This window comes from Nicotiana tabacum, chromosome 18, assembly GCF_000715075.1.
Source record: "Nicotiana tabacum cultivar K326 chromosome 18, ASM71507v2, whole genome shotgun sequence".
NCBI classification, from domain to species: domain Eukaryota; kingdom Viridiplantae; phylum Streptophyta; class Magnoliopsida; order Solanales; family Solanaceae; genus Nicotiana; species Nicotiana tabacum.
Window position 1 is genome coordinate 42,768,680 of NC_134097.1, and position 72,089 is coordinate 42,840,768.

At 36.3% G+C, this 72,089-nt stretch overlaps 4 protein-coding genes across 17 annotated transcripts in view; all 4 read right to left on the reverse strand.

Moving 5' to 3' along the window:
* Nucleotides 1–1,316, reverse strand: part of LOC107762312 (tRNAse Z TRZ4, mitochondrial-like) — a 3,423-nt gene extending 2,107 nt beyond the window's left edge. Inside the window, exons 1-4 of the mRNA XM_075236813.1 lie at nucleotides 1,087–1,316; nucleotides 576–977; nucleotides 207–475; nucleotides 1–134 (exon numbers count right to left, since the gene is read on the reverse strand). The exon at nucleotides 1–134 is cut by the window's left edge and continues 2 nt beyond it. Coding sequence (XP_075092914.1) covers nucleotides 1–134; nucleotides 207–475; nucleotides 576–932 — 760 coding nt within the window. The 5' untranslated portion in view covers nucleotides 933–977; nucleotides 1,087–1,316. The remainder of the gene's footprint in view (nucleotides 135–206; nucleotides 476–575; nucleotides 978–1,086) is intronic.
* Nucleotides 1,317–17,082: 15,766 nt separating this feature from the next.
* On the reverse strand, nucleotides 17,083–25,686 carry LOC107789833 (zinc phosphodiesterase ELAC protein 2-like). 8 transcript variants are annotated; one of them, NM_001325483.1, is given in 13 exon segments: nucleotides 17,083–17,413; nucleotides 17,640–18,285; nucleotides 18,414–18,817; nucleotides 18,983–19,030; nucleotides 19,132–19,267; nucleotides 19,340–19,608; nucleotides 19,709–20,110; nucleotides 20,220–20,275; nucleotides 20,724–20,778; nucleotides 20,873–20,917; nucleotides 22,062–22,151; nucleotides 23,586–23,797; nucleotides 25,465–25,659. In NM_001325483.1, coding segments are annotated over 12 exon segments (2,499 nt in total). In that variant the 5' UTR covers nucleotides 23,664–23,797; nucleotides 25,465–25,659; the 3' UTR covers nucleotides 17,083–17,143.
* A 6,708-nt stretch (nucleotides 25,687–32,394) lies between these two features.
* LOC107815083 (tRNAse Z TRZ4, mitochondrial) lies at nucleotides 32,395–41,271 on the reverse strand. 7 transcript variants are annotated; one of them, XM_075236820.1, is made up of 12 exons: nucleotides 40,993–41,205; nucleotides 40,356–40,535; nucleotides 37,336–37,489; nucleotides 35,914–36,003; nucleotides 35,084–35,128; nucleotides 34,937–34,991; nucleotides 34,527–34,582; nucleotides 34,012–34,413; nucleotides 33,643–33,911; nucleotides 33,435–33,570; nucleotides 33,286–33,333; nucleotides 32,395–33,121 (listed from the first exon to the last, which is right to left on the reverse strand). In XM_075236820.1, exons 4-12 carry the CDS (start codon nucleotides 35,986–35,988, stop codon nucleotides 32,801–32,803), a joined length of 1,407 nt encoding a protein of 468 aa, XP_075092921.1. In that variant the 5' UTR covers nucleotides 35,989–36,003; nucleotides 37,336–37,489; nucleotides 40,356–40,535; nucleotides 40,993–41,205; the 3' UTR covers nucleotides 32,395–32,800. The 7 variants fall into 7 exon arrangements, with proteins under 7 accessions (XP_075092921.1, XP_075092919.1, XP_075092917.1 ...); XM_075236818.1 differs by having other exon boundaries at nucleotides 33,423–33,570; XM_075236816.1 differs by lacking the exon at nucleotides 37,336–37,489 and having other exon boundaries at nucleotides 40,993–41,271.
* Nucleotides 41,272–62,435: 21,164 nt separating this feature from the next.
* Nucleotides 62,436–72,089, reverse strand: part of LOC107781983 (importin subunit alpha-8-like) — a 12,676-nt gene continuing 3,022 nt past the window's right edge. Inside the window, exons 7-12 of the mRNA XM_075236001.1 lie at nucleotides 65,137–65,433; nucleotides 64,854–65,035; nucleotides 64,675–64,756; nucleotides 63,969–64,100; nucleotides 63,653–63,783; nucleotides 62,436–63,039 (exon numbers count right to left, since the gene is read on the reverse strand). Coding sequence (XP_075092102.1) covers nucleotides 62,778–63,039; nucleotides 63,653–63,783; nucleotides 63,969–64,100; nucleotides 64,675–64,756; nucleotides 64,854–65,035; nucleotides 65,137–65,433 — 1,086 coding nt within the window. The 3' untranslated portion in view covers nucleotides 62,436–62,777. The remainder of the gene's footprint in view (nucleotides 63,040–63,652; nucleotides 63,784–63,968; nucleotides 64,101–64,674; nucleotides 64,757–64,853; nucleotides 65,036–65,136; nucleotides 65,434–72,089) is intronic.

The window sequence follows — 72,089 nt, forward strand, 5'->3', positions numbered from 1 at the left end:
TGAAATTTGGTGCTGCAACATCATCATTCTGAACAGAAAAAAGACTAGGAGCAGGAAAAAGTTGCGGACACAAATAATGCAGTCTTGTGGCTATTCTCGCACTAGATTCTAGAATTGGAGTTGTTTCATGCTTCCTGTGACAGAATGACTAAGAACCAGTGTTGATATGTAGAAATCTGAAATAATCATGAAGAGAAGTTACTGACCTTGTAGTTCTTGCCATAATATGTTGGGCAGAACCAAATTTTCTCATCAATTTCTCATAAATTGGACTGCTGACAACAGTAGCAGGGCTCAAATGAATGATGCAGTTCACAACCTTGGTGGTCTCTTGGGAGTTACTTTGGGAATCTGAATAATAGGCATTAAGAGCTTGTGCAGACAGTAACTCTTGTGCATGAGGTTCTATTGGACAGTCAACAATCAGTACAATGGGACCAGGAATAGGTGGGCCTATTACATCATCTGGATGGACCTGAATGAGGCAAAATGAAAGTCAGCTGCAATTTAATAACGAGGCACAAGAACTGCAGAAACGAAGTGTATAATGTAGTTCTAATGAGTGTAGAACTGACCTCGATATCCAGAAGATCTGACTTCACACTGATCCCATTTTGCAGTTGTCCAAGCTTTCTCCCCTTTTTGAGTCCGCAAGCTTTAGCCTTTCTGGGGTCAAACTCCCCTCTGATGTCATGTAGGTTACAAATATATACAATGGAGGTATCATTTGAACTAAAATGAGATCCATCCAAATGAGTCGGTGTTAGGAGAATAGCTGATATACTAACTGCCTTGAACTTGCCTTCAGCTTGCAGCTCCTCCGCATGTAGTGAGGAAGCTAGTGCAGCTCCATTTCCATGAACCATAACATTGTCACTTCGTGGGATGATATGTGCTTTGACCATGGTAGCATGAGGGACAAAATTCTTCATTGCGTTAACCAATAAATCAAGATTTGGAGGACCCCATATGTCAACCTTAAAAGACCAATAGAGATGCTTTTTTAGTAAATAATAGCACCACCGTCGCTTTCATTTTAGTGATAAGTATCATATGAAAATAGGAGAGGTAAGCACTGGTACTCACATGCTCAGTACTCTCAGGACTTCCATTTTTTATGCCAGCCAAAGACAATAGCAAACCTGAGACGCAGTGGATTAGGGATCATGAGGAAAATGATTTCACGAGAGATTTGATTCTTGAGAACTGTGATAAATTGTACTCCTTCCGTTTAAATTTAGATGACGTAGTTTGACTTGGCACAAAGTTTAAGAATAAAAATAAGACTTTTAAAACATGTTGTGCTAAAAGCTTGAGGGGCAAAATCTTAGTGGGGCCATAATATTTGTGCGGCTATAAAAGCTTCTTGTTAAGGGTAAAGTGGGTAGAATAAAAAGTTTAAAGTTAAATTGTTTCTAAATATAGAAATGTGTCATTCTTTTGAGAACGAATTAATAAGGAAAGTGTGTCATCTAAAGTGAAACAGAGGGAGTACCATATAGAAAATCAATTTAATTCTCTAAGAAAACTAAAGGGACAAAACAAGTTTGTGGGAGTAAGCAAGCTGAAGAGATAATGAAAACAGTGCACAGGATAATAACCTGAACATAGGCTTCGGTATTTTGGCGACTAGTGCTGCCACAAACATCCTGGCGAACATTATTTTCAGGCCTAGACATTCTGGACCTGTGCAGAAGCTATCGCTGCAAAAATTGACGGACAGGACCGTAGCGGCAGCCGGCAGAGGGCGGCAAACTGGCAATAATTTAAGCTATTCGGAACTCAGTGAGGAAAAAGAAAACCTATTCTGAATCAGTGAGAAGAAAGAATGAAAAAAAAAAGTTACTTTTACCCGTCTATCCTACATTATAAATTTATTTACTCACCTATGTACCCCTCACAAATAGGTATCATTAATTATATTTTCATATATTTTTTCAATTTTTACAATTTGTTTTGTAAAATCTTTTCAGTATCTACTTAGTTTAGAAAAACATATTTTGCAATTTTTTTATGTTTTACAATAAGAAAATTCTTTAAAAAACTGAAAAATGAAAACATGGTTCGGGTTATGGGTTTTTTATAAAACGGGTTGGGTAAAAAAAAGAAATGGGTCATTTTAATCTGGTGCTGCCACATGGCACTCCATCCAAAATAGGGGTATTTTTGTTTCAAAGTATGTCGGTAGATGTATAGATAGCCCAATAGTATAACAAGGGGTACATGTAAACAATATTTGAAAGTAGAGGGATATATTTGGCCCTTTGCCGAATATAATTAGCTCATTGAGTTGTACTTGAGAAAAAAACTTATTTCTTCTTCTATTAAATATTTCTTTTTTATTTCTTCTTCATTAGCACCTTTTTTCACTAAAAATCATACCTTCATTGTTTTTTGTGCTTAAATCTCCGACAGATCTTGATGTTCTTCTGCGTTTTTGTATTTAATCAGACGAGACTAAATGGCGGAGAAAGAGTTAGAAATTTCATGAGTAGCACAATAATGAATGACCAATAGAAACTATACAAAATCCATTTGAGGGCATTTAGCCCCAGGCTTGATACACAAAAAGAGTCCTATACCTATTAAACGAGGACCACACGTTAGGATATTCAGGTCAATATTTTTTTTTAATTAAAGATATATAGGTTAGTGAAATTTGGGATTTCATGTTTTGAAATTTTTTCCAAAGATAACATGCTGATGAGCAATCCAAAGTGAAAGTACAATTCAAGTTTACCAGTTCTTGGTTATGGGTCCTATGCATCAACATTTCTCACTAGGATGACAAAAGGTTAAAACTTGAAAGGGGAAAAAGGTTGCTGGAGATTATGACTGACAAGTTCTACGTAGAAACTGAAACTTTTAGTTTACTGTCCACACCCCCCCGGAAGTCCCAGCAAACAAGTTTATGGGAGTAAGCAAGCTGAAGAGATAATGAAAACAATGCACAAGATAATAACTTGAACATAGGCTTCGGTAATTTGGCGACTAGTGCTGCCACAAACATCCTGGCGAACATTATTTTCAGGCCTAGACATTCTGGACCTGTGCAAAAGCTATCGCTGCAGAAATTGACGAACAGGATCGTAGCGGCAGCCGGCAGAGGGCGGCAAACTGGCAATAATTTAAGCTATTCGGAACTGAGTGAGGAAAAAGAAAACCTATTCTGAATCAGTGAGAAGAAAGAATGAAAAAAAAAGTTACTTTTACCCGTCTATCCTACATTATAAATTTATTTACCCACCTATTTACCCCTCACAAATAGGTATGATTAATTATATTTTCATATATTTTTTCAGTTTTTACAATTTGTTTTGCAAAATCTTTTCAGTATCTACTTATTTTAAAAAAATATATTTTGCAATTTTTGTTTTTATGTTTTACAAAAAGAAAATTCTTTAAAAAACTGAAAAATAAAAATATGGCTCGGGTTATGGTTTTTTTGTAAAACGGGTTGGGTAAAAAAAAAGAAATGGGTCATTTTAATCTGGTGCTGCCACGTGGCACTCCATCCAAAACAGGGGTATGTTTTTCCAAAGTATGACGGTAGGTGTATAAATAGCCCAATAGTATAACAAGGGGTACATGTAAACAATATTTGAAAGTAGAGGGGTATATTTGGCCCTTTGCCGAATATAAATAGTGTCACGCCTCCTTTTTACCTACACCCGGAAGGGTATAGGAAGTTTTTCCAATTTAAGTGACAATCCAAACGTGATTATATTATTAAAGATTCAGAGTCGTCACTTGGGAGATTTATGGTGTTCCAAGTCACCTGTTTAAAATCCCGAATCGAGGAAAGATTGACTCTTTATTACAGTCCACGTACCAAAAATCTGAGTAAGGAATTCTGTTAATCCGGGAGAAGGTGTTAGGTGTCACACCTCCTTTTTGCGCGCCCGCCCCGAAGGATAAAAGCGCGAGGGGAGTTTTTCCAATTTAAGTGACAATATTCGAAATGGGATTATTTATTTTAATTCAGAGTCGCCACTTGGGAAAGGTTTGGCTTTTGGTGTCCCAAGTCACCGGTTTATCTTGAATCCCAAATCGAGGAAATTTTCGACTTTTCCAAATGAAGTCTGCGAACCAGAAATTCTAAGTAAGGAATTCTGTTGACCCGAGGGAAGGTGTTAGGCACCCTCGAATCCCGTGGTTCTAGCACGGTCGCTTAAATTGTTATAATGGCTAAATATCTGATTTAAATACATGTTATGACTTACATGCTTTTATTAAGTTTAAACCGCTTTTATTATTATCATTTATTTTTGTAGAATTGCAACGTCGTGAAAATGCATCTCAAACCACGTCACAATCGATGCACCCGTAGTCGTCGACACATTTTGACTCCGTTGAGACTTGAATTTGGGTCACATCAATGTGCACCCATGTTTAAGAAGGCTAAATTATTAAAGGTGCTCCTAAAGCAACTAGTGTATTGTTACTTTTGGGAAAGACCATGAAGTTTACTAAAGGGGTCTGCCCTGAATTCTAAATATTTATTATGTTTAGTTACTGAGGGCCCCGCAATTTGCATTTTTATTTGGCGAGGCTCGTCTCATTATTTTAGAAAAAAAAGGATATCCTGAAGCGTCTACATTTCTATTACATTTGTCTCTAATAAAAAAAAGAGGATTACGTGTTAATTACATACTTGACTCGCTTCGGATCCTTACTTGATTATTTGATCTTATGAGGCGTGAATTATTTTGTGCCTTATTTCATGGAGGAGCATGTTGTTAAATTGTCAAGGGAAATTAATATACAAGATTAATAGAACTGTTAAAAGCTTATAATAAATGTTCCTCAGATCTAAGTTTGAAACTCGTTTATTTAAACCAAATCAGTGGAATTAACTTATCGGAAACTATTACTAATAGAGTTTGAATAAGATCGTGTGAACTATCTACAAAGATTCAATAAAACTAAACATCATATCTGGCAAGCTTGAGGCAATCTTTTCTATACATGCAGAATATTAGTTGAAAAGTTACCTAATTATTTGTGTGTTAAAACACTCATGCATTCCTTATTAGACAACCCATTAAGCAAACGAAATCACAATTTAGGACGGACTAAGCTGCGATTAAGTACAAGGCTACCTAACGTGTTTCTTTATTGAATTACAAACTAAACAAATTACACAGATCTTAATAACATTTGTAAAGCTGTACTGCAGCAGACGAATGATTAAACTCCTGCATATCTTTGATTTCATGCTTTCATTGTTACATCAAATGCAAAGTCTTAGTATGTACCTGGATGTTGGATACAACAGAAGAAGCAAGGGGTCAGTAGGACAATAGAAGTAGCACCAAACAGCAGCAGTAACAGCATGTACAAATAGGACAGCTCCCAGTGCAAGATACAGTTAGAACCGATAAGAAATGGCAGAAAGGTGGCAGCAGACAATGCAGTAGGAACAATACTCCAAGACAGACCAAATCCAGGAGAAACAAACAATGTGAATCAACCAATGAACTCAGCTGATACTTGAAAGAAAACAGAGTTGATTGAAAAGTTTGAACAAACTGAGATTCACACAAACAAGGCAGAAATAGATGTTGATTTTCTGTTTATCCCTCTCCCTCTCTCCTTTCTTTTCAAAATACAGTATCAGTCTTCAGTTTTGAACTTATGCTTGAGTTATCAAAAGAAACCTTTTCCAGTTTTCTGTTTTTTCAGAACTCAAAACTCTCAACATTCAATCTCAGTGTTTCATGTGTATCTCCTTTCTGTATGTGTGTATCTTTTTGTATTTCCACCCTCCTCTTCTCTCCAGGTCCTTTTTTATCTCTGTATGTCCTCCCCTTTATAAGCCTTAACATTACCCCTTTTACAACTTGATAGATTAAAAGAAACCCCTCTCATGTGCCATCTTCTTTTCAGTTCCACTTTAGCTATTTAAGTATTAACCCCCATCAACATTCCCTGGCAGACTTATTCTTTTAAAAAGGTTTAATACTTCTTTAAACTAAAGCAAAGTATGGGCAGCAGAATATATCTGACAGCATATGTTGTCAAACCATTTTTAAATCCAAAGCCCTTTATGCAGGAACCAGGCTGTGCACAAGTGCACCTGTGGTGCATAAATGCACATGCTGTGCCAAGTACACATGCCCTCCAATTCAGAACTTTAAACAAAACATTCCTTTTACATTACTGATTCAAATTAACAACTATAAGTAAACAACTCAGTTCTTAATTGATTCAAACAAATGCTTAGCAGAAGTAAGTCGATTTGTTATTGCTCGGATAACTGAAACTCATTGACGACATATGTCGACTCGACTATACTAGTTATAACACATACAATCATAACCAAAAATCAGACATTTAACAGTATCGACACATGATTTGAATTATACTGACTAAGCAAAGTGGTACTCGAGGAATCAATTAGTCAGTCCAATTTTGAAAATCAGCTAATTGCACAACACTTACATACACATTATCAGAACAAATAGAAAGACTCAATCAAACAACAGAGGTTCAGGCAAAGTGGTCAAGGCACAGTTGATAAAAGTCAAGGACACAAACAAAACATGAACAGACCCTTATAACAATCAGATGAACCAAAACAAATAAGAAAAGAAAGAACTCACCTTAAACCTCTAAAGATCAAAACCTTAACTCGGACTCGGACAGACCTTTCTTAAGGCTGAACGGACTTTAATCGAAGTGTTTCTCAGATGAGAAACACTTCGATTAAGGTCCATTAGACCTTAATTTCTTTGGCTCGAACAAGACACGGACCAGTGACGAGGAACCCTAAGGTTCGAAAACTAGATCCAGGATTCATGCTTCCCTGGTCAGATTCGGACCAAACCAAGTATGGTTTGGTCACGAGGGGGGTCTGGGGAGTGTCTGGTATGAATTTAGGGCAGATCGGTGTAGATCGAGTTTGACTCGAATCTTCAAATGAAGATTCGAGAAGATGGGAAGGGATTCGAAGTAAGTAGTTAACAGATCCATGTTTAGGATGGCAAGGGGATTCTATGGTGTTAAGGGCGGGGTCACCGGCGTCCATGCCGCCGGTTTTCATGGTGAAGGGTACAGGGGCGGCTCTAGGGTTTGGGGTTCTGGTGAAGACGACGAAGGCTGGGGTTTGGATAGGGGGCAGGGTAAGGTAAGAAGGGTTTATATACGGGGTGGATGGCTTGATCTCAACCGTTAGATCAATCCAGACTACGGTCTGGATCTGAGGACTTAAGTGGAACGGCGTCGTTTGGCTTAGTAGGGGTCAAGGTTGGTTCGGGTCGGGTTCATTAGTGGGTTATGGGGGAGGTGATCTTGGCCGTTGATCATTCGGAGATCAACGGCTCAGATCAGACACAACCATTACGACGTCGTTTGGACGTCCTTGGTGTCAGCTTGGACTGGACCGGGCAAGCCTGGTTTTGGGTATTGTTTGTTTGGGCCAATTTGTTAAATTGGCCCAAGTCCGGAAAGGGAAAGGCTTCTCTTTTTTTTTTACTATTTCCTTTTCTTCTTTAATTTTTTTTTTTTTTTGAGTAAAATCAATTAAGATAAACACTTAATACAATTATTTGCACACGCATAAAAATAATTCAAAACAGGTAAAAATCAAACAAAACAAAATCACGGACAAAGATGCCTGTTTATGCTTTTCTATTTAACAACCGTGTTACGGTTCAGATTATGCCTGACACGTACATTTTTTGTATTTTGTTTTAATAAAGTAAAAATGGGCCAAAGTCATAAATAATTAACAAAGTGCCATGTAAAAATCCAAAAGTTGTACAACAGGATCAATTGTTATTATTTTTTATTTCTTTTGGAGCGATTGTCTCGTGAAGCAAAAATCACGTGCTCACATTAGGCATTCCCGAGTTCCATGGTTCTAGCACGGTCGCTCAACTGTTATTATTGGCATAATTATCTGATTTTAAAACATTTTGAACCTATGTGCAATTTTAACTTTTTAACCGCTTTTATTTAATTAATTAAAGAAAGATTGTAACGTCATTTAAAATATGTTTCAAACCACGTCACATAAATGCACCCGCTGTCCGCAACACATTTTATCTAACGTTGAGATTTGGATTTGGGTCACATAAATGTGCACCCGAGTTTAAGGAAGTTAATTATTCAAATAACGCGCCTAAAGCAACTACGCGTTTTTTAACTTTGCGAGGGCCATAGAAGATTTGCTAAATGCGGTGCCTCGATTTCTAAAGAGAAAACACATTAATTAAATGAGGGCCGTGCATTTAAGATTTTTGTTTGGCACGGCACACCTCACTTATTTTAACAAAAGGGAGTTGCGTTTTTATTTTAACAATTAATCATGCTTTACTAAAAGGATAGACTAAGAAAAGAAAGCATTCAATGCTGCTAGTTCTGATGAACTCAAGAAAGGAACACGGCAAACAATTTTTCGACATATTAGAAGTAGTACCTCATGTGTAATTAAAAATCAGATTAGAAAATGGATAGACTAGTTAGCAAATAGATATGGACAAATCATTTTTCTCGAAATCTTCATCATTAATTGAACCAAAATGACTTCACCTTGTCTTCTGGTGCTTCAAAAATCAAACTAGCTAAGTTCAAACACTTACAATAAAATACATTCTTATGCTTAAATTAACATTACAACCCAAACATAAGAGGTTTAACCCTTAATTTAGACATGAAGATCTATAGTGAAATCCAAACACTTCTGAAAACTTGTTGGTCTGGTTTGAAGTCTTTTGCAAATCTGACCAGTTAATGGTCAAGTCCATGAACTACAACCAAACATTTAGTCACTCCAGTTCTTCTCCATCATTAACTACTATAGAAAATCACTTAAACAGGTACAAGATATTATGAATGTATCTGAATAAATCACGATAAAGCCAGTAACAAAAGCAAAAAAAAAAAAAAAAAAACTTAACCAAGAAAACTTACATGATTTCACAATCATGTCAAATAATGAAAGCAGTTAGTTCACATAGCTAAACTAACATGAGAATTCAAGCCAAATTACGTGAAAATCAGAAACTCGTTCACTCAAGACAAACGGAAATACAAGAGTGTTTGAACTTACCTATTCAAAGCAAGAAAAACACTAAGAGAAGGCCAAATTCAGAAGGTGCTCAGCAACAACTTGAATAAATCAGCAGCAAACCAACAGCAACAACTTGAGTTTTAACGTTTTTGTGTGAGTGAGGGTGAGAGATGAGATTTCATGGAGGGAGGTTGTCCGTTCTGAGGAGATGAGCGCTGTTGGTGTCTTCAAAGAGAAAGCGAGATCTGATCTTTTTTCTTTTGTGTCTAGGTTTTAGGGATTTAAGGGAAGGGAAATGGGTATGGGAAGTTTTGGATCAGATCTGGGCTGGGCAAAAATTGGCCCAATTTCACAAGACAAACCTTTTTTTTAATTCTTTCTTTTATTTTCTAATTTTCCTTTTCTTTTAATTAAAATTCTACAACTTAAATCCTAGATTATCTAAAAATGTGAAATTAAACTAATTAACTGATTATAAAAATTACTTAATCCTAAATCAAAAGGGAAAAATCAATAAAAGGAAAAAGTGTAAAAATGAAGCATTTTTTTTTGTGATTTTCAATTTTTATAAAACAAGTAACTACCAATTAATCCTAAAAATATAAAAATAAAGCCTAAATACCATGCGTGATATTTATTTTTGGTATTTTCAAGATTTAAATAAAATAAACATGCACAGACAAATGCAAGCACTTAACAAAAGATGCTACAAAAATCCTATAACGACCCAACCCGTCGTCTCATGAGAACCGCTTCGTTTTTTCCATTTCCTGTTTCGTTATTCTTCATGATCAGTGTCTTGTGTGAAAGAGTTGAATTGGGTTGATTTTTGGAAGGAAATGAGACACTTAGCCTCTTTAAGGAAGGCTTGTTTTGGAAAAGTCAACCGGATGTTGACCTATGAGTTAGAGGGCTCGGATGTGGATTCCGACAATTCGGTTAGTTTCGGGGGATGATTTGTGACTTAGGAGTGTGATCGGAAGTGATTTTGGAGGTCCGGTGTAGAATTAGGCTTGAATTGGCGAAGTTAGTATTTTGGCGATTTCCGGTTGATAGGTGAGATTTTGATCTGAGGGTCGGAATGGAATTCCGAGAGTTGTTGTAGCTCCGTTAAGTGATTTGGGATATGTGTGCAAAATTTCAAGTCATTTGGACGTGATTTGGTTGGGTTTTTTATCGAATGCGTGTTTTGGAAGTTTTAAAAGAACTTAGGCTTGAATCCGATGAGAATTGATGATTTTAGTGTTGTTTGACGTGTTTTGATGATTGGAACAAGTTTGTATGATATTTTGGGATATGTTGGTACTTTTGGTTGAGGTCCCAGGGGCCTCGGGGTGATTTCGGATGGTTAACGGGAATTTTTTAAGTTGAAAAATGCTGCAGAAATGCAGCAGTCAGTGCAGAGCAATTTTGCTCTATGCGATCGCATAGCACAAAAGGCTGCGATCACATAGAAGGATTTTAGGGGTTGTTTGGTTGTTCAATGCGATCGCACAGTGTTGTTTGGTAAGACACTGCGATCGCATAGGGCCTGTTGCGATCGCATAGGTTAATTTGAGACCATGGAATTTTTGGTCTATGCGATCGCAGGGCTCAATTGCGATCACATAGAGTTAGCTACAGTGATCCGGGCAGAATGTTAAAAATATTTCATCCGCGAACCCAAACTCATTTCCTCCATTTTTGAGCAACTTTGAGAGCTTTTGGACGGGGATTGAAGGGGGTTTCGACGGGAAGTGATTGGAGGTAAGTCCTATGAACTAAAAATACGTTTTTATTGTGAAATTGATCTTGGAATCCATGGAAATTTAGCAAAAGAGGAAGAACTAGGGCTTGAGTTTTTAATATTTCAAATTTGGAATTGAGGGGTAATTTAGACTCCGATTTTGGTAAATTTGATATGTATAGACTTGTGGCGAGATAGGGAATCCGATGATGTCAATTTTCTGATTTTTTGAGAAGTGGGCCCGGGGCTCGGGTTTTGCCAACTTCGTAATTTTCGATATTTTTTGAGTCTTTTCGATTGGGTTATGTTCCCTTAGCCTATTGTGACGTACTCATTGTGGTTTTGCTTAGATTCGATGCGCGTGGAGGCCGATTTGAGGGGCAGAGGCGTCGCGAGCTAGAGATTTTGCCGGTTCGAGGTGAGTAATGGTTATAAATGATGTTCTGACGGTTTGAAACCCCGAATTTGCACAACGTGGTGCAATGTTGAGATGAGACACACGCGGTATGATGAGCGTGGGGTCTGTTACTACTAAGGACTTAGACTCGGTCCATCCCGTTTGATGACTCTACTGTACTTTTGACTGAGACTTAATTAATATCATCATATTATGAGTTAGTTGCCATGTTTGGGGCCTTGTGCCGATCTGTATAACCCTTAGGGGCAGTTGTATTGGTTGACCTCACCTTTCTTGCCAAAAATCATACCATCAGTCATGTTCTTAACTGATAAACATAATATGAACCAGCTTTAGAAATTGTTAAATTCTAATGAGAGTAACGTGTGGGTTCAGAACCCCGTCATATCTTAGTTTGCCCGAGAGGCCAAGTCTATATTGACTGAGAGGGGTCGAGAACCCCATTGTTACGGTATTTGATATACTATGAGTCGGGCTGCATACCGCAGTAGTATATATATATTATATGGATCGGACTACACGCCGCAGTAGTATATTATATGGATCGGACTGCACGCCGCAGTAGTATATTATATGGATCGGACTGCACGCCGCAGTAGTATATTATATGGATCGGACTGCACGCCGCAGTAGTATATTATATGGATCGGACTGCACGCCGCAGTAGTATAGCGCTTGGGCTGAAGGAGCCCCTCCGGAGTCTGCACACCCCCAGTGAGCGCAGTCGACTATTCTTGGATCGGGCTGCACGCCGCAGCAGTATATATATATATGGATCGGGTTGCGCGCCGCAACAGTATACTATATGGATCGGGCTGCACGCCGCAGTAGTACAAATATGAATTCGGTTATCGTGAGGAGTAAATGAAATGAATACTGGCTTAAAGGACTTTTAACTGACTTCTTTATTCAGTTGTTGTTTTTTATATTCTCACTGTTTTAATATAGAACTGCATAGTGTTTTACGAGTTTTCTTTCCATCAATTATTATTTATTACTATTACTCACTGAGTTGGAGTACTCACTGTACTCCCTGCACCATGTGTGCAAATACAGGTATCCCGGAGGCATAGCTTGAGCTATTTGCTGCTGTTCAGCTTATTCCGGAGGCATCGAGGTAGCTGCATGGCGTCCGCAGGACCCGATTTCTCCCCTTATCCTCTTTATTTTCCGCATTCTAGACAACTCTATGTATAGGTTGCTACATAGACTTGCATTAGAGGCTCTTGGCTCGTGACACCAGATCGGTGGGATTTATATTGATATTTTATGGATTTTTCCGTACTGTTTACCTATTATTACAGAGTTATAATCATGTTAATTTGGCATTAAATCCTATTAATTGGTAATGAATTCTACATTAGGGATTGTGAGTCACGAATTGGTCGGGCTTTCCTAGCATCGTGTTGGGCGCCATCACGACAGGGGATTGGGGTCGTGACAAATCCACGAAATTGCAAACAATGGGAAAATTTTATTTTTGTTTGAATTTATGGGAATAATTGATATATGGCAAAAATCACGTGCTCGCACCTACCCCTCTTTGCTTGGAAACACGAAGAGTTTTCGTGCAAAGATAAAGTGAGCGGATACGAGCGATTTTTGCCCGTTTGAATACTCCGTGGGAAGCATTTTCTGAAAGATTTGACTGCACCCTACTTCCGAGGTTGCCTACATATCCTTGGCTAAAAAGGAATCAGGTCAGTGTAGTTCGGGAAGTTTTGGTAGCTGGGACTACCATGAAGATGTGATTTCACTGTTGCTGCTGCTGCTGCTTACTGAACCCCTTATTACACCATGACAAAATAAAAAAAACTAGACTAGACTATAATCTATGAATTACAAGAATTCTATCTATATATTCAAACTTGATCTTGTGATTCCTGTTGCCTTTTGACTTGTATTCTCCAGGTGAAATTCCTTTGTTGCCGACTTAAATTGTAATCTGAGATGCTTTCCCTTTTCTCCAGGTGGACGCCTGATTGCTGAACTCGAAATGTACTCTGAGATGCTTTCCCTTTCTCCAGGTGGATGCCTGACTGCTGAACTTGAATTATATTCCTGTGCTCTCCAGGTGGGCGCCTGACTGCTGAATTTGAATTGTATTCTCGTGCTCTCCAGATGGGCTCCTGACTGCTGAACTTGAATTGTATTCCCGTGCTCTCCAGGTGGGCGCCTGATTGTTGAACTTGAACTGTATTCCCGTGCTCTCCAGGTGGGCTCCTGAATGCTGAACTTGAATTGTATTCCCGTGCTCTCTAGGTGGGCTCCTAACTGCTGAACTTGAATTGTATTCCCGTGCTCTCCAGGTGGGCTCCTAACTGTTGAACTTGAATTGTATTCCCGTGCTCTTCAGGTGGGCGCTTGGCTGCTGAACTTGAATTATATTCTCGTGCTCTCCAGGTGGGTGCCTGATTGCTGAACTTGAATTGTATTCCCGTGCTCTCCAGGTAGGCTCCTGATTGCTGAACTGGAATTGTATTCTCGTGCTCTCCAGGTGGGCGCCTGACTGCTGAACTTGAACTGCTTCTCCCTGCTCTTCCAAGTGGGTACCTGATTTCAACAAAAATAGACAAAACAAAGAAAATTTTCTGCCCCAATTTGGTAACTGGGCACATATGTGAGTGTTAAACTGAATCATATTACCAAATATTACTAAGAATTTGAAAGCTAGGTTCCATTATCTAGGGGGGTCCTGACAACTCTTAACTAAACGACAATTTTAAATCTAAGTTATATCTTTTAAAGGTGTGACTTCCGCTAAATCTTGTTATCTAAGAGGGTCTTAAACTACTCCCCATTATCCATGAGGGTCCTGAAAATCACAAGTCAAGTTTTATCTTAAGAGTGATAATTTTACGACTAAATTATATTACCCTACACCAGAACTTACGCTAAATCTTGTTATCTAATGGAAATCTTAAAGCTAAGTCCCATTATCCAGGAGGGTCCTGAAAACTCCTAATTGAATCATATCTTAAACATGCACACTTTGAAACCAACTAATATTCCTTGGGGTACATTTATGCTAGATTTTGCTACTTATGATTGTTTTGATTTTTAAACTAGGTCCCATTTTTCAGGAGGGGCCTGAAAATTTACGGTCAAACCTGTTTGGTGCTTGCCTTTCCTTATGGAGGGTTTCTCCGAAACAAATGAAATTTTCTACCCCTGTTTCAATCAAAGAAAAATCTTGTCAATTTAAAAATATGGTGGTTGGTTTGTGGCCTTGACTTTGAGGGCGATTGCTCCTTCACTTCCCATGATCACTTTGATTTCCACTCGAAGACCTTGCTTGTTCATTGACTAACCACTTTCTTTGTCACCCTTATCACAGAAAATACCTCTTCTCCATTAAGACCCAATACCCTCTATCTGTTGCATTGCTCATAAACCACCATTTACCAAACCTTTGTGTTTCACGTGAATCCCAAAGCACGTCAATTGCCACCCCACTAAGTGCGTATGATGTTCTTTCTTGACTTAAACTACGGGTTTTGGCCTTGAGGTCTGTTGCTCATTCACTTTCCAAACCACCATTTTTTATGCTTGAATCTCCAACTAACTTCGGTAGTTGTCCAAGGCCTATGATGGAACCCTTTTCTTATTTAGTTAGGGTATATTTGGCCCTTTGCCGAATATAAATAGCTCATTGAGTTGTACTTGAGAAAAAAACTTATTTCTTCTTCTATTAAATATTTCTTTTTTATTTCTTCTTCATTAGCACCTTTTTTCACTAAAAATCATACCTTCATTATTTTTTGTGCTTAAATCTCCAACAGATCTTGATGTTCTTCTGCGTTTTTGTAAGAAAGACTCAGCCAATTCCCTGTTTTTCCCAAGACTTCACTTAAATGTTTATGGGCTGCATCTCATGGATGCTTAAGAAACAAAATAGAAGGTAGTAATACATACGATGTAAAAGGGCATACTAAGAAATAAACAAAAACAGTCAGAACCACTAGTAACAGCTATATTTGAGTACTTTAGTTTAATCAGTTCTATTTAGGTAAAGATACTTTACCAAGACACTAAAATAGAGGACATGTAAAATTTAGGTTCCGACCCCTCAAATAACTAAAATCAGGCAAGCATATAGATGAAACTTAGGCCGCAGTTTGAATTTAATCAGACGAGACTAAATGGCGGAGAAAGAGTTAGAAATTTCATGAGTAGCATAATAATGAATGACCAATAGAAGAAGATGAATGACCAATAGAAGAAGAAGAAGAAGAAGAAGAAGAAGAAGAAGAAGAAGAAGAAGAGAAGAAGAAGAAGAAGAAGAAGAAGAAGAAGACATATTGTATAAATTGTAGATAAATTGTATTATGATTGTAGATGCTTTATTTTCTGTTTTCACAAATAAAAAACGTCTAAAACTTCTACAAATCTTCTGAAAAAGCGCAATTATGTCAAAAATCACAATTATGCTACAATTGGATGGGAATTGGGATATAAAAATTCAATGTATCTAGTTTGTAGATATTTTGTAGCAAAATTGTAGATTATTTGTATTCTAATTGTATGTGTTTTATTTTCTGTTTTTCACAAATCAAAAACGACTAAAACTTCTACAAATCTTCTGCAAAAAATGCAATTATGTCGAAAATGCCAATTATGCTACAATTGAAGTGGGAATTGGGTTATTAAAATTCAATGTATCCAGTTTGTAGATATTTTGTAGATAAATTGTAGATTATTTGTATTCTGATTGTAGATATATTGTTTTCTGTTTTCACAAATCCAAAACGACTAAAACTTCTACAAAATCTTCTGCAAAAAACAGTCTACAATTTTTCTACAATTACTGCAATATAATGTATGTCATGTCGTCGTCTTCTTCTTCTTCTTCTTCTTCTTCTTCTTCTTCTTCTTCTTCTTCTTCTTCTTCGACTTCGAGTTTCAATCTGAAATTCAGCCAAAACCAAGTCTAAATCTTCACCAAAACTCCTCAAAATTGAGATATAAACTCCAAAACATATTCTCAATTATTTACAACAACACCCAATCAAAACAAATAATGATTTTTGAAAACCAAATTTGAATTCAAAGCTTCAAAGCTTTTTAATAACTGTCAATGGTGGAATTGGTGTTGTCTTGTCTTTTTGAAGGTTTGTTCTTCTTCATTGAGAAAATTTGAAATTAAAGGTAAATGTGTGTATAAACTTTGAAGATTTGACTTCAATTTTGATGAACTTTGTTGTTCTTCATTGATGAACTTCAACTGGAGTAAAATGGGGAACTAGCTTTGTTGAAAGGTTTCTTCAATTTTCTGTGAATTTAGAGGGAGAATTTGGTTTCAAAAGATAGAAAATGGTAAAAAGAACGTGGGTATGGGTAAAACGTGGGTGGGACTGAGAGGTTAGGAGAGAGAAACGTGCAGATTCCTTTAATTAAGGAGTAAAAAATGTACAATTAATTATACCCTTAATTAATTATGGTATAGAATTGATAATTTGGTATACTAAGTGTAATTAAGTCAAACCTTAAACAGTGAGGTTAATAAGGTTTCCTATGTGGCATAGAAATGTAAAAATCACTTCAATAAGTCATGGATAATATGGATACTGGTTAACACATTTTTTTATCCATATCAAACATGGATCAGATTGAATAATTTATCCGTTTTTACACTACAACTTTTCGACCCGACACATATCCGAACCAACCAACACATTTGCCCCCGCTATGTGACGGTAAACTCTGATCCGAAACTCTCCGAGAACCTTCCGATTGAAAATCACGTATTTATAGTTGTACAAAAGACAAACCCATTTCTGAAAATATCGATTTTTTAGAGCTGGTTATACGAACTGATCCACACTTGACAGAGTTTAAATAAATCAGTAATCCACGGCGGTTTGGAAAGGATACTTTTAAGATTTTATCCATTTTACCAATATCTAATCAAGTATACTAACATGTGAAAGATAACTTTTATGTCGGTAACTCAGAAGCTGTGTCTCAATAATTTACTTTAAGTTCACTCCATGGTTCTGAATAGCAATTTTAAGTAGGGAAGAACCTTAGGGAGCAATTGCAAATCTGCTAGGTTTACACTCATTAGGTCAAAAGCAATACAAGTTCTTTGCATGCTCACTTCATCAAGTGCAGGTACTTTTGGGTATCTTTGGCTGAAGTGAGTCAATATTATGCGGTATGCACCAGCAGAACGTCCCACTTCTATAGCTTCCTTAATTGTGCTGTGATTTCTTGTTATAGCCTCCTCCAACAGGCCATCCTCGAAGGTCGCCTGCAGATAATATACTAGTATGTCAATCGTCAACTGGTAGAATTTATGCACTTTGCTTAACAAAGGATAATTTACTGTACCAAAATGATACTAAAACTGAAATCCAAGCCATGAGCTACTATCTGAATAGCCAACTTGTTTTTGACACAAGGGAAAGTTGGAACATAACTGATCCCTAACGTGACCTGCCCGATGAATAGAAAAATCTGCACAAGTTTGCACTGACCTCATGTATAAGAATTGTTGCTCCAAGAGATGCTTCTATAACTTCTGAGCATGGCCTCGTGTCACCAGAGTACACAACCTTCCAACCTGGTACTACTTTTCCGCAATTCATTCTTTCTGCTGATTCTAAGATGATACCAAATGCCCCAGGACAGTGTACAACAGGGAAGCTGATGAATCTCACTAGCCCTGCTTCACTTAGAACTTTCTTGAAATGCTTCAGCAATTTTATGTCATCAACTGGAGTGCTTGGCTTCATTCTTTTCGAACAGCGCAGCAGAGAACTGTCTTCAGAAAGACAAGTCAACACAGAATGATCTCTACTTTCATCATTCATGCCCTCAGAACTCATTTGATGATCCTTGTCAAAAATAGAATCAGCTTCCATATCATCCCACTTAGCCACTGTAGTGCTCCTACAGTCGAGGAACAGCATGTCTAGGTCTTCTAGTTTTTTATAATCCTTGAGAAACTCCCCAACCTGCTCTGGCCCAATAACCAGCATGGGTTCATGGGGTACTCCCTTCAACAAATCGCGTCTCAAAGCAAGTATTCGTGCCAAACCTGCGTGGTGATCAGCATGGATGTGAGAAATCCAAATGCATTTAAGATTTCTAACTGCACTGTCTGCACCATTGATGCCATATCTGTCAATGTTATTAAATAAATTAATTCATGCGGTTGAAAGAAGGTATGGAGTGAAAAACAAAATAGAAAAATGATAAAAGAGGTTCTGAACAATACAACATAAATCCTAAGAGTCCAATGCTATTACCTCCTCTTGAGTTGCGCCAGGGATCCTTCTCCACAATCAAGGAGTAAGCCCCCTTTAGAGAAAAGATTAAAATAGATGGAACTGACATTTCGATATTTTGAAGGTATAGAAGAACCGGTGCCCAGAAAAACAATCTCCAGATCATCTCTCTGGACATTATCCAGACACCTAGGGGCAGCATGTCCAGCCAACGATGGATCTCCAGTCATAACTTCACTGTCCTGCCTGGTGAACAGATCCGCCTCATCTTCTTTAGGTTTGTGCCAAAATGTGCTTATGTTCTTTGCAGCATCAGCAATCTCAGGAATCTCTGAAAGTAACTCTTTAACGAACACTGAGGAGGTCATCCTATTTTGAACACTTGATCTGTCCAATCCCAGACGTCTAGGAGGACGTAAGGTGAACTGTTCAACAGGTCAGACAAGAAAAGTTCATTACAAGAATGGCCATGCAAGGGTATACTTTTGCTCCTTTTGAAAAGTAAATATGGTTTCCAGCACATTATAGTGCTGATGATTTATAATACTGTCACCTTTCCTAGAAAAATTTAATCCTGGAGTCAACAATACCTTTAAGAGATTTTCAGCAGATATGCCACAAACCTTCGAGATAGAACCCTGCAACGACAAGCATCATATCACCTGTTTTCCTCGGGTATTTAAGAGTTCTCACAAGTGACTATCAACTTTTAGAGCTTCAAACAAACCTCCACTAGTACCTTGAAATTTGGTGCTGCAACATCATCATTCTGAACAGAAAAAAGACTAGGAGCAGGAAAAAGTTGCGGACACAAATAATGCAGTCTTGTGGCTATTCTCGCACTAGATTCTAGAATTGGAGTTGTTTCATGCTTCCTGTGACAGAATGACTAAGAACCAGTGTTGATATGTAAAAATCTGAAATAATCATGAAGAGAAGTTACGGACCTTGTAGTTCTTGCCATAATATGTTGGGCAGAACCAAATTTCCTCATCCATTTCTCATAAACTGGACTGCTGACAACAGTAGCAGGGCTCAAATGAATGATGCAGTTCACAACCTTGGTTGTCTCTTGGGAGTTACTTTGGGAATCTGAATAATAGGCATTAAGAGCTTGTGCAGACAGTAACTCTTGTGCATGAGGTTCTGTTGGACAGTCAACAATCAGTACAATGGGACCAGGAATAGGTGGGCCTATTACATCATCTGGATGGACCTGAATGAGGCAAAATGAAAGTCAGCTGCAATTTAATAACGAGGCACAAGAACTGCAGAAACGAAGTGTATAATGTAGTTCTAATGAGTGTAGAACAGACCTCGATATCCAGAAGATCTGACTTCACACTGATACCATTTTGCAATTGTCCAAGCTTTCTCCCCTTTTTGAGTCCGCAAGCTTTAGCCTTTCTGGGGTCAAACTCCCCTCTGATGTCATGTAGGTTACAAATATATACAATGGAGGTATCATTTGAACTAAAATGAGATCCATCCAAATGAGTCGGTGTTAGGAGAATAGCTGATATACTAACTGCCTTGAACTTGCCTTCAGCTTGCAGCTCCTCCGCATGTAGTGAGGAAGCTAGTGCAGCTCCATTTCCATGAACCATAACATTGTCACTTCGTGGGATGATATGTGCTTTGACCATGGTAGCATGAGGGACAAAATTCTTCATTGCGTTAACCAATAAATCAAGATTTGGAGGACCCCATATGTCAACCTTAAAAGACCAATAGAGATGCTTTTTTAGTAAATAATAGCACCACCGTCGCTTTCATTTTAGTGATAAGTATCATATGAAAATAGGAGAGGTAAGCACTGGTACTCACATGCTCAGTACTCTCAGGACTTCCATTTTTTATGCCAGCCAAAGACAATAGCAAACCTGAGACGCAGTGGATTAGGGATCATGAGGAAAATGATTTCACGAGAGATTTGATTCTTGAGAACTGTGATAAATTGTACTCCTTCCGTTTAAATTTAGATGACGTAGTTTGACTTGGCACAAAGTTTAAGAATAAAAATAAGACTTTTAAAACATGTTGTGCTAAAAGCTTGAGGGCAAAATCTTAGTGGGGCCATAATATTTGTGCGGCTATAAAAGCTTCTTGTTAAGGGTAAAGTGGGAAGAATGAAAAGTTTAAAGTTAAATTGTTTCTAAATATAGAAATGTGTCATTCTTTTGGGAACGAATTAATAAGGAAAGTGTGTCATCTTAAGTGAAACAGAGGGAGTACCATATAGAAAATCAATTTAATTCTCTAAGAAAACTAAAGGGACAAAACAAAATATGGTTTAAAAGTAGTTCATTCCCCGAAGGTCAAGATGCAAACCTGGAAGTCCTCCTGCTGTCTCTGAGCAGACACGAGTGAGACATATGTGGTCTACCTGTAAATTGACAACAGTATGTTTATACAACAAAAGCAGTAACCAATTAGTTGTGTAAACTTTGAAACTGAAATTGTGCATGTGAGAGATATACCTGAGATAATTTAATCTTATGCTCAGCGCAGAAGCGTTGTAATCCCTGCAACATGAGTACTGATTTGAGGAATAACACCTTATAGATGTTCTTACAACTAACTAGAAAATTCCTGCGAGCGGGTGATTTTTTTTTTAGGGTGGGTGGGGGGGGGGGGGGTTAAACAAGTGGATAATATCTGTTGTGCAGAACAAGTTGGTTATTGATTTTTACAGAATATAAAATGCAGAGCTTCAATCCTCATTACTGAAACCTATTTCAAAAGCTGCCAAAATTCTACTGGAAAAGAATCACAGCAAGTGTCACATGCCCTCCTCCAAAGCTCTGCTCCCCCCAAAAAACAAAGAAAAGCTTGTAATGTTCACCTGCTGACGATGAACCAGCAGATACAGCACCAACTACGGATTATAATTTAATCAATTCAGTTCAACCTAGAGTTGAATCTGGATCTTCACTTCGGCAAACTAACTCAAGATTAACACTTAACAGAGAAAGTTTGGGTTTAAGCGTTCTTTCAATTTACGTGAAGATTGAATCTGACAGAATACTTCCTACTCATTATACTTTGTTAACAAAAGCCCAAACTTTAGAAATAGCATTGTGTTGGCATCTCCACGCTGCCTCTTCCTAGAGCTTTTGAATTAAATTGTATTGCACAATCAAGATACAATTTAATCAGCACCAACTACGGATTATAATTTAATCAGCAGATACAGCACCAACTACGGATTATAATTTAATCAATTCAGTTCAACCTAGAGTTGAATCTGGATCTTCACTTCGGCAAACTAACTCAAGGTTAACACTTAACAGAGAAAGTTTGGGTTTAAGCGTTCTTTCAATTTACGTGAAGATTGAATCTGACAGAATACTTCCTACTCATTATACTTTGTTAACAAAAGCCCAAACTTTAGAAATAGCATTGTGTTGGCATCTCCACGCTGCCTCTTCCTAGAGCTTTTGAATTAAATTGTATTGCACAATCAAGATACAAAATTACAAGGTATTATATTTGGAAATGTGAGAATCCTTGACATGCTAGTTGAAGTATCGCCTAATGGATATCCTTGAATTCAATAACCATATTTTAGACGCATAATGAAATAGCAGGCTAGTTGAAGTAAGCCCCAATCTACTATCCAATAAAAAATGTATTGTGCAATAAATATTACTATCACTCAAGAGTTACCTCTCCAGCATTAAATATGAATCTTTCATTGTTAAAGAAGAGCAGAACAGACGGGGATGTTTCTTGGGTATCCATTCCTGTCCCCAGAATCTGTAATAAACAGGAAAGTAGCAGTTACTACTACAAAGAAAGAGAATGTATTTAAAGAGAGAAAAAAAGGAACAAAGAAATATGAAAGCATCTCATTTTCTGTCAAGACTAAAGGTAATTAATAATTCACCAAACAGATTTATGGTTGTCTTAACTTTATAGATGATAAAGATACATAGGTACGCAAACAGTTTATGAGAGTATTCCATCTATGTTTTGGGATGAATGCACAAATTCTTTTGTTGGCAATTTTGGCATAGACTCTCAGACTCGATTGTCCAATATTCAGTTCACACGAGAATTCTAAAATCGGGCTACACCTGTCAAAGGGTGTTAGAGAGCATCAAACATGCTTCACGGATTCTTGACGTACTCCACCAATTGTCTGAAGATCTTGAAATTAATGCTCATGTTCTTTCACAAATAAAAATGTACAGTTTTTCTTGTGCACATGGGTTGCACACCATTACTTCACTAGTCAGTAAACTTGTGTCAACACTTTGTAAAGAAGCAAAGGAATTAAAAGTACATGCCACTAACATACAATAGGCAGAAAAAAAAATGACATGTAAGCTCAGAGGAGGATCAAAGTCCCCAAACTCAAACATCCAACGGTCTGGACACAAAATCAAAGACTCTAGACAAGCGTTTAAGAAGAATATTATGGTCAATACTATGATTTCTAAAGAGGGTATTTCTCATATTTACATAGTGGAGCACAGAATTTTTTCAAGAGAGCCACACTTCGGCCCAGTTAGTGTGACATAAAGAAAAGTTTATTTCAAGGCCTTGTAATATTATGGTCAATACTATGATTTCTAAAGAGGGTATTTCTCATATTTACATAGTGGAGCACAGAATTTTTTCAAGAGAGCCACACTTCGGCCCAGTTAGTGTGACATAAAGAAAAGTTTATTTCAAGGCCTTGTAATAGCTATAGAACACAAATCGACTCCTCTTATCATTAACACTTATTCAATGGAAGTAATTAAGATGTTACATGCTGGTCATTTGCCTTATAACCCTATTATAACTGAATACATGTCACTGATGGCTCGACTAGGGAATCCAGTCATAAGCCATACCTTCTAGCTAAAAAAGAAGTAAAAAGAAGCTTTTTCACAAGACATAAATTTTGGTAGTTTCTTCAATATTTGCTAATGATGCAATATGACAAACATCCTAAGAGCTACTTTTAGTTGAAAAAAAGTGGTATGTATATTAATTATATCTATGCATCAACATTTCTCACTAGGAAGACAAAAGGTTAAAACTTGAAAGGGGAAAAATATTGCTGGAGATTATGACTGACAAGTTCTATGTAGAAACTAAAACTTTTAGTTTACTGTCACCCCCCCCCCGAAGTCCCAGCAAACAAGTTTGTGGGATTAAGCAAGCTGAAGAGATAATGAAAACAGTGCACAAGATAATAACCTGAACATAGGCTTCGGTATTTTGGCGACTAGTGCTGCCACAAACATCCTGGCGAACATTATTCTCATGCCTAGACATTCTGTACCTGTGCAAAAGCTATCGCTGCAGAAATTGACGAACAGGACTGTAGCGGCAGCCCGCAGAGGGCGGCAAACTGGCAATAATTTAAGCTATTCGGAACACAGTGAGGAACAAGAAAACCTATTCCGAATCTGTGAGAAGAATGAAAGAAAAAGTTACTTTTACCCGTCTATCCAACATTATAAATTTATTTACCCACCTATTTACCCCTCACAAATAGGTATCATTAATTATGTTTTCATATATTTTTTCAGTTTTTACAATTTGTTTTGCAAAACCTTTTCAGTATCTACTTAGTTTAAAAAAACATATTTTGCAATTTTTGTTTTTATGTTTTACAAAAAGAAAATTCTTTAAAAACTGAAAAATGAAAATATGGTTCGGGTTATGGGTTTTTTGTAAAACGGGTTGGGTAAAAAAAAAAAAGAAATGAGTCATTTTAATCTGGTGCTGCCACATGGCACTCCATCCAAAACAGGGTTTTTTTTTTCCAAAGTATGACGGTAGGGGTATAGATAGCCCAATAGTATAACAAGGGGTACATGTAAACAATATTTGAAAGTAGAGTGCTATATTTGGCCCTTTGCCGAATATAAATAGTGTCACACCTCCTTTTTACCTACACCCGGAAGGGTATAGGAAGTTTTTCCAATTTAAGTGACAATCGAAACGGGATTATATTATTAAAAGATTCAGAGTCGCCACTTGGGAGATTTATGGTGTCCCAAGTTACCTGTTTAAAATCCCGAATCGAGGAAAGATTGACTCTGTATTATAGTCCGCGAACTAGAAATCCGAGTAAGTAATTCTGTTAACCCGGGAGAAGGTGTTAGGCATTCCAAAGTTCCGTGGTTCTAGCACAGTCGCTCAACTGTTATTATTGGCATAATTATCTGATTTTAAAACATTTTGAACCTATGTGCAATTTTAACTTTTTAACCGTTTTTATTTAATTAATTAAAGGAAGATTGTAACGTCATTTAAAATATGTTTCAAACCATGTCACATAAATGCACCCGCAGTCCGCAACACATTTTAACAATTAATCATGCTTTATTAAAAGGATAGACTAAGAAAAGAAAGCATTCAATGCTGCTAGTTCTGATGAACTCAAGAAAGGAACACGGCAAACAATTTTTCGACATATCAGAAGTAGTACCTCATGTGTAATTAAAAATCAGATTAGAAAATGGATAGACTAGTTAGCAAATAGATATGGACAAATCATTTTTCTCGAAATCTTCATCATTAATTGAACCAAAATGACTTCACCTTGTCTTCTGGTGCTTCAAAAATCAAACTAGCTAAGTTCAAACATTTACAATAAAATACATTCTTATGCTTAACTTACCATTACAACCCAAACATAAGAGGTTTAACCCTTAATTTAGACATGAAGATCTATAGTGAAATACAAACACTTCTGAAAACTTGTTGGTCTGCTTTGAAGTCTTTTGCAAATCTGACCAGTTAATGGTCAAGTCCATGAACTACAGCCAAACATTTAGTCACTCCAGTTCTTCTCCATTATTAACTACTATAGAAAATCACTTAAACAGGCACAAGATATTATGAATGTATCTGAATAAATCACGATAAAGTCAGTAACAAAAGCAAAAAAAAAAAAAAAAAAAAAAAAATTAACCAAGAAAGCTTACATGATTTCACAATCATGTCAAAATAATGAAAGCAGTTAGTTCACATAGCTAAACTAACATGAGAATTCAAGCCAAATTACGTGAAAATCAGAAACTCGTTCACTCAAGACAAACGGAAATACAAGAGTGTTTGAACTTACCTATTCAAAGCAAGAAAAACACTAAGAGAAGGCCAAATTCAGATGGAGCTCAGCAACAACTTGAATAAATCAGCAGCAAACCAGCAGCAACAACTTGAGTCATAACGTTTTTGTGTGAGTGAGGGTGAGAGGTGAGATTTCATGGAGGGAGGTTGTCCGTTCTGAGGAGAGGAGCGCCGTTGGTGTCTTCAAAGAGAAAGGGAGATCTGATCTTTTTTCTTTTGTGTCTAGGTTTTAAAGATTTAAGGGAAGGGAAATGGGTATTGGGCTTGGGCCCAGGAAGTTTTGGATCAGATCTGGCTGGGTGATAATTGGCCCAATTTCACACGACAAATCTTTTTTCTAATTCTTTCTTTTATTTTCTAATTTTCCTTTTCTTTTAATTAAAATCCTACAACTTAAATCCTAGATTATCTAAAAATGTGAAATTAAACTAATTAACTAATTATAAAAATTACTTAATCCTAAATCAAAAGAGAAAAATCAATAAAAGGAAAAAGTGTAAAAATGAAGCATTTTTTGTGATTTTCAATTTTTATAAAACAAGTAACTACCAATTAATCCTAAAAATATAAAAATAAAGCCTAAATACCATGCGTGATGTTTTTTTTTTGGTATTTTTTATGATTTAAATAAAATAAACGTGCACACACAAATGCAAGCACTTAACAAAAGATGCTACAAAAATCCTCGAAATTGCAAACAATGGGAAAATTTTATTTTGTTTGAATTTATGGTATTAATTCATATAGGACAAAAACCACGTGCTTACAGCTGCCATCTTTGCTCGGAACCACGAAGAGTTTTCGTGCAAAGATAAAGTAAGCGGATACGAGCGATTTTTGCCCGTTTGAATACACCGTGGGAAGCATTTTTTGAAAGATTTGACCGCACCCTACTTCCGAGGTTGCCTACATATCCTTGGCTAAAGAGGAATCAGGTTTGTGTAGTTCGAAAAGTTTTGGTAGTTGGGACTACCATGAAGATGTGATTTCACTGTTGTTGCTGCTACTGCATACTGAACCCCTTATTACACCATGACAAAATAAAAAAAACTAGACTAGACTATGATCTATGAATTACAAGAATCCTATCTATATCTTCAAACTTGATCTTATGATTCCTGTTGCCTTTTGACTTGTATTCTCCAAGTGAAATTACTTTGTTGCCGACTTAAATTGTAATCTGAGATGCTTTTCCTTTTCTCCAGGTGGACGCCTAATTACTGAACTCGAAATGTACTCTGATATGCTTTCCCTCTCTCCAGATGGATCCCTGACTGGTGAACTTGAATTATATTCTCGTGCTCTCTAGGTGGGCACTTGACGGCTCAGCTTGAAATGTACTCCCGTACTCTCCAGGTGGGCGTCTGACTGCTGAACTTGAATTGTATTCCCGTGCTCTCGAGGTGGACTCCTGACTGCTAAACTTGAATTGTATTCCCGTGCTCTCCATATGGGCTCCTGATTGCTGAACTTGAACTGTATTCCCGTGCTCTCCATGTGGGCTCTTGACTACTAAACTTGAATTGTATTACCGTGCTCTCCAGGTGGGCTCCTGACTGCAGAACTTGAATTGTATTCCCGTGCTATCCAGGTGGGCTCCTGACTGCAGAACTTGAATTGTATTCCCGTGCTCTCCAGGTGGGCGCCTGACTGCTGAACTTGAATTGTATTCCCGTGCTCTCCAGGTGAGCGCCTGATTTCTGAACTTGAACTGTATTCTCGTGCTCTCCAAGTGGGCGCCTTACTGCTGAACTTGAATTGTATTCCCGTGCTCTCCAGGTGGGCTCCTGATTGCTGAACTTGAATTGTATTCCCGTGCTCTCCAGGTGGGCGCCTGACTGCTGAACTTGAATTGTATTCCCGTGCTCTCCAGGTGGGCGCCTGACTACTGAACTTGAATTGTATTCTCCCTATTCTCCAAGTGGGTACCTGATTTCAACAAAAATAGACAAAACAAAGAAAATTTTCTGCCCCAGTTTGGTAGTTGGGCACATATGTGAGTGTTAAACTGAATCATATTACCAAATATTACTAAGAATTTGAAAGCTAAGTTCCATTATCTAGGGGGGTCTTGACAACTCTTAACTAAGCGACAATTTTAAATCTAAGTTATATCTTTTAAAGGTGTGACTTCCGCTAAATCTTGTTATCTAAGAGGGTCTTAAACTACTCCCCATTATCCATGAGGGTCCTGAAAATCACAAGTCAAGTTTTATCTTAAGAGTGATAATTTTACGGCTAAATTATATTACCCTACACCAGAACTTACGCTAAATCTTGTTATCTAATGGAAATCTTAAAGCTAAGTCCCATTATCCAGGAGGGTCCTGAAATCTCCTAATTGAATCATATATTAAACATGCACACTTTGAAACCAACTTATATTCCTTGGGGTACATTTATGCTAGATTTTGCTACTCTTGATTGTTTTGATTTTTAAACTCGGTCCCATTTTTCAGGAGGGTCCTGAAAATTTACGGTCAAACCTGTTTGGTGCCTGCCTTTCCTTACGGAGGGTTTCTCCGAAACAAATAAAATTTTCTACCCCTGTTTCAATCAAAGAAAAATCTTATTAATTTAAAAATATGGTGGTTGATTTGTGGCCTTGACTTTGAGGGCGATTGCTCCTACACTTTCCATGATCACTTTGATTTCCACTTGAAGACCTTGCTTGTTCATTGACTAACCACTTTCTCTGTCACCCTTATCACAGAAAATACCTCTTCTCCATTAAGACCCAATACCCTCTATCTGTTTCATTGCTCATAAACCACCATTTACCAAACCTTTGTGTTTCACGTGAATTCCAAAGCACGTCAATTGCCACCCACTAAGTGCATATGTTGTTCTTTCTTGACTTAAACTACGTTCTTTGGCCTTGAGGTCTGTTGCTCATTCACTTTCCAAACCACCATTTTTTATGCTTGAATCTCCAACTAACTTCGGTAGTTGTCGAGGGCCTATGATGGAACCTTTTTTTATTTAGGTATTTTAATTTTTTGAATTCCCGTCAAATATAAATAGCTCATTGAGTTGTACTTGAGAAAAAAACTTATTTCTTCTTCTATTAAATATTTCTTTTTTATTTCTTCTTCATTAGCACCTTTGTTCACTAAAAATCATACCTTCATTATTTTTTGTGCTTAAATCTCCAACAGATCTTGATGTTCTTCTGCGTTTTTGTAAGAAAGACTTAGCTCATTCCCTGTTTTTTCCAAGACTTCACTTAAATATTTATGGGCTGCATCCCATGGATGCTTAAGAAACAAAATAGAAGGTAGTAATACATACGATGTAAAAGGACATACTAAGAAATAAACAAAAACAGTCAGAACCACTAGCAACAGCTACATTTGAGTACTTTAGTTTAATCATTTCTATTTAGGTAAAGATACTTTACCAAGACACTAAAATAGAGGACATGTAAACTCTAGGTTCTAACCCCTCAAATAACTAAAATCAAGCAAGCATACAGATAAAACTTAGGCCGCAGTTTGAATTTAATCAGACGAGACTAAATGGCGGAGAAAGAGTTTGAAATTTCATGAGTAGCATAATAATGAATGACCAATAGAAACTATACAAAATCTATTTGAGGGCATTTAGCCCCAGGCTTTATACACAAAGAGAGTCCTATACCTATTAAACGAGGACCATATGTTAGGATATTCAGGTCAATATTTTTTTTTTAATTAAAGATATACAGGTTAGTGAAATTTGGGATTTTACGTTTTGAGATTTCTTCCAAAGATAACATCTTGATGAGCAATCCAAAGTGAAAGTACAATTTAAGTTTACCAGCTCTTCGTTATGGGTCCTATGCATCAACATTTCGCACTAGGATGACAAAAAGTTAAAACTTAAAAGGGGAAAAAGGTTGCTCGAGATTATGACTGACAAGTTCTACGTAGAAACTGAAATTTTTAGTTTACTGTCCACACCCCCCCCATAAGTCCCAGCAAACAAGTTTGTGGGAGCAAGCAAGCTGAAGAGATAATGAAAACAGTGCACAAGATAATAACCTGAACATAGGCTTCGGTAATTTGGAGACTGGTGCTGCCACAAACATCTTGACGAACATTATTTTCAGGCCTAGACATTCTGGACCTGTGCAGAAGCTATCGCTGCAGAAATTGACGGACAGGACCGTAGCGGCAGCCGGCAGAGGGCGGCAAACTGGCAATAATTTAAGCTATTCGGAACTCGGTGAGGAAAAAAAACCTATTATGAATTAGTGAGAAGAAAGAATGAAAAAGTTACTTTTACCCGTCTATACTACATTATAAATTTATTTACCCACCTATTTATCCCTCACAAATAGTTATCATTAAATATATATATATATATATATATATATATATATATATATATATATATATATATCATTAAACCTCTTTCTGAGTATAGAAAGGTAACATTCTTTTTGGGGAGACTAAAAAGGAAATAATATCACATGAATTGGGATGGAGGAAGTAGTTAATTTTTTAGTGTTTCCCTCTTCAAGAGGAGGCCAATAGGTGATGACACACATACTTTTTTGCCTTGATGCCTAAATGGGAACTACGTGTCTACGTCTAAGCGTTGTGAAGCACTCCGGTTTTTGCACCTAGCTTCAAGGCTCAAGTGAAGTGAGTCTTTGATAATACTACATTATTCATCGATTTCAAAGTTACGAATAACAGATTTCTTGGTTAAGAAAAAATAATTATTTTGAACATTACATCTATATATTTTATTTCTAATTCAGTAGGTCTTCTTTCACTAAGTGGTAATGATGGAAAATGTTCTCCATTGAAAATATTTTCCTATAAAATATTTTATGAGAAAATAGGTGATTTTCTTACTTAGTTTCTCGTGTTTGGTTAGAAAGTAAAAAAAAATCTAGTGTTTGGTTAATGGGTGGAAAATAGTTTTAGGAACATAGTTTCCATGCTCCTCCCTTCGCCCCAAATCCCCCACGTTTCTATGCTCCTCACACCTACCCCAAATCTCCCACGTTTCCAGGTGTGTACTCTCATACCTTTAATTATTGAGTGTTCTAATAACAGTAAGAACTTTCACCATATTTCCATCTTTAAGTACCACTATCCATCAATGTTGAGAATAACAAATCAATGTTGTATTCAGTAGATGCGAGGTATGGGATTGCCAAATAAACTTCACATAAATATAGATAGAGTTTTACTTTTTCTAAAAATACTACAACTTCAAGTAAATGAATATACAAGAAACTGCCAGTTAAAGTACAAAAGAAGTTCTTAATAAGGGACATTAACCCACTTCACAAGCTTTTCAAAATTGTCAAAAAATATCGCCGAAAAAGGGAAGATACCTTTGTCGTTGGCGGAAAACTATAGCTGACCTGCAAAGAATAAACCCAAAACAATAGATAGAAACTGCGGCGAGTGGAGGAGGAATTTTAAAAATCCTAGACTGAAGAGGGAGTTTTGGGAAGGGGGGACCAGTACCTGGGGGCAGCGAGGAGAACCAACGTATCTTTTGATTTTCGGGAAAATGTTTTCCCTTCAATTTTTAGGGAAGTCATTTTTCCCTAATTAGAGAAAAATAAGTCATTAACGAAATCGTTTTCCAAATTATTTATATCAACCAAACATGGGAAAATGAAAAAATATTTCCACAAAACATTTTTCAACATACCAAACACACCCTAAAGCTCATGATTTTATTGTTTTTTATGCTTGAATCTCCAACTAACTTCAGTAATTGTCCAGGGCCTATGATGGAACCCTTTTTTTATTTCGGTATTTTAATTTTTCGAATTCTCGTCAAATATAAATAGCTCATTGAGTTGTACTTGAGAATAAAACTTATTTCTTCTTCTATTAAATATTTCTTTTTTATTTCTTCTTCGTTAGCACCTTTTTTCACTAATAATCATACTTTCATTGTTTTTTGTGCTTAAATCTCCAACATATCTTGATGTTCTTATGCGTTTTTGTAAGAAAGACCTAGCCCATTCCCTGTTTTTCCCAAGACTTCACTTAAATGTTTATGGGCTGCATCCCATGGATGCTTAAGAAACAAAATAGAAGGTAGTAATACATACGATGTAAAAGCGCATACTAAGAAATAATAAAAACAGTCAGAACCACTAGCAATAGCTATGTTTGAGTACTTCAGTTTAATTAGTTATATTTAGGTAAAGAAACTTTACCAAGACACTAAAATAGAGGACATGTAAACTCTAGGTTCCGATCCCTCAAATAACTTAAATCAGTCAAGCATATAGATGAAACTTAGGCAGCAGTTTGAATTTAATCAGACGAGACTAAACGGTGAAGAAAGAGGTAGAAATTTCATGAGTAGCACAATAATGAATGATCAATAGAAGAAGAAGAAGAAGAAGAAGAAGAAGAAGACATATTGTATAAATTGTAGATAAATTGTTTTCTGATTGTAGATGCTTTATTTTCTGTTTTCACAAATAAAAAATATCTAAAACTTCTACAAATCTTCTGAAAAAAGCAATTATGTCAAAAATCATAATTATGCTACAATTGGATGAGAATTGGGATATAAAAATTCAATGTACCTAGTTTATAGATATTTTGTAGCTAAATTATAGATTATTTGTATTCTAATTGTAGGTAATTTATTTTCTGTTTTTCACAAATCAAAAACGACTAAAACTTCTACAAATCTTATGCAAAAAACGCAATTATGTCGAAAATGCCAATTATGCTACAATTGAAATGGGAATTGGGATATTAAAATTTAATGTATCTAGTTTGTAGATATTTTGTAGATAAATTGTAGATTATTTATATTCTGATTGTAGATGCATTGTTTTCTGTTTTCACAAATCCAAAACGACTAAAACTTCTACAAAATCTTCTGCAAAAAACAGTCTACAATTTATCTACAATTACTGCAATATAATGTATGTCATGTCTTCTTCTTCTTCTTTTTCTTCTTTTTTTTCGAGTTTCAATCTGAAATTCAGCCAAAACCAAGTCTAAATCTTCACCAAAACCCCTCAAAATTGAGATATAAACTCCAAAACATATTCCCAATTATTTACAACAACACCCAATCAAAATAAATAATGATTTTTGAAAACCAAATTTGAATTCAAAGCTTCAAAGCTTTTTAATGACTGTCAATGGTGGAATTGCTGCTCTCTTGTCTCTTTGAAGGTTTGTTCTTCTTCATTGAGAAAATTTGAAATGAAACTGAAGGTAAATGTGTGTATGAACTTTGAAGATTTGACTTCAATTTTGATGAACTTTGTTGTTCTTCATTGATGAACTTCAACTGGAGTAAAATTGGGGACTAGATTTGTTGAAGAGTTTCTTCAATTTTCTGTGAATTTAGAGGGAGAATTTGGTTTCAGAAGATAGAAAATGATAAAAAGAACGTGGGTATGATGGATCTCTCTGGACATTTTCCAGACACCTAGGGGCAACATGTCCAGCTAACGATGGATCTCCAGTCATAACTTCACTGTCCTGCCTGGTGAACAGTTCTGCCTCATCTTCTTTAGGTTTGTGCCAAAATGTGCTTATGTTCTTTGTAGCATCAACAATCTCAGGAATCTCTGAAAGTAACTCTTTAACGAACACTGAGAAGGTCATCCTATTTTGAACACTTGATCTGTCCAATCCCAGACGTCTAGGAGGACGTAAGGTGAACTGTTCAACAGGTTAGACAAGAAAAGTTCATTACAAGAATGGCCATGCAAGGGTATACTTTTGCTCATTTTAAAAGTAAATATGGTTTCCAGCACATTATAGTACTGATGATTTATAATACTGTTACCTTTCCTAGAAAAATTTAATCGTGGAGTCAACAATACCTTTAAGAGATTTTCAGCAGATATGCCACAAACCTTCGAGATAGAACCCTGCAACGACAAGCATCATATCACCTGTTTTCCTCGGGTATTTAAGAGTTCTCACAAGTGACTATCAACTTTTAGAGCTTCAAACAAACCTCCACTAGTACCTTGAAATTTGGTGCTGCAACATCATCATTCTGAACAGAAAAAAGACTAGGAGCAGGAAAAAGCTGCGGACACAAATAATGCAGTCTTGTGGCTATTCTCACATTAGATTCTAGAATTGGAGTTGTTTCATGCTTCCTATGACAAAATGACTAAAAACCAGTGTTGATATGTAAAAATCTGAAATAATCATGAAGAGAAATTACAGACCTTGTAGTTCTTGCCATAATATGTTGGGCAGAACCAAATTTCCTCATCCATTTCTCATAAACTGGACTGCTGACAACAGTAGCAGGGCTCAAATGAATGATGCAGTTCACAACCTTGGTGGTCTCTTGGGAGTTACTTTGGGAATCTGAATAATAGGCATTAAGAGATTGTGCAGACAGTAACTCTTGTGCATGAGGTTCTGTTGGACAGTCAACAATCAGTACAATGGGACCAGGAATAGGTGGGCCTATTATATCATCTGGATGGACCTGAATGAGGCAAAATGAAAGTCAGCTGCAATTTAATAACGAGGCACAAGAACTGCAGAAACGAAGTGTATAATGTAGTTCTAATGAGTGTAGAACTGACCTCGATATCTAGAAGATCTGACTTCACACTGATACCATTTTGCAGTTGTCCAAGCTTTCTCCTCTTTTTGAGTCCGCAAGCTTTAGCCTTTCTGGGGTCAAACTCCCCTCTGATGTCATGTAGGTTACAAATATATACAATGGAGGTATCATTTGAACTAAAATGAGATCCATCCAAATGAGTAGGTGTTAGGAGAATAGCTGATATACTAACTGCCTTGAACTTGCCTTCAGCTTGCAGCTCCTCCGCATGTAGTGAGGAAGCTAGTGCAGCTCCATTTCCATGAACCATAACATTGTCACTTCGTGGGATGATATGTGCTTTGACCATGGTAGCATGAGGGACAAAATTCTTCATTGCGTTAACCAATAAATCAAGATTTGGAGGACCCCATATGTCAACCTTAAAAGACCAATAGAGATGCTTTTTAGTAAATAATAGCACCACTGTCACTTTCATTTTAATGCTAAGTATCATATGAAAATAGTAGAGGTAAGCACTGCACTGGTACTCACATGCTCAGTACTCTCAGGACTTCCATTTTGTATGCCAGCCAAAGTCAATAGCAAACCTGAGACGCAGTGGATTAGGGATCATGGGGAAAATGATTTCACGAGAGATTTGATTCTTGGGAACTGTGATAAATTGTACTCCCTCTGCTTCAATTTAGAGGATTTAATTTGACTTGGCACAAAGTTTAAGAATAAAAATAAAGTGGGTAGAGTGAAAAGTTTAAAGTTAAATTGTTTCTAAATATAGAAATGTGTCATTCTTTTGGGAACGAATTAATAAGGAAAGTGTATTATCTAGAGTGAAACAAAGGGAGTACCATATAGAAAATCAATTTAATTCTCTAGGAAAACTAAAGGGACAAAACAAAATATGGTTTAAAAGTAGTTCATTCCCCGAAGGTCAAGATGCAAACCTGGAAGTCCTCCTGCTGTCTCTGAGCAGACACGAGTGAGACATATGTGGTCTACCTGTAAATTGACAACAGTATGTTTATACAACAAAAGCAGTAACCAATTAGTTGTGTAAACTTTGAAACTAAAATCGTGCATGTGAGATATACCTGAGATAATTTAATCTTATGCTCAGCGCAGAAGCGTTGTAATCCCTGCAACATGAGTACTGATTTGAGGAATAACACCTTATAGATGTTCTTACAACTAACTAGAAAATTCCTGCGAGCGGGTGATTTTTTTTTTTTGGGTGGGTGGGTGGGGGGTGGGGGGGTTAAACAAGTGGATAATATCTGTTGTGCAGAACAAGTTGGTTATTGATTTTTACAGAATATAAAATGCAGAGCTTCAATCCTCATTACTGAAACCTATTTCAAAAGCTGCCAAAATTCTACTGGAAAAGAATCACAGCAAGTGTCACATGCCCTCCTCCAAAGCTCTGCTCCCCCCAAAAAACAAAGAAAAGCTTGCAACTACGGATTATAATTTAATCAATTCAGTTCAACCTAGAGTTGAATCTGGATCTTCACTTCGGCAAACTAACTCAAGGTTAACACTTAACAGAGAAAGTTTGGGTTTAAGCGTTCTTTCAATTTACGTGAAGATTGAATCTGACAGAATACTTCCTACTCATTATACTTTGTTAACAAAAGCCCAAACTTTAGAAATAGCATTGTGTTGGCATCTCCACGCTGCCTCTTCCTAGAGCTTTTGAATTAAATTGTATTGCACAATCAAGATACAAAATTACAAGGTATTATATTTGGAAATGTGAGAATCCTTGACATGCTAGTTGAAGTATCGCCTAATGGATATCCTTGAATTCAATAACCATATTTTAGACGCATAATGAAATAGCAGGCTAGTTGAAGTAAGCCCCAATCTACTATCCAATAAAAAATGTATTGTGCAATAAATATTACTATCACTCAAGAGTTACCTCTCCAGCATTAAATATGAATCTTTCATTGTTAAAGAAGAGCAGAACAGACGGGGATGTTTCTTGGGTATCCATTCCTGTCCCCAGAATCTGTAATAAACAGGAAAGTAGCAGTTACTACTACAAAGAAAGAGAATGTATTTAAAGAGAGAAAAAAAGGAACAAAGAAATATGAAAGCATCTCATTTTCTGTCAAGACTAAAGGTAATTAATAATTCACCAAACAGATTTATGGTTGTCTTAACTTTATAGATGATAAAGATACATAGGTACGCAAACAGTTTATGAGAGTATTCCATCTATGTTTTGGGATGAATGCACAAATTCTTTTGTTGGCAATTTTGGCATAGACTCTCAGACTCGATTGTCCAATATTCAGTTCACACGAGAATTCTAAAATCGGGCTACACCTGTCAAAGGGTGTTAGAGAGCATCAAACATGCTTCACGGATTCTTGACGTACTCCACCAATTGTCTGAAGATCTTGAAATTAATGCTCATGTTCTTTCACAAATAAAAATGTACAGTTTTTCTTGTGCACATGGGTTGCACACCATTACTTCACTAGTCAGTAAACTTGTGTCAACACTTTGTAAAGAAGCAAAGGAATTAAAAGTACATGCCACTAACATACAATAGGCAGAAAAAAAAATGACATGTAAGCTCAGAGGAGGATCAAAGTCCCCAAACTCAAACATCCAACGGTCTGGACACAAAATCAAAGACTCTAGACAAGCGTTTAAGAAGAATATTATGGTCAATACTATGATTTCTAAAGAGGGTATTTCTCATATTTACATAGTGGAGCACAGAATTTTTTCAAGAGAGCCACACTTCGGCCCAGTTAGTGTGACATAAAGAAAAGTTTATTTCAATGCCTTATAATAGCTATAGAACACAAATCGACTCCTCTTATCATTAAGACTTATTCAATGGAAGTAATTAACATGTTACATGCTGGTCATTTGCCTTATAACCCTATTATAACTGAATATATGTCACTGATGGCTTGACATGTCATTGATGGCTCGACTAGGGAATCCAGTCATAAGCCATACCTTCTAGCTAAAAAAGAAGTAAAAAGAAGTAAAAAGAAGTTTTTTCACAAGACATAATTTTTGGTAGTTTCTTCGATATTTGCTAATGATGCAATATGACAAACATCCTAAGAGCTACATTTAGTAGAAAAAGTATGGTATGTAATATTAATTATATCTATGCATCAACATTTCGCACTAGGATGACAAAAGATTAAAACTTGAAAGGGGAAAAAGGTTGCTGGAGATTATGACTGACAAGTTCTACGTAAAAACTGAAACTTTTAGTTTATTGTCGACATCCCCCACCCCGAAGTCCCAGCAAACAAGTTTGTGGGAGTAAGCAAGCTGAAGATATAATGAAAACAGTGCACAAGATAATAACCTGAACATAGGCTTCGGTATTTTGGCGACTAGTACTGCCACAAACATCTTGGCGAACATTATTTTCAGGCTTAGATATTCTGGACCTGTGCAGAAGCTATCGCTACAAAAATTGACGGACAGGACCGTAGCGGCAGCGGGCAAAGGGCGGCAAACTGGCAATAATTTAAGCTATTCGGAACTCAGTGAGGAAAAAGAAAATCTATTCCGAATCAGTGAGAAGAAAGAATGAAAAAAAAGTTACTTTTACCCGACTATCCTACATTATAAATTAATTTACCCACCTATTTATCCCTCACAAATAGGTATCATTATATATATATATATATCATTAAAATATTTCTGAGTATAGAAAGGTAATATTCTTTTTGGGGAGACTAAAAAAGAAATGGTATCACAAGAATTGGGATGGAGGAAGTAGTTAATTTTTTAGTATTGCCCTCTTCAAGAGGAGGCCAATAGGTGATGACACACATGTTTTTTCCCCTTGGTGCCTAAATGGGAACTACGTATCTACGTCTAAGCGTTGTGAAGCACTCTGGTTTTTGTACCTAGCTTCAAGGCTCAAGTGAAGTGAGTCTTTGATAATACTACATTATTCATCGATTTCAAAGTTACGAATAGCAGATTTCTTGGTTAAGAAAAAACAATTATTTTGAACATTACATCTATATATTTTATTTCTACTTCAGTAGGTCTTCTTTCACTAAGTGGTATTGATGGAAAATGTTCTCCATTGAAAATATTTTCCTATAAAATATTTTATGAGAAAATAAGTGATTTTCTTACTTAGTTTCTCATGTTTGGTTAGAAAGTAAAAAAAAAAAATCTAGTGTTTGGTTAATGGGTGGAAAATAGTTTTAGGAACATAGTTTCCATACTCCTCCCCTCGCTCCAAATCCCCCACGTTTCTATGCTCCTCACACCCACCCCAAATCTCCCACGTTTCCAGGTGTGTACTCTTATACCCTTCAATTCTTGAGTGTTCTAACAACAGTAAGAACTTTCACCATATTTCCATCTTTAAGTACCACTATCTATCAATGTTGAGAATAACAAATCAATGGTGTATTCAAAAGATGCGAGGCATGGGATTGCCAAATAAACTTCACATAACTATAGATAGAGTTTTACTTTTTATAAAAATACTACAACTTCAAGTAAATGAATATACAAGAAACTGCCAGTTAAAGTACAAAGGAGGTTCTTAATAAGGGACATTAACCCACTTCACAAGTTTTTCAAAATTGTAAAAAAATGTCGCCGGAAAAGGGATGATACCTTTGTCGTTGCCGGAAAACTATAGCTGACCGGCAAAGATTAGACCCAAAACAATAGATAGAAGCTGTCGCGAGTGGAGGAGGGATTTTAAAAATCCTAGACTCAAGAGGGAGTTTTGGGAAGGGGGACCAGCACCAGGGGGCAGCGAGGAGAACTAACATATCTTTTGATTTTCGGGAAAATGTTTTCCCTTCAATTTTTAGGGAAGTCATTTTCCCCTAATTAGAGAAAAATAAGTCATTAACGAAAACATTTACCAAATCATTTATATCAACCAAACATGGAAAAATGGAAAAATATTTCCACAAAACATTTTTCAACATACCAAACACACCCTAAAGCTCATGCTTTTATTGTTTTTTATGCTTGAATCTCCAACTAACTTTGGTAGTTGTCCAGGGCCTATGATGGAACCCTTTTTTTATTTAGGTATTTTAATTTTTCGAATTCCCGTCAAATATAAACAGCTCATTGAGTTGTACTTGAGAAAAAAACATACTCCCTCCGTTTAAATTTATGTGAACCTATTTCCTTTTTGGCCCGTGCCAAAAAGAATGACCCCTTTCCTTATTTGGAAATAATTTACTTTTATGCAATGATTTATAGCCACACAAAATATATGTGCCTCATTTTACACCACAAGTTCAAAAGTCTTCTCTCTTTTCTTAAACTCCGTGCCCAGTCAAAGAGGTTCACATAAATTGAAACGGAGGGAGTATGTCTTCTTCTATTAAATATTTCTTTTTTATTTCTTCTTCATTAACACCTTTTTTCACTAAAAATCATACCTTCATTGTTTTTTGGGCTTAAATCTCCAATAGATCTTGATGTTCTTCTGCGTTTTTGTCAGAAAGACCTAGCCCATTCCCTATTTTTCCCAAGACTTCACTTAAATGTTTATGGGCTACATCCCAAGGATGCTTAAGAAACAAAATAGAAGGTAGTAATACATACGTTATAAAAGGGCATATTAAGAAACAAACAAAAACAGTCAGAACCACTAGCAACAGCTACGTTTGAGTACTTCAGTTTAATCAGTTCTATTTAGCTAAAGATACTTTACCAAGACACTAAAATAGAGGACATGTAAACTCTAGGTTCCGACCCCTCAAATAACTAAAATCAGGCAAGCATATAGATGAAACTTAGGCAGCAGTTTGAATTTAATCAGACGAGACTAAATGGCGGAGAAAGAGTTAGAAATTTCATGAGTAGCATAATAATGAATGACCAATAGAAACTATACAAAGTCCATTTGAGGGCATTTAGCCCCAGGCTTGATACACAAAAAGAGTCCTATACCTATTAAACGAGGACTACATGTTAGGATATTAGGTCAATATTTTTTTTTAATTAAAGATATACAGGTTAGTGAAATTTGAGATTTTATGTTTTGAGATTTCTTCCAGAGATTTTATGTTTTGAGATTTCTTCCAGAGATTTTATGTTTTGAGATTTCTTCCAAAGATAACATCCTGATGAGCAATCCAAAGTGAAAGTACAATTCAAGTTTACCAGCTCTTGGTTATGGGTCCTATGCATCAACATTTCTCACTAGGATGACAAAAGGTTAAAACTTGAAAGGGGAAAAAGGTTGCTGGAGATTATGACTGACAAGTTCTACGTAAAAATTGAAACTTTTAGTTTACTGTCCCCCCCCCCCCCCCGAAGTCCCAGCAAACAAGTTTGTGGGAGTAAGCTAGCTGAAGAGATAATGAAAACAGTGCACAAGATAATAACCTGAACATAGGCTTCGGTATTTTGGCGACTAGTGCTGCCACAAACATCCTGGCGAACATTATTTTCAGGCTTAGACATTTTGGACCTGTGCAGAAGCTATCGTTGTAGAAATTGACGGACAGGACCGTAGCGGCAGCCGGCAGAGGGCGGCAAATTGGCAATAATTTAAGCTATTCGGAACTGAGTGAGGAAAAAGAAAACCTATTCCAAATCAGTGAGAAGAAAGAAAGAAAAAAAAAGTTACTTTTTCCCGTCTATCTTACATTATAAATTTATTTACCCACCTATTTACCCCTCACAAATAGGTATCATTAATTATATTTTCATATATTTTTTTCAGTTTTTACAATTTGTTTTGCAAAATCTTTTCAGTATCTACTTAGTTTAAGAAAACATATTTTGCAATTTTTGTTTTTATGTTTTACAAAAAGAAAATTCTTTAAAAAACTGAAAAATGAAAATATGGTTCGGGTTATGATTTTTTTGTAAAACGGGTTGGGTAAAAATAAAGAAATGGGTCATTTTAATCTGATGCTACCATGTGGCTAAACTAACATGAGAATTCAAGCCAAATTACGTGAAAATCAGAAACTCGTTCACTCAAGACAAACGGAAATACAAGAGTGTTTGAACTTACCTATTCAAAGCAAGAAAAACACTAAGAGAAGGCCAAATTCAGATGGAGCTCAGCAACAACTTGAATAAATCAGCAGCAAACCAGCAACAACAACTTGAGTCTTAACGTTTTTGTGTGAGTGAGGGTGAGAGATGAGATTTCATGGAGGGAGGTTGTCCGTTCTGAGGAGAGGAGCGCCGTTGGTGTCTTCAAAGAGAAAGAGAGATCTGATCTTTTTTCTTTTGTGTCTAGGTTTTAGGGATTCAAGGGAAGGGAAATGGGTATTGGGCTTTCACAAGCAAATCTTTTCTCCAATTCTTTCTTTTATTTTCTAATTTTCCTTTTCTTTTAATTAAAATCCTACAATTTAAATCCTAGATTATCTAAAAATATGAAATTAAACTAATTAACTAATTATAAAAATTACTTAATCCTAAATCAAAAGAGAAAAATCAATAAAAGAAAAAAGTGTAAAAATGAAGCATTTTTTTTTTGTGATTTTCAATTTTTATAAAATAAGTAACTACCAATTAATCCTAAAAATATAAAAATAAAGCCTAAATACCATGCGTGATGTTTTTTTTTTGGTATTTTTCATGATTTAAATAAAATAAACGTGCACAGACAAATGCAAACACTTAACAAAAGATGCTACAAAATTTCACGAAATTGCAAACAATGGGAAAAATTTATTTTTGTTTGAATTTATGGGAATAATTCATATAGGGCAAAATCACGTGCTCACAGCTACCCCTCTTTGCTCGGAAACACGAAGAGTTTTCGTGCAAAGATAAAGTGAGCGGATACGAGCGATTTTTGCCCGTTTGAATATTCCGTGGGAAGCATTTTTTGAAAGATTTGACCGCACCCTACTTCCGATGTTGCCTACATATCCTTGGCTAAAATGGAATCAGGTCAGTGTAGTTCGGGAAGTTTTGGTAGCTAGGACTACCATGAAGATGTGATTTCACTGTTGTTGCTATTGCTGCTACTGCTTACTGAACCCCTTATTACACCATGACAAAATAAAAAAAAAACTAGACTAGACTATGATCTATGAATTGCAAGAATCCTATCTATATCTTCAAACTTGATCTTGAGATTCCTGTTGCCTTTTGACTTGTATTCTCCAGGTGAAATTACTTTGTTGCTGACTTAAATTGTAATCTGAGATGCTTTCCCTTTTCTCTAGGTGGACGCCTGATTGCTGAACTCGAAATGTACTCTGAGATGCTTTCCCTTTCTCCAGGTGGATGCCTGACTACTGAACTTGAATTATATTCCCGTGCTCTCCAGGTGGGCGCCTGACGGCTGAACTTGAACTGTACTCCCGTGCTCTCCAGGTGGGCGTTTGACTGCTGAACTTGAATTGTATTCCCGTGCTCTCTAGGTAGGCTCCTGACTGCTGAACTTGAATTGTATTCCCATGCTCTCTAGATGGGCTCCTGATTGCTGAACTTGAATTGTATTCCCGTGCTCTCCAGGTGGGCGCCTGATGACTGAACTTGAACTGTAATCCCGTGCTCTCCAGGTGGGCTCCTGACTGCTGAACCTAAATTGTATTCCCGTGCTCTCCATGTGGGCTCCTAAATGCTGAACTTGAATTGTATTCCCATGCTCTCCAGGTGGGCTCCTGACTGCTGAACTTGAATTGCATTCTCGTGCTCTCCAGGTGGGCGCATGACTGCTGAACTTGAATTGTATTCCCGTTCTCTCCAGGTGGGCGCCTGACTGCTGAACGTGAATTGTATTCTCGTGCTCTCCAGATGAGCTCCTGATTACTGAACTTGAATTGTATTCCCATGCTTTCCAGGTGGGTGCCTGACTGCTGAACTTGAATTGTATTCCTGTGCTCTACAGGTGGGCGCCTGACTGCTGAACTTGAACTGCTTCTCCCTGCTCTTCCAAGTGGGTACCTGATTTCAACAAAAATAGACAAAACAAAGAAAATTTTCTGCCCCAATTTGGTAACTGGGCACATATGTGAGTGTTAAACTGAATCATATTACCAAATATTACTAAGAATTTGAAAGCTAGGTTCCATTATCTAGGGGGGTCCTGACAACTCTTAACTAAACGACAATTTTAAATCTAAGTTATATCTTTTAAAGGTGTGACTTCCGCTAAATCTTGTTATCTAAGAGGGTCTTAAACTACTCCCCATTATCCATGAGGGTCCTGAAAATCACAAGTCAAGTTTTATCTTAAGAGTGATAATTTTACGGCTAAATTATATTACCCTACACCAGAACTTATGCTAAATCTTGTTATCTAATGGAAATCTTAAAGCTAAGTCCCATTATTCAGGAGGGTCCTGAAAACTCCTAATTGAATCATATCTTAAACATGCACACTTTGAAATCAACTTATATTTCTTGGGGTACATTTATGCTAGATTTTGCTACTCTTGATTGTTTTTATTTTTAAACTCGGTCCCATTTTCCAGGAGGGTCCTGTAAATTTACGGTCAAACCTGTTTGGTGCCTGCCTTTCCTTACGGAGGGTTTCTCCGAAACAAACAAAGTTTTCTACCCCTGTTTCAATCAAAGAAAAATCTTATTAATTTAAAAATATGGTGGTTGATTTGTGGCCTTGACTTTGAGGGCGATTGCTCCTTCACTTTCCATGATCACTTTGATTTTCACTCGAAGACCTTGCTTGTTCATTGACTAACCACTTTCTCTGTCACCCTTATCACAGAAAATACTTCTTCTCCGTTCAGACTCAATACCCTCTATCTGTTGCATTGCTCATAAACCACCATTTAACAAACCTTTCTGTTTCACGTGAATCCCAAAGCAGGTCAATTGCCACCCACTAAGTGCGTATGTTGTTCTTTCTTGACTTAAACTACTGGCTTTGGCCTTGAGGTCTATTGCTCATTCATTTCCCAAACCACCATTTTTTATGCTTGAATCTCCAACTAACTTCGGTAGTTGTCTAGGGCCTATGATGGAACCCTTTTTTTATTTAGGTATTTTAATTTTTCGAATTCCCGTCAAATATAAATAGCTCAGTGAGTTGTACTTGAGAAAAAAACTTATTTCTTCTTCTATTAAATATTTCTTTTTTATTTCTTCTTCATTAACACCTTTTTTCACTAAAAATCATACCTTCATTGTTTTTTGTGCTTAAATCTCCAACATATCTTGATGTTCTTTTGCGTTTTTGTAAGAAAGACCTAGCCCATTCCCTGTTTTTCCCAAGACTTCACATAAATGTTTATGGGCTGCATCCCATGGATGTTTAAGAAACAAAATAAAAGGTACTAATACATACGATGTAAAAGGGCATACTAAGAAATGAACAAAAACAGTCAGAACCACTAGCAACAACTACGTTTGAGTACTTCAGTTTAATCAGTTCTATTTAGGTAAAGATACTTTACCAAGACACTAAAATAGAGGACATGTAAACTCTAGGTTCCGACCCCTCAAATAACTAAAATCAGGAAAGCATATAGATGAAACTTAGGCTGCAGTTTGAATTTAATCAGACGAGACTAAATGGCGGAGAAAAAGTTAGAAATTTCATGAGTAGCATAATAATGAATGACCAATAGAAACTATACAAAATCCATTTGAGGGCATTTAGCCCCAGGCTTGATACACAAAAAGAGTCTTATACCTATTAAACGAGAACCACATGTTAGGATATTTCGGTCAATATTTTTTTTAATTAAAGATATACAGGTTAGTGAAATTTGGGATTTTATGTTTTGAGATTTCTTCCAAAGATAACATCCAGATGAGCAATCCAAAGTGAAAGTGCAATTCATGTTTACCAGCTCTTGGTTATGGGTCCTATGCATCAACATTTCTCACTAGGATGACAAAAGGTTAAAACTTGAAAGGGGAAAAAGGTTGCTGGAGATTATGACTGACAAGTTCTACGTAGAAACTGACTCTTTTAGTTTACTGTCCCCCCCCCGAAGTCCCAGCAAACAAGTTTGTGGGAGTATGCAAGCTGAAGAGATAATAAAAACAGTGCACAAAATAATAACGTGAACATAGGCTTCGGTATTTTGGCGACTAGTGCTACCACAAATATCCTGGCGAACATTATTTTCAGGCTTAGACATTCTGGACCTGTGTAGAAGCTATCGCTGCAGAAATTGATGGACAGGACCGTAGCGACAGCCGGCAGCCGACAGAGGGCGGCAAACTGTCAATAATTTAAGTTATTCAGAACTTAGTTAGGAAAAAGAAAACCTATTCCGAATCAGTGAGAAGAAAGAATGAAAAAAAAAGTTACTTTTAACCGTCTATCCTACATTATAAATTTATTTACCCACCTATTTATCCCTCACAAATAGGTATCATTAATTATATTTTCATATATATATATATATATATATCATTAAAATATTTCTGAGTATAGAAAGGTAACATTCTTTTTGGGGAGACTAAAAAGGAAATGGTATCACATGAATTGGGATGGAGGAAGTAGTTAATTTTTTAGTGTTGCCCTCTTCTAGAGTAGGCCAATAGGTGATGACACACATACTTTTTTGCCTTGGTGCCTAAATGGGAACTACATGTCTACGTCTAAGCGTTGTGAAGCACTCCGATTTTTGTACCTAGCTTCAAGGCTCAAGTGAAGTGAGTCTTTGATAATACTACATTATTCATCGATTTCAAAGTTAGGAATAGCAGATTTCTTGGTTAAGAAAAAATAATTATTTTGAACATTACATCTATGTATTTTATTTCTACTTCAGTAGGTCTTCTTTCACTAAGTGGTATTGATGGAAAATGATCTCCATTGAAAATATTTTCCTATAAAATATTTTATGAGAAAATAAGTGATTTTCTTACTTAGTTTCTCATGTTTGGTTAGAAAGTAAAAAAAAATCTAGTGTTTGGTTAATGGGTGGAAAATAGTTTTAGGAACATAGTTTCCATGCTCCTCCCCTCGCCCCAAATCCCCCACGTATCTATGCTCCTCACACCCACCCCAAATCTCCCACGTTTCCAGGTGTGTACTCTCATACCCTTCAATTCTTGAGTGTTTTAATAACGGTAAGAACTTTCACCATATTTTCATCTTTAAGTACTGCTATCCATCAATGTTGAGAATAACAAATCAATGGTGTATTCAGAAGATGCGAGGCATGAGATTGCCAAATAAACTTCACATAACTATAGATAGAGTTTTACTTTTTCTAAAACTACTACAACTTCAAGTAAATGAATATCCAAGAAAATGCCAGTTAAAGTACAAAGGAGGTTCTTAATAAGGGACATTAACCCACTTCACAAGCTTTTCCAAATTGTCAAAAAATATCGCCGGAAAAGGTAAGATACCTTTGTCGTTGCCGGAAAACTATAGCTGACCGGTAAAGAATAGACCCAAAACAATAGATAGAAGCTGCGGCGAGTGGAGGAGGGATTTTAAAAATCCTAGACTCAAGAGGGAGTTTTGGGAAGGGGGGACCAGTACCTGGGGGCAGCGAGGAGAACCAATGTATCATTTGATTTTTGGGAAAATGTTTTCCCTTCAATTTTTAGGGAAGTCATTTTCCCCTAATTAGAGAAAAATAAGTCATTAACGAAAACATTTTCCAAATCATTTATATCAACCAAACATGGGAAAATGGAAAAATATTTCCATAAAATATTTTTCAACATACCAAACATACCCTAAAGCTCATGCTTTTATTGTTTTTTATGCTTGAATGTCCAACTAACTTCGGTAGTTGTCCAGCGCCTATGATGGAGCCCTTTTTTATTTAGGTATTTTAATTTTTCGAATTCCCGTCAAATATAAATAGCTTATTGAGTTGTACTTGAGAAAAAAACTTATTTCTTCTTCTATTAAATATTTCTTTTTTATTTCTTCTTCATTAGCACCTTTTTTCACTAAAAATCATACCTTCATTGTTTTTTGTGCTTAAATCTCCAACAGATCTTGATGTTCTTTTGTGTTTTTGTAAAAAAGACCTAGCTCATTCCCTGTTTTTCCCAAGACTTCACTTAAATGTTTATGGGTTGCATCCCATGGATGCTTAAGAAACAAAATAGAAGGTAGTAATACATACGATGTAAAAGGGCATACTAAGAAATAAACAAAAACAGTCAGAACCACTAGCAATAGCTACGTTTGAGTACTTCAGTTTATTCAGTTCTATTTAGGTAAAGATACTTTACCAAGACACTAAAATAAAGGACATGTAAACTCTAGGTTCCGACCCCTCAAATAACTCAAATCAGGCAAGCATATAGATGAAACTTAGGCCGCAGTTTGAATTTAATCGGACGAGACTAAATGGCGGAGAAAGAGTTAGAAATTTCATGAGTAGCACAATAATAAATGACCAATAGAAACTATACAAAATACATTTGAGGGCATTTAGCCCCTGGCTTGATACACAAAAAGAGTCCTATACCTATTAAACGAGGACCACATGTTGGGATATTCAGGTCAATATTTTTTTTAATTAAAGATATACAGGTTAGTGAAATTTGGGATTTTATGTTTTGAGATTTCTTCCAAAAATAACATCCTGATGAGCAATCCAAAGTGAAAGTACAATTCAAGTTTACCAGCTCTTGGTTATGGGTCTTATGCATCAACATTTCTCACTAGGATGAGAAAAGGTTAAAACTTGAAAGGGAAAAAAGGTTGCTGGAGATTATGACTGACAAGTTCTACGTAGAAACTGAAACTTTAGTTTACTGTCCAATTCCCCCCTCCCCTGAAGTCCCAGCAAACAAGTTTGTGGGAGTAAGCAAGCTGAAGAGATAATGAAAACAGTGCACAAGATAATAACCTGAACATAAGCTTCGGTATTTTGGCGACTAGTGTTGCCACAAACATCCTGGCGAACATTATTTTCAGGTCTAGACATTCTGGACCTTTGCAAAAGCTATCACTGCAGAAATTGACGGACAGGATCGTAGCGGCAGCCGGCAGAGGGCGGCAAACTGGCAATAATTTAAGCTATTCGGAACTCAGTGAGAAAAAAAAAACCTATTCCGAATCAGTGAGAAGAAAGAATGAAACAAAAAAGTTACTTTTACCCGTCTATCCTATATTATAAATTTATTTACCCACCTATTTACCCCTCACAAATAGGTATCATTAATTATATTTTCAAATATTATTCCAGTTTTTACAATTTGTTTTGCAAAATCTTTTCAGTATCTACTTAGTTTAAAAAAACATATTTTGCATTTTTTTTTATGTTTTACAAAAAGAAAATTCTTTAAAAAACTGAAAAATGAAAATATGGTTCGGGTAATGGTTTTTTTGTAAAACGGATTGGGTAAAAAAATGGGTCATTTTAATCTGGTGCTGCCACGTGGCACTCCATCCAAAATAGGGGTATTTTTGTTCCAAAGTATGACGGTAGGTGTATAGATAGCCTAATAGTATAACAAGGGGTATATGTAAATAATATTTGAAAGTAGAGGAGTATATTTGGCCCTTTGCCGAATATAAATAGCTTATTGAGTTGTACTTGAGAATAAAACTTATTTCTTCTTCTATTAAATATTTCTTTTTTATTTCTTCTTATTTAGCACTTTTTTTCCCTAAAAATCATACCTTAATTGTTTTTTGTGCTTAAATCTCCAACAGATCTTGATGTTATTCTGCGTTTTTGTAAGAAAGACCTAGCCCATTTCCTGTTTTTCCCAAGACTTCACTTAAATGTTTATGGGTTGCATCCCATGGATGCTTAAGAAACAAAATAGAAGGTAGTAATACATACGTTGTAAAAGGGCATACTAAGAAACAAACAAAAACAGTCAGAGCCGCTAGCAACAACTACGTTTGAGTACTTCAGTTTGATCAGTTCTATTTAGGTAAAGATACTTTACCAAGACACTAAAATAGAGGATATGTAAACTCTAGGTTCCGACCCCTCAAATAACTCAAATCAGGCAAGCATATAGATGAAACTTAGGCCACAATTTGAATTTAATTAGACGAGACTAAATGGCGGAGAAAGAGTTAGCAATTTTATGAGTAGCACAATAATGAATGACCAATAGAAACTATACAAAATCCATTTGAGGGCATTTAGCCCCAGGATTGATACACAAAAAGAGCCTTATACCTATTAAACGAGGACCACATGTTAGGATATTCAGGTCAATATTTTTTTTAAATTAAAGATATACAAGTTAGTGAAATTTGGGATTTTATATTTTGAGATTTCTTCCAAAGATAACATCCTAATAAGCAATCCAAAGTGAAATTACAATTCAAGTTTACCAGCTCTTGGTTATGGGTGCTATGCATCAACATTTCTCACTAGGATAACAAAAGGTTAAAACTTGAAAAGAGAAAAAGGTTGCTTGAGATTATGACTGACAAGTTCTACGTAAAAACTGAAACTTTTAGTTTACTGTCCTCATCCCTCCCCCCCTCCGAAGTCCCAACAAACAAGTTTGTGGGAGTAAGCAAGCTGAAGAGATAATGAAAACAGTGCACAAGATAATAACCTGAACATAGGCTTCGATATTTTGGCGACTAGTGCTGCTACAAACATCTTGACGAATATTATTTTCAGGCTTAGACATTCTGGTCCTGTGCAGAAGCTATCGCTGTAGAAATTTGACGGACAGGACCGTAGCGGCAGCCGGCAGAGGGCGGTAAACTGGCAATAATTTAAGTTATTCGAACTCAGTGAGGAAAAAGAAAACCTATTCTGAATCTGTGAGAAGAAAGAATGAAAAAAGTTACTTTTACCCGTCTATCCTACATTATAAATTTATTTACCCACCTATTTACCCCTCACAAATAGGTATCATTAATTATATTTTCATATATTTTTTTTCATTTTTTACAATTTGTTTTGCCAAATCTTTTCAGTATCTAATAGTTTAAAAAAACATATTTTGCTATTTTTTTTTATGTTTTACAATAAAAAAATTCTTTAAAAACTGAAAAATGAAAATATGGTTCGGGTTATGGATTTTTTTTTAAAACGGGATGGGTAAAAAAAATGGGTCATTTTAATCTGGTGCTGCCACGTGGCACTCCATCCAAAATAGGGGTATTTTTGTTCCAAAGTATGACGGCAAGAGTATAGATAGCCCAATAGTATAACAAGGGGTACATGTAAACAATATTTGGAAGTAGAGCAATATATTTGGCCCTTTGCCGAATATAAATAGCTCATTGAGTTATACTTGAGAAAAAAACTTATTTCTTCTTCTATTAAATATTTCTTTTTTATTTCTTCTTCATTACCACCTTTTTCCCTAAAAATCATACCTTCATTGTTTTTTGTGCTTAAATCTCCAACAGATCTTGATGTTCTTTTGCGTTTTTGTAAGAAAGATCTAGCCCATTCCCTATTTTTCTCAGGACATCGCTTAAATGTTTATGGGCTGCATCCCATGGATGCTTAAGAAACAAAATAGAAAGTAGTAATACATACGTTTTAAAAGGGCATACTAAGAAACAAACAAAAACAGTCAGAGTCGCTAGCAACAACTACGTTTGAGTACTTCAGTTTGATCAGTTCTATTTAGGTAAAGATACTTTACCAAGATACTAAAATAGAGGACATGTAAACTCTAGGTTCCGACCCCTCAAATAACACAAATCAGGCAAGCATATAGATGAAACTTAGGCCACAATTTGAATTTAATCAGACGAGACTAAATGGCGGAGAAAGAGATAGAAATTTCATGAGTAGCACAATAATGAATGACCAATAGAAACTATACAAAATCCATTTGAGGGCATTTAGCCCCAGGATTGATACACAAAAAGAGCCCTATACCTATTAAACGAGGACCACATGTTAGGATATTCAGGTCAATATTTTTTTTAATTAAAGATATACAAGTTAGTGATATTTGGGATTTTATGTTTTGAGATTTCTTCCAAAGATAACATCCTAATGAGCAATCCAAAGTGAAATTACAATTCAAGTTTACCAGCTCTTGGTTATGGGTCCTATGCATCAACATTTCTCACTATGATGACAAAAGGTTAAAACTTGAAAAGGGAAAAAGGTTGCTTGAGATTATGACTGACAAGTTCTACGTAAAAACTGAAACTTTTAGTTTACTGTCCTCATCCCTCCCCCCCTCCGAAGTCCCAACAAACAAGTTTGTGGGAGTAAGCAAGCTGAAGAGATAATGAAAACAGTGCACAAGATAATAACCTGAACATAGGCTTCGATATTTTGGCGACTAGTGCTGCTACAAACATCTTGACGAATATTATTTTCAGGCTTAGACATTCTGGTCCTGTGCAGAAGCTATCGCTGTAGAAATTTGACGGACAGGACCGTAGCGGCAGCCGGCAGAGGGCGGTAAACTGGCAATAATTTAAGTTATTCGAACTCAGTGAGGAAAAAGAAAACCTATTCCGAATCTGTGAGAAGAAAGAATGAAAAAGTTACTTTTACCCATCTATCCTACATTATAAATTTATTTACCCACCTTTTTACCCCTCACAAATAGGTATCATTAATTATATTTTCATATATTTTTTCAGTTTTTACAATTTGTTTTGCCAAATCTTTTCAGTATCTAATAGTTTAAAAAAACATATTTTGCTATTTTTTTATGTTTTACAATAAAAAAATTCTTTAAAAACTGAAAAATGAAAATATGGTTCGGGTTATGGATTTTTTATAAAACGGGTTGGGTAAAAAAAAATATGTCATTTTAATCTGGTGCTGCCACGTGGCACTCCATCCAAAATAGGGGTATTTTTGTTCCAAAGTATGACGGCAAGAGTATAGATAGCCCAATAGTATAACAAGGGGTACATGTAAACAATATTTGAAAGTAGAGCGATATATTTGGCCCTTTGCCGAATATAAATAGCTCATTGAGTTGTACTTGAGAAAAAACTTATTTCTTCTTCTATTAAATATTTCTTTTTTATTTCTTCTTCATTACCACCTTTTTCCCCTAAAAATCATACCTTCATTGTTTTTTGTGCTTAAATCTCCAACAGATCTTGATGTTCTTTTGCGTTTTTGTAAGAAAGATCTAGCCCATTCCTTATTTTTCTCAGGACTTCGCTTAAATGTTTATGGGCTGCATCCCATGGATGCTTAAGAAACAAAATAGAAGGTAGTAATACATACGTTTTAAAAGGGCATACTAAGAAACAAACAAAAATAGTCAGAACCATTAACAACAACTACGTTTGAGTACTTCAGTTTAATCAGTTCTATTTAGGTAAAGATACTTTACCAAGACACTAAAAATAGAGGTTCCGACCCCTCAAATAACTCAAATCAGGCAAGCATATAGATGAAACTTAGGCCGCAATTTGAAATTAATCAGACGAGACTAAATGGCGGAGAAAGATTTAGAAATTTTATGAGTAGCACAATAATAAATGACCAATAGAAACTATACAAAATCCATTTGAGGGCATTTAGCCCCTGACTTGATACACAAAAAGAGTCCTATACCTATTAAATGAGGACCACATGTTAGGATATTCAGGTCAATATTTTTTTTAATTAAAGATATAAAGGTTAGTGAAATTTGGGATATTATGTTTTGAGATTTCTCTCAAAGATAACAACCTGATGAGCAATCCAAAGTGAAAGTACAATTCAAGTTTACCAGCTCTTGGTTATGGGTCATATGCATCAATATTTCTCACTAGGATGACAAAAAGTTAAAACTTGAAAGGGGAAAAAGGTTGCTGGAGATTATGACTGACAAGTTCTACGTAAAATCTGAAACTTTTATACTGTCCACACCCCCCCGAAGTCCCAGCAAACAAGTTTGTGGGAGTAAGCAAGGTGAAGAGATAATGAAAACAGTGCACAAGATAATAACCTGAACATAGGCTTCGGTATTTTGGCGACTAGTGCTGCCACAAACATCACGACGAACATTATTTTCAGGCTTAGACATTCTGGACCTGTGCAGAAGCTATCGCTGCAGAAATTGACGGACAGGACCGTAGCGGCAGCCGGCAGAGGGCGACAAATTGGCAATAATTTAAGCTATTCGGAACTCAGTGAGGCAAAAGAAAACCTATTCCGAATCTGTGAGAAGAAATAATGATTTTTTGTTTACTTTTACCCGTCTATCCTACATTATAAATTTATTTACCGACCTATCTACCCCTCACAAATATGTATCATTAATTATATTTTCATATATTTTTTCAGTTTTGACAATTTGTTTTGAAAAATCTTTTCAGTATCTACTTGTTTAAAAAAATATATTTTGCAATTTTTTTTATGTTTTACAAAAAGAAAATTCTTTAAAAAACTGAAAACTGAAAATATGGTTCGGGTTATGGGTTTTTTGTAAAATGGATTGGGTAAAAAAAAGAAATGAGTCATTTAGTCTGGACTGCTACGTGGCACTCCATCCAAAATAGGGGTATTTTTGTCCCAAAGTATGACGGTAGAGGTACAGATAGCCCAATAGTATAACAAGGGGTACATGTAAATAATATTTGAAAGTAGAGAGGTATATTTGGTCTTTTGCCGAATATAAATAGCTCATTGAGTTGTACTTGAGAAAAAAACTTATTTCTTCTTCTATTAAATATTTCTTTTTTATTTCTTCTTCATTAACACCTTTTTTCACTAAAAATCATACCTTCATTGTTTTTTGGGCTTAAATCTCCAATAGATCTTGATGTTCTTCTGCGTTTTTGTCAGAAAGACCTAGCCCATTCCCTATTTTTCCCAAGACTTCACTTAAATGTTTATGGGCTACATCCCAAGGATGCTTAAGAAACAAAATAGAAGGTAGTAATACATACGTTATAAAAGGGCATATTAAGAAACAAACAAAAACAGTCAGAACCACTAGCAACAGCTACGTTTGAGTACTTCAGTTTAATCAGTTCTATTTAGCTAAAGATACTTTACCAAGACACTAAAATAGAGGACATGTAAACTCTAGGTTCCGACCCCTCAAATAACTAAAATCAGGCAAGCATATAGATGAAACTTAGGCAGCAGTTTGAATTTAATCAGACGAGACTAAATGGCGGAGAAAGAGTTAGAAATTTCATGAGTAGCACAATAATGAATGACCAATAGAAACTATACAAAGTCCATTTGAGGGCATTTAGCCCCAGGCTTGATACACAAAAAGAGTCCTATACCTATTAAACGAGGACTACATGTTAGGATATTAGGTCAATATTTTTTTTAATTAAAGATATACAGGTTAGTGAAATTTGGGATTTTATGTTTTGAGATTTCTTCCAAAGATAACATCCTGATGAGGAATCCATAGTGAAAGTACAATTCAAGTTTACCAGCTCTTGGTTATGGGTCCTATGCATCAACATTTCTCACTAGGATGACAAAAGGTTAAAACTTGAAAGGGGAAAAGGGTTGATGGAGATTATGACTGACAAGTTCTACGAAAAAACTGAAACTTTTAGTTTACTGTCCACACCCCCCCGGAAGTCCCAGCAAACAAGTTTATGGGAGTAAGCAAGCTGAAGAGATAATGAAAACAATGCACAAGATAGTAGCCTGAACATAGGCTTCGGTATTTTGGCGAATAGTGCTGCCACAAAAATCCTGGCGAACATTATTTTCAGGCTTAGACATTCTGGACCTGTGCAGAAGCTATCACTGCAGAAATTGACGGACTGGACCGTAGCGGCAGCCGGCAGAGGGCGGTAAACTGGCAATAATTTAAGCTATTCGGAACTCAGTGAGGAAAAAGAAAACATATTCCGAATCACTGAGAAGAAAGAATGAAAAAAAAAAGTTACTTTTACCCGTCTATCCTACATTATAAATTTATTTACCCACCCATTTACCCCTCACAAATAGGTATCATTAATTATATTTTCATATATTTTTTCAGTTTTTACAATTTATTTTGCAAAATATTTTCAGTATCTACTTGGTTTAAAAAAACATATTTTGCAATTTTTTTAATGTTTTATAAAAAGAAAATTCTTTAATAAACTGAAATATGAAAATATGGTTTGGGTTATGGGTTTTTTGTAAAACGGGTTGGGTAAAAAAAAAAGAAATGGGTCATTTTAATATGGTGCTACCACGTGGCACTCCATCCAAAATAGGGATATTTTTGTTTCAAAGTATGACGGTAGGGGTATAAATAGCCCAATAGTATAACAAGGGGTACATGTAAACAATATTTGAAAGTAAAGGGGTATATTTGGCCCTTTGCCGAATATAAATAGCTCATTGAGTTGTACTTGAGAAAAAAACTTATTTCTTCTTCTATTAAATATTTCTTTTTTATTTCTTCTTCATTAACACCTTTTTTCCCTAAAAATTATACCTTCATTGTTTTTTGTGCTTAAATCTCCAACAGATCATGATGTTCTTTTGCGTTTTTGTAAGAAAGACCTAGCCCATTCCCTGTTTTTCCCAGGACTTCACTTAAATGTTTATGGGCTGCATCCCATGGATGCTTAAGAAACAAAATAGAAGGTAGTTGATGTTAAGCTAGAAACTCGTGTTTTAGCCGTGGTATTACATTCCAATTATTGCATTTTTATGTGCGTTTAAGCTCAAATGATAGTGAATTACACTTAGTACGTATTTTATGCCTTGCAGGAAGCGATCCGGAGCTCAAAAGTTAATTTGGAGCTAAATTGATCGATTTGGAGCTTTGAAGTCTGAGTAAAAGCCCAATGCATTAAGCTGGGATCGTGTTTGGAGGTCGTGTACCAAGTCTGGATGTTAAAAGAGGACGAAAAAAGTTCACTCTGAGAAAATCGCACTGCTGCGCCGCAAGGCGCGACACAACAATGTAAAGTTGAGCTTGAATCGAAAATATGAGGCTGCAGATAAAATGCACTACCGCGCCGCATGGTGTGGCGCAACCTGCGGCGCGACTGTGCAAATTCTACAGAGCCAGTCCTAGTTCACGCAGGAAAGGTTTTTTCCGTCTGGGCCCGACCCTACTTGGTATAAATACATGTAAAAATGCCATTTTGAAGACTTTTGACATAGCTTAGACCTAGGGAGGCTATTGCGGAAGGGAGAAAACGTTTGGAGCAATTTTCGGAGGAGATTGACATCAAAATTCTTCATTCCTTCATCTTTGCTTTGTAATTTAATTATGCAATTTATTTGGGAATTTATGAACACGATTATGAGTAGCTAAATATTTAGTCTAGGGCTTTGATGGAACCTATTGAAGGATGAACTTCTTGTTATATTAATATAGTTTGCCTGGTTTAATCTCTATTTGTTCAACTATGTTCTTGTTGTAGTTAATTGATAGGATCCTCAATTAGCTGTGCCTATTTAGTGTGCATAACTTGGGAGAGAGTGCATATTTAGGTAGTTGTTGAACAACATCACTCCCAAAGTATAAGAGGGATCTATAACTGCGGGTTTAAAGGCGGGATTAGGGATAATGAAGCCTTGGGTGCAATATAAAGTGAGCTGTAATAAACAAAGTCAACTAGCGTAACTCGGGAGAGTGCATCTAGTAAATTGTCGTGATTACTCGGGAGAGATTTACGGTAATAAGAGTGCTCATGATTGATAGAGACGATTAGGTGAATCTATGTGAAACATAACCGGAAGGGATTCCATCAATAGGGAAAATCATAACCTTAGATCCTTCTCTTAATTGTTTACAACTTAATCATAGTTAGTCTTTACTTACATAATTGTAGTTCGTCATAGTTAGTAAAAATATCCTCAACTGTTATTCAAAATGTTTGGGAAGTTGATTACGTAGAATTTAGTAAGTCTGATAAGAGTAATTGGTAGGTTAATTCCTTGTGGGTTCGACTTTGGGTGAAATACTCAGATTATATTTGCAACGTCCGCGTGTCCTTTTTTTATAAGGCATAGTTGGGTGTGATCAGTAGTAATACATACGTTTTAAAAGGGCATACTAAGAAACAAACAAAAACAGTCAGAAACACTAGCAACAACTATGTTTGAGTACTTCAGTTTAATCAGTTCTATTTAGGTAAAGATACTTTACCAAGACACTAAAAATAGAGGACATGTAAACTCTAGGTTCCGACCCCTCAAATAACTCAAATCAGGCAAGCATATAGATGAAACTTAGGCCGCAGTTTGAATTTAATCATACGAGACTAAATGGCGGAGAAAGAGTTAGAAATTTCATGAGTAGCACAATAATGAATGACCAATAGAAACTATATAAAATCCATTTGATGGCATTTAGCCCCAGGCTTGATACACAAAAAGAGTCCTATACCTATTAAATGAGGACCACATGTTAGGATATTCAGGTCAATATTTTTTTTAATTAAAGATATACAGGTTAGTGAAATTTGGGATTTTATGTTTTGAGATTTCTTCCAAAGATAACATCCTAGTGAGCAATCCAAAGTGAAAGTACAATTCAAGTTTATCAGCTCTTGGTTATGGGTCCTATGCATCAACATTTCTTACTAGGATGACAAAAGGTTAAAACTTGAAAGGGGAAAAAGGTTGCTGGAGATTATGACTGACAAGTTCTACGTAAAAACTGAAACTTTTAGTTTACTGTCCACATCCCCCCCGAAGTCCCAGCAAACAAGTTTGTGGGAGTAAGCAAGGTGAAAAGATAATGAAAACAGTGCACAAGATAATAACCTGAACATAGGCTTCGGTATTTTGGCGACTAGTGCTGCCACAAATATCCTGGCGAACTTATTTTCAGGCTTAGACATTCTGGACCTGAGCAGAAGCTATTGCTGCAGAAATTGACGGACAGGACCGTAGAGGAAGCCGGCAGAGGGCGGCAAACTGGCAATAATTTAAGCTATTCGGAACTCAGTGAGGAAAAAGAAAACCTATTCCGAATCAGTGAGAAGAAAGAATGAAAAAAAGAAGTTACTTTTACCCGTCTATCCTACATTATAAATTTATTTACCCACCTATTTACCCCTCACAAATAGGAATCATTAATTATATTTTCATATATTTTTTCAGTTTTTACAATTTGTTTTGCAAAATCTTTTCAGTATCTACTTAGTTTAAAAAAACATATTTTGCATTTTTTTTATGTTTTACAAAAAGAAAATTCTTTTAAAAACTGAAAAATGAAATATGGTTCGGGTTATGGGTTTTTTGTAAAACGGGTTGGGTAAAAAAAAAAGAAATTGGTCATTCAAATCTGGTGCTGCCACGTGGCACTCCATCCAAAATAGGGGTATTTTTGTTCCAAAGTATGACGGTAGGGGTATAGATAGCCCAATAGTATAACAAGGGGTACATGTAAATAATATTTGAAAGTAAAGGGGTATATTTGGCCCTTTGCCGAATATAAATAGCTCATTGAGTTGTACTTGAGAAAAAAACTTATTTCTTCTTCTATTAAATATTTTTTTTATTTCTTCTTCATTAGCACCTTTTTTCACTAAAAATCATACCTTCATTATTTTTTGTGCTTAAATATCCAACAGATCTTGATGTTTTTCTGCGTTTTTGTAAGAAAGGTTTAACCAATTTAGGTTTTATTCCAAACTTACCAGCAACTAACGGAGTAACGTATGATAAGGTGGAACCTGGGTCAGTCAGTGCATATACATCATATGAGGAGACTGATAAGACCTAGCCCATTCCCTATTTTTCCCAGGACTTCACTTAAATGTTTATGGGCTGCATCCCATGGATGCTTAAGAAACAAAATAGAAGGTAGTAATATATACGTTGTAAAAGGTCATACTAAGAAACAAACAAAAACAGTCAGAACCACTAGCAACAACTACGTTTGAGTACTTCAGTTTCATCAGTTCTATTTAGGTAAAGATACTTTACCAAGACACTAAAATAGAGGACATGTAAATTCTAGGTTCCAACCCCTCAAATAACTCAAATTAGGCGAGCATATAGATGAAACTTAGGCCGCGTTTGAATTTAATCAGACGAGACTAAATGGCGGAGAAAGAGTTAGAAATTTCATGAGTAGCACAATAATGAATGACCAGTAGAAACTATACAAAATCCATTTGAGGGCATTTAGCCCCAGGCTTGATACACAAAAAAAGTCCTATACCTATTAAACGAGGACCACATGTTAGGATATTCAGGTCAATATTTTTTTTAATTAAAGATATACAGGTTAGTGAAATTTGGGATTTTATGTTTTGAGATTTCTTCCAAAGATAACATCCTGATGAGCAATCCAAAGTGAAAGTACAATTCAAGTTTACCAGCTTTTGGTTATGAGTCCTATGCATCAACATTTCTCACTAGGATGACAAAAGTTAAAACTTGAAAGGGGAAAAAGGTTGCTGGAGATTATGACTGACAAGTTCTACGTAAAAACTGAAACTTTTAGTTTACTGTCCACATCCCCCCCGAAGTCCCAGCAAAGCAAACAAGTTTGTGGGAGTAAGCAAGCTGAAGAGATAATGAAAACAGTGCACAAGATAATAACCTGAATGTAGGCTTCAGTATTTTGGAGACTAGTGCTGCCACAAACATCCTGGCGAACATTATATTCAGGCTTAGACATCTGGACCTGTGCAGAAGCTATCGCTGCAGAAATTGATGGACAGGACCGTAGCAGCAGCCGACAGAGGGCGGCAAACTGGCAATAATTTAAGCTATTCGGAACTCAGTGGGGAAAAAGAAAACCTATTCCGAATCAGTGAGAAGAAAGAATGAAAAAAAAAAGTTTCTTTTACCCGTCTATCCTACATTATAAATTTATTTACCCACCTATTTACCCTTCACAAATAGGTATCATTAACTATATTTTTTTTATATATATATCATTAACTATATTTTTAAATATATTTCTCTCTCTCTCTCTCTCTATATATATATATAGATAGATAGATAGATAGATAGAAATATATTTAAGTTATAAAAAAGTGTAAGTTCCTGGAATTGATGAATTTGTGTCTGTCTTATATAGCTAACTCAATAAATAGAAAAAACTATGTCCCATAGACTAAGCTTCCCTCTTCACTTTATAATCCCACTTAATACTAATTAAGCATGAAGTCACTTGGCCAATTCAAAATTAAAAAGAGGTTATTTCGCCAACTACCTGTGTCACTTGATAATCTCATAAATTTGTCTAGAAATACAAGCTTCCACACTATGAACGTCAAAATACTGTTTGTTACTACTTTTTTTGTTACAAAAGACCACCATTATAATGTAGGGGTTGGGGCTATGACCTCTAAACTCTGTATAATCAAAATAAATGTCGTTATAAAATTTCGTAAGAAAATATCTCGAGAACTTTATAAAGATCAAATTAAGTTATGTTGTTTAGAGAAATTGTGTCTTTCACAATGGAAACAATCTGATAAGCAAAATTTTGAGTAAGTGCTTACATAACACGTATGGGTTCAAGGAAAAGATCTTCTATCTCGCATGATAAAGCAAAGAGGAAAAGAAAGATAAAGAATAGAACAAAGATACAATTGAACGAGGAGGGACATAGTGCTTGATCTTTCCAAAAACATTATATTCTCTTGTCCCAATTTATGTATCATAATTTCCTTTTTAGTTTGTCTTCAAAGAATCTCATACTTTCTTATTTAAAAATAATTTATTTTTAAAATTCTTACTTTATGGGTGATTCATAGCCAAACACATATCTATGGTTTGTTTTGGACCATAAATCAAAAGTCTTCCTTTCTTTCTTAAACTTCTTATCGAGTCAAACACCGCTACATAAGTTATGGCAGAGGGAGTACTAAGTTAGGCCTATTCTACCTAACTGCTCTTTTAAGCTTACAAAAATTCCAAAAAAGGAGAGGGATTATTTTGATCAGTTAGAGGAAAGTAGGAAGTGCTGGCTCCCTGATCACTATGGTTGGGATACTCTTGATCACTATGGTTGCGGAAAGAGAAAAATCCTCTTTGTTATTTGTAATATGCAAACTATGCTGATCTTACTCTTATTTATTTTGATTTTTTGTATTGAACTAAATTTATTTCGTTGCTTGACTTTATACTATTCAACACTTTTAAGGGATACACCAAAGCTGCCGTTTTATTAATTCTCCTTTAAACTACCCCTAACTACTTTTTAAACCAGTTGTGCCTAACAGAGGAGACTCAAAAAGTGTTTGAATTGTTAGAATATTAACTGGGAGTGGAAATAGACCAGTGTGAATGTGATGCTGGGATTTTCATTTCTAAAGAAAAATCTGCTGTCAAATACTCGGTAAGTCAAGTTCATATAGGAGCAGCAAATTAATTAAGAGAGTTTTGAAATACATTGAGATATGTTGATTACTGTGTATAGTACTCGAAGGGTGAAACTGATACGCTCATAGGATATGCAGATAGCTACTTAGGTAGGGACTAGGAAATATTGATCAAAAGAACCTCTGGCTATTATTTTACATTTGAGAGTAGTGTTTTCTCTTGGAAGCAGGAAGTCATGTCCCAATCTTTAGCTACTACAGTAATGTTTTTATGGAACATAAGTCGCCATTGTAAACACCATGGTAGAACTAAGCATATAGATAATCCATATAATTAGAGAAGCTGAAAAGTTGGTGAAGTTAATCTAATCCATTGCAGAAGAACAAATTGCTGGTATTCTGACTTTACACTCTTTCCAAGGTGAATTTATGAGGACAAAGCTTGTACAAAATTTCTCATGGAGGAAGTGCTTGATAATAAGGTCTGCTAGAAACTTTTGGTATTTTGGCACATGGATGTACTAGTTACTAGTCTAGTAAATACATTGGGTATCTGAAGTTGGTATATATGAAAGTTTGTACATGAATGTTGTATACGGTCAAAATCAAGGAGTCCGATTTCGAAGTCTTAAATTGGGCTATGAGTCCGAGTCTGGACGACTCGAAGTAGAGGTCAGACCCGGTTGGAGGACACACACCTCGAGGAAGCAGATCGAAGGCCTAGCACGACCTACATCGAAGGCAGTATAATCTCGAGGGCACTCAAAAAAGAGCGAGAATTTCTCAAGGACACGTGGGTCAGGGCATAAATTAAAGGATAAGATTTGTACGAAATAGTACAAGTCCGTACTAGGTTGTTATACATCTGTACCAATAGAATTCTTTATTACAATTAGGAATGTACTATATTGGGGTTTTCTCCTCCTATATAAAGGGGACCCCAATCATTTTGTAAGGATCATCTCACACTATTCACTTCAATAGAATATTCTATTTTGCTTTTTCTTGTTTACCGTGCTCTACAAGTGTTCTTCAGCTTTATTGTTCATACTCCATTGCTTTTAGCTGACCTCGAGGCCACTAAGAAAGTCGAGCTCGAGGTCCTCTTTGTTATAGCAACACTGGTTTGGCTCAAATTCTTCTTACTTAAACTTAACATTACTTGTATATTCACTAGTATTAGAATAAATCACATATCTTTAACACCACAAATCATATTTAATTGTTACACCCATTTTTCGAGGTAAACAAATTTTTAAAGCAGGTTGACAAAAATTATCAACAACAACAATAACAACAACAACCCAGTATAATCCCACCAGTGGGGTCTGGGGAGGGTAATATGTACGCAGACCGACAAAAATTATCACATACCAATATATTTTACTCCTGTAGTGAACTCAGCAGTTCAATTAACCCAAATTGGAAAGTATATTTGATTATCAACTGAATTCGATCGGAAATGGCAGTCAAATGAAAACAACCAAACTGATAACTTCCACATATAGCAACTAACAGAGAATTCAGTCACTATTACAATGGAAAATAACAATGAATGCAACTACAATTAGAACTCGGAGAAATAAGAGAAGCAGGACACTCTTCATCATTATCCTGAAATTAGAGAATATGAATGAGGAAGATGAGATAAGAGACAAGGTTGAGTTTAGAACAAAAGAAGAGATAATTCAGAGAAGCACAGAAAGAGAGAATGTGTGGGTGTTTGAGAGGAAGTAGAGAATGGCACTACCAGATTTTATCAAAACCAGCAATCAGAGCTCCCTAGGCCAGCACAACCTCAGCATCTTTCTTGCGATTTCTCCAACGTCCGGATCATCCATTTGGCTCTGGATCCTAGCAAGTCCACCACTGTTAGTGACCATCTCTGCGTAAGGATTTACACCATCAACTTTGTCAACCTCTCCCACCCTCAAAATATTTAGGAGCCCCTGGAAACAAGAAGTTCTTCTTGTGTATCCTTCACATAAAAGACCCAAAGAAAGTGCTTCAATGGAACCTTGGCCGACTAAGTACCTGATCGATACCAGATAAACATATTTTAGGCCTTCCAGTTCAAATCATAACTAGTAGACTATATACACAAAATTTTGTTACCAACATTCTGTTCATTTGAGTAACCACAGTGCATACTATGGCAGATATATCATTGGATGCACAAGATTTCTTTTTGATGAAATTAAAGTTAAGACAGAAAGAAGATGCCCTTAGAAAATTATTATTTAGAATTAACAGAAAATAAGAAATTCTATCCACGTTTACGACATCCAATTATGTAGAATCTTAGCCCATGTCAACACCACTAGCAGAACAAAAATGGGGGTTTCCTAGTTTTGCAACTTAAGGTTATTTTAATGAGGCATATTGAAGCGGAGCAGCTTACGAATACATTCAATCACTGGGATATACCAGCAAGCCAATTATGGTATGCATATTGTATCTTAAGTTATTACGTAAATGGCCCAAATAACATGCACACTAATGCAGCTTCACAACGATACAACACACACAAATATTCACATAAGTATATACACACAAAAACACGTACATTAGACACACATACATATATAAAAGGCAACTACAGCACACTTATCAAGCAACAGAAAGTACTTTAATGAGAAGATTGTACCTAATCTGGTCTTGAGATCCTCTCCTGGCAGCACTTGAGATAGCATATACAGCCTCATATTTGATATCATCAACCTCTTGGTTAATCGCAATTTGAATAATAGGAGGGAAGATAGCTGCATCTACCATCCTCTGTTTCATAGAATAAGGCTCATAAATTATACTAGTAGTTAATAATATTCATACACAATGTCTCAAAGAATATTCTACAACAATTAGAGTTTTACAGAATGCTCAGGCTCAAGTTAGTTTGACTGAGCAGATCCTTTCATGGATTGCAGCAAAAAGAATCAAGATTAAGAAGTTCACAAAAGAACCTGTATTTGACTGCTCCGGTAGCTCACTATGTTTGCGATGGCACGACAAACACTCCTCAAAGTTAAAGGTCGGTTGTCATGATTGTTCAGGATATTTAAAAGACGCTGAAGAACTTGGTTGCCATGTAGAACCTAGAAAACGTAAAAGGGTTAACAAATTTTATTAAACAAACCTTTCATTTTAAAAAATAACAGGCCTCATACGCTAATTTTCTCATCCGGCTTTCTGTAAAAATAAATTGTGCCAGAACTTTATTCTCTATTTAATTAAAATAAAAAGAGAACAACACATATCCAAGAAGATGAGTTCAAAATCATAATACGTGCATTCGTTGAAAGGTTGGGCTTAAATCAATATTTAGGCAGAGATTCATTTAGCTCTTGTGTTTGTATTTTCTTCAGAATCAACCAGAAGAACATAGCAAACCATAAAAGGAGTGCAAGTGTCATGTTACAAATGTTACAAACAAGCCTTTATTTGTGACCGATATCTTCACCCTGAGGGCTTAAATGGTCTGATGTTGTGCAACAGCAATGGCAACAATTCCGAGAAACACCAATAATATCAACTCTATATAAAACAAAAAGAAGGATCTTACAAACATGATTCAGATTATGACCGAGACACTAACGCCTGAGGTATTTGTTAGTAAACATCAAAAGATTGGGGTAGAAGACAAAAGCAGGTTAATGGTACAGGGAGTACCTGAATTTGATTATCAGTTCCACTCCTAAAGAAGTTCTCCACAATCTTCAGCACATTTGCTACTACCTCACTATTCGTATGTCTGGCATAACCTCAGCTTATTAGATTCTCCCTCATCCTAGCTGAACACATCAGAATTAACAACAGAAAAGAATTGTTGAAAAAGGAGAACAACTTACGCCAAAAGCATCACCAGCCTTGGGCACATATTTTGCTCAATCAGCGCATTTATAGGATCAAATCCACCTCGTGCAAGACATGCAATAATTAAGCAAGCATGCTTAAGAACAGGGATTGCTTCTTCTTCTATACGAAGCTCCAGATCAATGAGATACCGGAGGACCGGTAATGATGGCCTCAACTGAAACAACAACAGTGTATCGTGTATGAGCATTAAAGAAATCTGTGCTATGAGTGTGATGGTCTCAAAAAACAGAACACAAACTATCTCTTCTACTCCACCTTATCAAATGATGGGGGTGGACTTCCAAAACATAAGTTTCCTATTGTCCTGGATGCTCTGATAGCTGATGACGTGTTAATAGAAGTGGCCTCACGTGATAGCCTATGTAGAAGTTGAAATAATGGGATGAGAGGAGCAGTATCAATAACAAGGTCCCTCCACCTTGTTGAACGACGGGCAAAATTACCCAAAGCCTCTGCTGCCTTATATTGTACAATCAGGATGGATAAATTGTGCCATGCAGGATCCGCGAGTACTTGTGCTAGATGATCCAAAACTTGGTGTTCATGGAGAACCTAGAACACATATATAGAAGGACGTAATCTCATTGCCTTAAAAAGGACTCAGAAACATGTTAACCAAAAAAGAAGGTGGATACACAGGGGAGATTACATATGGGTGCTAAAGATAATATCTCTTGAAGGCTTCTTAATTGTGTTGTCATCTAATTCCTTAGTAGGATAATGCTAGAGTTTGATAGTCCAAGTAGTCCAGGAATTAATGTATACATTTATAACCGTTCAAGAAAATGAGAAACCAGTACAACAAATTAAGAAAGAATTTTGTACATAAAATCCTACAAAATTTGGATAAATGCGAAGTAAACTTGATGTAGTCCAACTTCAGAATAAGGAGAGAAAAGCCTAGCAAGCCATAGTCTACCAGGATCAACATGGCATAAAAAAATTGTCGTAGCGAATAAAGCTTTTTGTGCAACCAAAACTTAACTAAAGAATACCAAAAATTTCAAGTGCTAAATGATTAAGAAGCTTGTTATCATGATCTCAATTCTCAACAGTTGCTTCTAAAATTGTTCATGAAAATATTGTTGGATAAAACAAAAATGAAACATTTGACTAAAGCTAATTCAGATTTTAATCAGGAAGCAAAGGAGAAGTGTTAATTGGCCATCAGTATAGCAGTGAGTTGTGATATTAAAAAGGAAGCTTGACCTCACACATAGAATAAGAATGATATGATGAGCACAAGTGTAGCTACAAGATAAATCCATGACTTTATACACAAGTAGTAATCCAATTATTGTTGAGTTTCTTTTTAATATAGAAAGGTATTAAAAAGAGGGTGAATGAGAAATTGAGGGAAATGCAAATTTTGAGTAAAATTTTAAGTTTCCCTCTCAGACATTGTCCCTCATTGGTAGAGGAAAAGGAGTTTGGTGGGTTTATATACAAATGCACTTCATGTAGCTCTTAAAGAGTTAGGAAGAAGGCAAGCCTCGCGCCGTCGTCGTCGCTCGCTCGGCTACGGCTACGGCTACGGCTTCGGTCAAATGATTGATTGATTAATTTTTTGGACCAAATTTATTTGTTAATAGTAGATATTAACGTAATATTATCCGTGTTTGTAACTGATATGTTCCAATCCGTGTATTGTACCACCAGTTGCAATAGCAGCCGCCTAGTGCTCCTCCCACCATGGCTAAGTGCTTGCTCCATAACAAGCTAGTGCATGCTCCACCATGGAGAGGGGGCGGGTCTCACAACTGACTGCTATAAATATGAACAACAGCAGTTGGAAAAAGACACACCGAAACAGAATTGAGAGCTATTGATCTTCTCTTCACCGAAAACTCAACGTTGGCTATAATTTGCATTCCTTCCTCTCAGAATTTCCATTCGACTTCTGAGTTTTCCTCCTTTGTTCTGCATTGTTTTAAACTACAAACAAAGCATCCGTAAGTGTGATTTGCTGCCGAACTTTGTATTCGCTGAAACACTACGTGATTTTGTGGCTGTTTGTTGGAGATTAAAATCTACGTGATTTTTACTCCAGTTTTAAAGCCTTCGTGGCGTTTTGTTGGAGATTAAAATCTACGTGATTTTTTACTCCAGTTTTAAACGTTTGTTTGTGTCATTTTTCCCCCCCCAGAAAAAATGGCGAATGACAACGGAAATCAAGCTGTTCCGATGGTGACTACCAACGCATCGACAAGCCGAACACCGGCTTTAGCATCGGCAGAAAAACCCGGAAAATTTTTCGGGATTGATTTCAAGCGCTGGCAGTAGAAGATGTTCTTTTACCTGACTACGTTATGTCTACAGAAGTTCATCAAGGAAGATATTCCTGATCTGCCAGATGAAACTCCAGAGAATGAAAGCTTTCTCGTGATTGAGACGTGGAAGCATTCTGTTTTTTTGTGCAAGAATTATATTCTTAGCGGACTGGATGGTAATCTGTATAATGTATACAGTGGCGTGGAGACATCAAAAGAATTGTGGAATGCGCTTGAAAAGAAATACAAAACTGAAGATGCCGGGGTGAAGAAATTCGTGGCTGCAAAATTTTTGGACTACAAAATGGTAGATATCAAGTCTGTTATTACCCAAGTCTAGGAATTACAAGTAATTATTCATGATCTACTTGCTGAAGGTATATTTCAAAAGAATACTGATGTTGAAAGTAAAATTTTTAGTAATTTTATTAACGGAATTTTCATTGAAGGTCTTGTCATTAATGAAGCATTCCAAGTAGCAGCAATAATTGAGAAGTTGCCTCCATTGTGGAAGGACTTCAAAAATTATTTGAAACACAAACGAAAAGAAATGTCCCTTGAAGATCTCATTGTTCGATTGAGAATCGAAGAGGACAATAAAGCTGCTGAAAGGAGAGGCCATGGAAATTCAACAATAATGGGAGCAAATATTGTTGAAGATAACAAAAAGAGAAAGAAGGCTTCTGGTCCGAAATACAACCCAAGCAAGAAGTAGTTCAGTGGAAACTGCTACAACTGTGGGAAAATCGGACACAAATCTACGGAGTGTCGTGCTCGGAAGAAAGACAAGAAAATGGGTCAAGCAAACATGGTAGAAAAGCATGATGATGTTGATGACTTGTGTGCCATGCTTTCTGAATGCAACCTGGTAGGAAATCCTAAGGAGTGGTGGATTGATTCTGGAGCCACTCGCCATGTTTGTGCTGTGAGGGAAGCATTTTCTACCTATGCTTCTGCTGGACCCGAAGAGATGCTTTCTATGGGAAATGCTTGCTACAGCAAAAATTGAAGGATATGGGAAGATATTTCTCAAGATGACTTCTGGCAAGGTCATGACTTTGAACAACGTCCTTCATGTTCCCAAAATTAGGAAGAATTTAGTCTCTACTGGACTTCTTGTAAAGCACGGTTTCAAGTGCGTTTTTGTATTTGAGAAGGTTGTAATAAGTAAGAATGAAATGTTTGTAGGAAAAGGTTACCTCACCGAGGGCCTTTTCAAACTCAATGTAATAGTTGTTGACAATAATAATAAGACTTCAACTTCTTCTTACTTACTTGAGTCAAATGATTTATGGCATGTACGTTTGGGTCATGTCAATTATAAATCCTTGCGGAAAATGATTAACTTGGAAATATTGCCTAAGTTTGAATGCGGAAAATCAAAATGTCAAATATGTGTGGAATCTAAGTATGTTAAACATCCTTATAAGTCGGTAGAAAGGAATTCAAATCCTTTAGACTTAATTCACACAGACATTTGTGATATGAAGTCAATACCATCTCGCAGTGGAAAGAAGTATTTCATAACTTTTATTGATGATAGTACTCGATATTGCTATGTTTACTTACTTAATAGTAAAGATGAAGCAACAGACGCATTCAAGCAATACAAAAATGAAGTTGAAATGCAACTTAACAAGAAAATCAAAATGATAAGAAGTGATAGTGGTGGTGAATATGAATCTCCTTTTGAACAAATATGTTTAGAATATGAAATTATTCATCAAACAACAACCCCTTACACGCCCCAATCCAATGGGATTGTAGAAAGAATCGTTCATTAAAGGAGATGATGAACGCATTGTTGATAAGTTCTGGATTGCCACAGAACTTGTGGGGGGAAGCTGTTCTTACGGCTAGACGAATACTAAATCGAGTACCCCATAGCAAAACACAATCCATTCCATATGAAAAATGGAAAGGAAGGAAGCCCAACTTGAATTATTTTAAAGTGTGGAGGTGTTTGGCAAAAGTACAAGTTCCTAAACCCAAAAGGGTAAAAATAGGACCGAAAACAGTTGATTGTGTTTTCATAGGATATGCGACCAATAGTAAAGCATATCGATTTCTGGTTCATAAATCAGAAAATCCTGACATTCATAATAATACAGTTATAGAATCAGATAATGCTTAGTTCTTTGAAAATATATATCCGTATAAAGGAATGTGAGTTGTTTGGTGAAGGATCTAAACGACCTCGGAAAGAAACAAAAGAAAGTACATTTTATCAGGAGGATCCAAGACGTAGTAAACGTCAAAGAACGTCTACTTCGTTTGGACAAGATTTTGTGACTTTCTTATTGGAAAATGAGCCTCGAACATTTAAAGAAGTTATGTCTTCTTCGGAATCATTGTTCTGGAAAGAGGCAGTCAATAGTGAAATAGAATCCATATTGAACAACCATACATGAGAATTGGTTGATTTCCCTCCTGGAAATAAACCTTTGGGGTGTAAATGGATTCTTAAAAGAAAAATGAAAGATGATGGCACTATTGATAAATTTAAAGCAAGACTTGTTGTCAAAGGGTATAGACAACGAGAATGTCTTGACTACTTTGATACATATTCTCCAGTGACGAGAATTACGTCCATACAAATGCTAGTAGCTTTAGCTGCAGTTTATGGTCTTGAAATTCATCAAATGGACGTAAAGACAACCTTCTTAAATCGAGATTTGGAGGAAGAAATTTACATGGAACAACCTGAAGGGTTTGTAGTTCCAAGTAAAGAAAAGAAGGTATGTAGACTTGTTAAGTCCCTCTACGGACTAAAACAAGCACCCAAACAATGGCATGCGAAATTTGACCAAACAATGTTGTCAAATGGTTTTAAGATAAATGAATGTGATAAATGTGTGTACATTAAAAATGTTCCAAATCACATAGTCATTGTTTGCCTATATATGGATGATATGCTGATAATGAGTAATGACATTGCCAACATAAATGCGACTAAGCGTATGCTAACTAGCAAGTTTGATATGAAGGACTTGGGAGTTGCAGATTTAATTCTGGGGATTAAGATCCAAAAAACTCCTCAAGGTCTGACATTGTCACAATCTCATTATATTAAGACAGTACTTGAAAAATTCAAGCACTTAGGCTTTAAAGTTGCAAAGACTCCAATTGACGTGAATCTTGCATTAGCAAAGAACAAAGGCCAAAACATATCACAATTGGATTATGCTCGTGTGTTGGGATGCTTAATGTACATCATGAATTGTACACAACCAGATATAGCTTGTGCTATAAGTAAACTGAGTCGATACACGAGCAATCCAGGTCAATCTCACTAGATGGTAATGAAACGAGTTTTGGGATATTTAGAACATACCCAAAACTTTGATTTGCACTACAGTAAATATCCTGCGGTGATTGAAGGATATTGTGATGCAAATTGGATCACCGATTCAACTGATTCGAAGTCCACAAGTGGATATGTATTCACTATTGGTGGAGGAGGGTATCTTGGAAGTCATCCAAACAAACATGTATTGCCCGTTCTACAATGGAGGCTGAGTTCATAGCCTTAGATAAAGCCGGTGAAGAAGCTGAATGGCTCCGGAATTTCTTGGAAGACATTCCATTTTGGCTCAAACCGTTGGCACCAATATGCATACATTGTGATATCCAAGCAACAATTGGAAGGGCTGGGAGCGTTATGTATAACGGTAAATCTCGTCATATACGACGAAGACATAAAACCGTTAGGCAACTACTCTCTAGAGGAATTATCACGATTGACTATGTAAGGTCAAGTGATAATGTGTCGGATCCACTTACAAAAGGCCTAACTAGAGAGGTAGTTGAGAAATCATCGAGGGGAATGAGACTATGGCCGAGAACAAGTCATTGTGGCGGTAACTCTACCTAGAAGACTGGAGATCCCAAGATCTAGGTTCAAGGAGATCAAACAAAGTCATTAATGACGGTTCAACATTGTCAACAAAATTTTTAGTCCATTCTCGTGATGAGACAATGTTCAGTACCAAGGATAAAGCATTAAGACTTTTTAATGATTTCTAAATTTGATACAGGGTATAACAAATAGTGTATCTACGGGATGACACGTTTAGGAATCACCTATGTAAGTGTGAAGTGTTAGCCGCTTCAAGGAGAATTTTGCAAGGCCAATTCTCTACGCACTTATGAAACCAGGCAGTGTTCATGGCTGAAACGAACACAACAATGAGAACCAAAGACGGTTAAGGGATTGATTGTGTGACTTATGGTTGTCTAGGTATACACTAAAGTTCGACGGTTCAAAGATATCAAATCTACCGATTGACCGAGTATATCCGACATAAGTTCACTACGGAAAGTTCAAAGGGAAACCTACTTATCCAGATGCAATTAATCCTTGCTTGCAAATCACACAAGTTTTTCATGCATACTTCCGTGATATAGCCATTCCCCATTCATGTGGGGGATTGTTGAGTTTCTTTTTAATATAGAAAGGTATTAAAAAGAGGGTGAATGGGAAATGGAGGGAAATGAAAATTTTGAGTAAAATTTTAAATTTCCCTCTCCTTTTAATGAGACATTGTCCCTCATTGGTAGAGGAAAAGGAGTTTGGTGGGTTTATGTACAAATGCACTTCATGTAGCTCTTAAAGAGTTAGGAAGAAGGCAAGCCTCGCGCCGTCGTCGTCGCTCGCTCGCTCGGCTCGGCTTCGGCTACGGCTTCAGATTCGGATTCGGATTCGGATTCGGATTCGGATTCGGATTCGGATTCGGATTTGGATTTGGATTTGGTCAAATGATCGATTGATTGATTGATTGATTAATTTTTTGGACCAAATTTATTTGTTAATAGTAGATATTAACGTAATATTATCCGTGTTTGTAACGGATATGTTCCAATCCGTGTATTATACCACCAATTGCAATAGCAGCCGCCTAGTGCTCCTCCCACCATGGCTAAGTGCTTGCTCCATAA

What these genes read in the sequence shown, in the direction of transcription:
- LOC107815083 (XM_075236814.1), bottom strand. Translation starts at nt 40,433, where the DNA reads ATGTCTAAGCCTGAAAATAATGTTCGCCAGGATGTTTGTGGCAGCACT. An exon ending in GACAGCAGGAGGACTTCCAG is followed by an intron (nt 34,583 to 34,936) that starts GTTTGCATCTTG and finishes ACTGCGTCTCAG; the next exon opens with GTTTGCTATTGACTTTGGCT. An exon ending in GTCCTGAGAGTACTGAGCAT is followed by an intron (nt 34,414 to 34,526) that starts GTGAGTACCAGT and finishes TGGTCTTTTAAG; the next exon opens with GTTGACATATGGGGTCCTCC.
- LOC107789833 (XM_075235973.1), bottom strand. Translation starts at nt 23,663, where the DNA reads ATGTCTAGGCATGAGAATAATGTTCGCCAGGATGTTTGTGGCAGCACT. An exon ending in ATACCGAAGCCTATGTTCAG is followed by an intron (nt 22,152 to 23,585) that starts GTTATTATCTTG and finishes TGTTTATTACAG; the next exon opens with ATTCTGGGGACAGGAATGGA. An exon ending in CAGATCTTCTGGATATCGAG is followed by an intron (nt 19,609 to 19,708) that starts GTCTGTTCTACA and finishes TGCCTCATTCAG; the next exon opens with GTCCATCCAGATGATGTAAT.